Source organism: Larimichthys crocea, chromosome II (genome assembly GCF_000972845.2).
Source record: "Larimichthys crocea isolate SSNF chromosome II, L_crocea_2.0, whole genome shotgun sequence".
Classification (NCBI taxonomy): Eukaryota; Metazoa; Chordata; class Actinopteri; family Sciaenidae; genus Larimichthys; species Larimichthys crocea.
In genome coordinates this window covers 14,062,900-14,134,705 of record NC_040012.1, presented here as the reverse complement: position 1 = coordinate 14,134,705, position 71,806 = coordinate 14,062,900, and the positions used below count along the sequence as shown (strand labels likewise).

The following is a 71,806-nucleotide window of genomic DNA, read 5'->3' as shown; positions in this document are numbered from 1 at the left end:
CTGTTGCAGAGGTTCCAGCTCTTCTGCCATCAACACCGCGACCATCAACACCATCAACAACTCCACCAGCAGCTTCTCCTCCATCTCAGTGCAGGGTGAAGCTGTTGTGTCTGCTGTACACAGTGCTGATAGTGAAGAGTCTGGTGTACTGCTGTGGACTCTCTCTGCTGATGATCCTCAGAAACAAGGGACCGTCCACCAACTGCACACATGCTGACTGACTGTTTTCTGCTCGCCTTTTCTCACCATCAAATCTCATCAGTTCATCTCATTGATCACTTTGATCAGCAGTCAAATGTTGAATTGTGACGTCTTGTTGTTGCTTGTTAAATGTATCTTTTGTGCACAGCTTAGCTTCAGTCCTGCTAACATATAAATACATATATACACATTATATTTGCAGTTCAGTTCTGTGCTGTAGTGTTATTTTGATCCTCTAGTTTCTTTCCACTTTTCATTGTGACTTGTATACTCATAGAAAATGAAGGTTCAGTGCTGACCCCCTTTTCTAATTGTGTCAGTGTGGATGTAAATCTCTACGCTGATGACACTGTTGTTTACACACATGAACAAACAGCAGAGCGAGCTGCTCTGAAGCTACAACTGCTATAAAATGATGACACAGCGGCTCCATCAGTCGGGCTGAACTTTGAATGTGGGCAAAATGATGGCTGTGTTTATTTTTGATCAGCCAATAAAATGACACTTGACTATTACAGCTTCATCCAGATGAATGGATCGGTATAGTTACTGATTATACGTGAATTAAGATTCATATTTATGTGACACATTTCAAGACAGAGTCACAAAATGCTTCACAGAGAAAAACTAAAGTTACTGCAGAAATATATTTCATAAAGTTCTATATGACATCATTTCCAGTCAGATTTGAAACCTGTTCAAAATGAACAGATGGATTAGAAATGTCTTTGTATTGATTGTTCAAAAGTGCTGCCACGCTCTGATCCTTTCCCACATGTCCTAATATGTTGTATTATGTTACAAGTTGGGGTCAGGCGGGAGAACTGTCATTAAACTGTCACCTTTACAGAATCAAAAAACTGTTTTTTTTGTCTTAAACCACAGTCGATGCTTGTAACTGTCATTGTGTGATCAGTGTGAAAAAGTGCAGCTAACGGTGAGGAGGCTGCAGAGCAGAAACCCACACAGCCCGTCTGCTGCACCAAAGGAAGTGTTGATTCGCTCTCAAGTTTTTTATGAGTCCTATAAACCACTGAGAACAGATTCATATCTGCAGCTGTGCACACTCATCAACTCCTCTCCCTCTCTGTGCTCGTTTGTCTTTCCTCTTGTTGTCTGTAAGCCTTTTTCACACTGAGCCCTCCACCCACAACATCTTCTGATCTCTAACTATGAAATAACACTGATGGAATTATGTCAATGTAAATAAAGCAAAACATGTTTTATATTCTCTGATGACAGACAACAACTTTTGTTGTTTCACAGTTTGGATGTCGTCAGTATTCATGGAAAACGTAGAAAATAATCAAAGATGAAGAAAAAGCATTGAATGAGAAGGTGTGTCCAAACTCAGGGCCGGCCCTCGGCATTTAGTGGCCCCGAGCAAGACTTTGTTTGTGGCCCCAAAGAACTCCTGGTGCAGTCAACAAATGGCACGCAGCACTCATAACTGAATGAACACACAGAGATGGACAAATCATTCAACATCAAATCTCTTGCTGTATTTGAGGGTCGGCAAGTAGCTCCAAACAGAAGCATAATGTGAAAAGATGATGATGGAGGAAACAAAACAAAGTGTTCAAAGATCATGGAGGATCATTTTGTCCAGAAAACAAAGAAACTAGTTAAAGCAGACTAAGTTATTCAAAGATCACACAGACACTTCATCTTCTGACATGTTTCCAGCCAAATGAAGATGTTAACCAGAGGTCCTGTCTGATACCAAAACATGATGATGATTTGCACACAGGACAATTTAACATCATATTTCCATGAGGGAGGAGCTTTGAGCTTCACTTTTTATCTGGCTTCAGATTTGTCACGTACACGTCTGTTATAATACAAGATTTCAGCATTGAGGAACAATCAGGACACATTCATGATTTTACTGAGAGTTCTTCTAAAGTTTCAGGGCGTTCCCGTAACCATAGTAACTCACGGTGCCAGAGGAGAGGTAGAGGAGGGGAGGTCTGTTGTATCAGCCTGTGGCTCCGTGACCTCTCCTGACACGTCTTATTGTTTCATCATCTGGATTTCATGCAGTCTTCTGTGTGTGCACATAAAACATAAAAATGACACAAACATGTAGAAACAGTTGTGATACATGTAATATGATTTGAAGGGATGTTTGTTCTGTTCTGTATGTTATAACTCAGTTCACAGTTTGATCATTCTCACCATGAAAAACTGTTGGAAGAATGACAACATATTGCAAGTGTCTCAGCAGAGCAGACATGTGTGACATTACATGTCTCTTTACGCTGTTAGATAGGTGTCACACCAATAAATAAGCTCTTCCACCATGGCTGTGTGACACATTTGAAACTAAAGTTTATCATATGGTGGATTTCTGTGTTTGCTGCTGGTGCTGACATTAAACATCCAAGAGAAACACCACCACCCTGTGGTTAGTCAGAGGAAGTGCAAGGAGAGCCAGGTGATGCTAATGATGGTCGCCATGCGACGTGACGATGCTCTTACCTCTTATTTTACAGCGACACAGTGACATCTAGTGGATCAAAACACACACGCAGTAGATGACGAGTATTACTGCTATTATTGTTGTTAGTACTTCTAAAAAGAATCCAAATACTTCTTGTACTGCAGCAATCAGAACACTGTGTTTCCTACAATAACACAACATGAGGAGATTACCTCAGGGCTCTGTACTCGGCCTCCTGCTTTTCTCTCTTTTGTTTCACCTCTTGGTCAAATCATACACAGTCATGGTATTAACTTCACTGCTACACTGATGGACACTCTTGTAGCAGGTGTGAAAACACTCAGCTATACAAACGAAAGGAGACTGTTTATTTTCTTATATTATCTTTATTTGTAATGTTCAATCGCTAAAGCTTTAATTTTCCCATTACAATTAAATGCACCACACAGTTCACGTCGCCCCACGTGGGGGGTACCTAGTCTCAGCAGCCAATCAGTAGCTACGCAAGCCACGCTCAGCCTGTCATCTCGAAGCGAAGTGCAAAGCAGCTGTTGTCCCGCGTCCTTTCTGACTTCAGCCAGAAAAGCGAAGTGCAAAGCGGCTGTTGTCCCGGTCCTTTCCGACTTCAGCCAGAAAAGCGAAGTGCAAAGCCGCTGGTCCCGGTCCTTTCGACTTCAGCCAGAAAGCGAAGTGCAACCGCTGTTGTCCCGGTCCTTTCCGACTTCAGCCAGAAAAGCGAAGTGCAAAGCCGCTGTTGTCCCGGTCCTTTCCGACTTCAGCCAGAAAAGCGAAGTGCAAAGCGCTGTTGTCCCGGTCCTTTCCGACTTCAGCCAGAAAAGCGAAGTGCAAAGCGGCTGTTGTCCCGGTCCTTTCCGACTTCAGCCAGAAAAGCGCATGTTAAAAGAGGAGAGAAAACAGGAGGACAAACCCGGAGTTTACCTGTGGAAAAGGAGAAAAAAGAGTCGGAGCACTTACCCACTGGAGTCCGGAGCTGAGTGACGGAGCAAAGGAGAGAAGTTGCGTCGGTCAGACGAGTCAATTATCCGATGGAAAAAACTTGTTGACGCTTACCGTCGTCGATGCTAATGCTAGCTCTGTGGCTAACAGGCTAACCGCTTGTCTTCATCTGGAGAGCTGCTACGAGGTCCGACACTGGCGAGCTTCACCTTCATACACAACCGAGCAACGGGAGAAATGTGCCTTGCTGCTCTGCTGCTATTTCTACCCTTGTTTATCCGAGTGCTAAAGAAAGCATTTTGGTGATATTAAGGTTATGAGAGTGAACTGAAGTGAATTGCTGCAATTTTCTGAACATGTTTACATTGTGGTTATCATTTCATGCTGATGTGAATATATTTAAAAGGGAAATGAGTCATTTCAGATGTGATGAATGTTAACAATATTTTATTTGTTCTATGTAGTTTATTGAAGGCGTCTATGTTACTTTAACTGCGCTTAAAGTTACTAGAGGGTCATTTTTGGTGCATTTCTCTTTCAGAATAGGCCTTATAGTGTAAGAGTAAATTAAGCACACTTCTTTAATACCTCTAAGTCTTTACTCAGGATGTGTACTTGTTATTTTATTTGCACATGGTTCTGATTTGGTTATGATAAATGTATTTTGAATGTTAATGGTTACTTACCGTAGCTATTATTGAACCCTGTTCACAGAAACAGCAGGTAAATGGTGAGCACTTGTTTAGTTCTCATAAATGATACTTAAGCCTTAAGACTGAATGTTGAACAACTAAAACAGATTTAAGATTTGAATAGATATAAGATAATAATATTCATGTTGGAGTTAGATGTAAAGGTGTGCATCTTTTGACAGAATATCCCTGATGATGCATCTGAGAAAGCTGCTGTTGAATGTAAATTTTCTGACCCTGTCTATAGGTCAGGGTTTTTTTTGGAGGACTGAATGTGGTTCAGGACACACTTCCTGCTGAAACCGGGCGAGCCAAGTATTGTGGAGAAGTCCACGCCGAGGAGATCCACGTACACACCTATTTCACACAAAACATTACACACTGACATTACACTACAAGACCAGAGTGCCTTACTTTGATCCTGGGAATCAGGTGAACTGCAGTAACTCTACAACAAATGAACTTGAAACAACATTTTATTTGGTTTAAGGGCCCCAACGGACATTTTTCTTATTTTCTAGTGTGCACACTACTTTTAATTTTTTTCTAATTGTTTGGGTAATTTTGATTCGTACAAACCAGGCAAAATTATCTTGTCCACTGTTAAAAATATAAGAGTGGCTACTCCAACTGTTACTCTCGTTCTGTTCTTATTGTTGCTCATACCGTGGCTCCTGTCGAATTTGTATCTTCTGATCCTGGTCCAGCTTTTACTATAATCTAATTAGTACTCTATACTGTATTCACTTTTCTATCCTTAAATTTGTTACACTCTGCTGTATGTGTCTATAAAGGCAGACCATCATTCACAGATGATTCAGTCAGAGGCCTGCTTGTCTGCTGTGAAAAACTGGATGTCACATCATTTCCAGCTCCTAAATTCTGATCAGACTGAGATGCTGCTCATTGGTCCTGCTCCACATAAACACCAGTTTGATCAAGTAACAGTAACTCTCAATGACTGTGTGATTTCAAAATGAAACAGAACATCTCAAATCAAAAGAGAAAAACAAAATACAAGTGACAGACACACAGCATCAGAGTCACCAACAGTCGCAGTAGAAACAGTTGTAGTCGTGGTGAAAGTAGCAGCACACTTTGAAACAGTGTGTTGTTGCAGACACTAGAGGGCAGCAGTGTGAAGGTTTGATTCTTCACAGCAGCACAGACAGATAGAAGTACTGTCATAGAAACTGTAGTATGAGTGATAACTACAGGTTTAAAGTGAGGGCTTGAGGGAAGAACATCTATGAACAACAGAAGATCATTTCTAATATATTCTATCAAATGTTTTCAAATCAGATCAGATATTCTGTCATCATCCTAAATGTAATGAGAGTTTGGAAAGACACAGACAAATGATGTGGTCCTGCTGATAGTTTGATCAGATCAGAAAACACTTGTATGTGTGCTTTGAAAGCTCAGTTACAAACAACATATTTAGTCCTTTCATTTGGACTTGGACTTTTTGGGCCCAGCCTCTGCCTGATAGCACCTATTTCAAATCCAAGGAGGGTTTTTCCAGCAGAAGCAACGCTGTGGTGGCTTCACCAGTGTCTCCCATTGTGGCTGACCTCTACATGGAGGAAGTAGAGACAGAGCCCTGAGCTCCTTCCAGGGAACAGCACCATAAGCACCTGCTTCAGATATGAGGACCACACCTGGATTTCAAGTCTTCTCAAGCCTCCGCTGGCTTCGTCTTTACAAACTAACCCTCTGAACTTTCTTTGACCTTCTAGTGGAGATCCCAAAGTGGAGAAAAATACCAAATGTGTCCGGCTGGATTTTGGGGAATGTGTGTGAACTGATGCAGCAGACATGTAGAAATGTTCCATTTGATGGAGTCTTGGCTTTGAATGTTTCACTCAGTCAAACATCCTGTAGCTTAATGAAGAGACTGAACAACAGAATCCAAATAAAGATGTGATACTGTGTGTGGAAAGCTTTGATGTGTCATAGAAATGAAATGATGACATGAAATGACAGAAATGTAAGGGGACGTTTAAGGCTTCAATCACAGCTGAGGAGTTTTGTGATTTGTACTTTTGTCTTTTCATCACAGCTGTTAAACAACAGTAACAGTCTGTGTTATAAATTCACCACCAACCTCATGTGTTTGTGCTGACATGAATGTTTTCTTGTATTTCTGCATCATCGTCACCCACATTGTTTTTTTGTAGCCATGGAAACCACACAACAGCTTCAGCCGAGCTGTCATCAGCAGCAGGGGCTGAGGGAGGTCTGAGGACCTGTTAGAAAGCACGTGGCCCTCGTCTGATCTCACCGCTCGTCCTTGTTTGGCCTCAGCTGCATCAGAGCGCCACTTCTCCCCAGGTTCCCCAGAGGAAACACCACTGCACAAAATGCTTTTCCTCCCAGCTGCTGCTCTGTGCTGTCTGTGTTCAGGTGAGTGTTTCCAGCCAATCAGGAGCCAACAAAGTCAACCTGGAACAAACACTGTCACACTAACCTTCATCTATCTGGCTGTTTCTCTACAGCGCTGGTTGCCATGGCAGCAGAGCTGATTCAGGATGATTTAACATTGACCAGGAGAGTTGGTGAAGAAGTCTCCTTCAGCTGTGGACGAACTGACCAGTGTCCCTTTGATTATGTACTCTGGTTCCAGAAGAAAGACACAGAAACATTCAGACGATTCTTGATATTACACAATAGTTGTAAATAGGTCCAGTATGATCATCCTGAGGAAAATGATTTCTCAGTTGAGAATAAACAGAACGGCTGTGAGTTGAAGATCCAGAAAGTTAAACTCTCTCATTCAGCCACCTACTACTGCTCCTGTTGGAGAGAGATCCCCACAGTGAGAAATGATGCGAGCAGCCTGTACAAAAACCAACAGATGAACAGATGTCAAACAGTGTTTGTGACAGGAAGAGAGCAGTAAACCACAGCCCAGGTTCACATATTTCACCTCCATCTCAGCCAGAGTCACAAACATACTGAACTGAGGGATTTATTTCAGATTCTATTGATTCATATTTGGATCAGACACAAACACACACTAACACAATATAGATGAAAGGCTCAAAGAACAAACATATATCATTTTGACATTTTGTAGAATAGAACAACAAATTCCAAAGAAAATATTGGAGCTAAAGATTAAAATGGTCCTCTTTGTTCTGCTGCTGGAATAAAGTCCATTCCTCCCTCACAATACTAATGTGCTCTGAATGAAAACACTTCCAGCAGCACTTGTTGTTTAACACCTTTCAGTAGATTTCAACACATCATTTCACTTTATTACATTTTCAAAGACAAATCTTGGACACATGTCAGCTCAGGATTTTGTCCTTCTAGCAGCGGCTTATTAGGACGCTGATTTTGTTGGACAGATTTCCAGAAACTTCCTCTGGACAGGGTTCATGCAGCTTTTTAAGAGGGGAATTCAAGCACTTTTCAAGCACTTTCAAGGTACCTAAAGCAAACCCTTCCAGACTGTGGAAGCCTTCGTCATCACATCTAATTTGTTCCTATAAATGCAACGAGGACAAACAAAGTGAGCAGAATGACTTTAAACCCACAGCAATCAATGTATATTGTCACTTTGTTGATTTTAGCAGCTGTTCAACTTTGATGCTTTTGACAAATGAACAAAGACATTTTTGAAATATCAGCTTTCAAATTTCAAATGTGGATTTCCAGTCGACTTTAGCATGAGGATACAGGGAAAAGCTCTCCCTACAATTAATGTCATCTTACTGCTCCAAAAGTAATGTAAGGGGGACATCAGCTCAGCTCACTTGATGTCATTGTATTAAAGTGCATTACATCACAAGTTCATCAAACAGAACAACAACACAATATGCACAACAGCTGACAAATCAAATGGAAACACAGCTTATGTTATATAATGAGGGGGGCAGTAAAAAAGAATGTGCTGTTACAGCTACTGCTGTTTGCTCACTCAATCATAATTGTAATCATAATTAGGCTAACGTCACTGTAACGAGCTTTCTGTTTAACTGACTTACATCAGAAGGAACGTAGGTCCATTTGAGCTAAACGTCCACACCGTTGTCTCATGAATTAGTCTCATGTTCCAAACAAATCCCAAAGAAAATAGTTTCATGACGTCGTGGTTATGACGAGATTAGCCTTGCTAATGTTATCTTAGCATAAAGAAGATGGAACCATCAGGGGCTAACGTTAACGTTAAGTTGGCACTTTGGCTGAGGAGCTCAACTCATGTTGTTATCGTCTGCAAAATGGTGACGTTAGTAACATGAAGCGAGTCGTCCCAGAGCCCGAACGTCACTTCAATTATACAAGTGGAATTGGAACAACAAGCACGCTAGCTAACGTTAGACTTGATGGAAATAACGTTAATGTTACGTCCAAATTGTGATAGCTAGCCTTCGCTAAATCCAAACAACTCAACCTTCTCAGGCTAATTAACGTTAACAGTCCCAAGCTGGACATGTCGTCATATGAGCCAATTCAGGTTCTCATAATGCTGCTGGAAGAGATTCTTACCTGAAGACATGCAGGCAGTCACAAACTGGAGAGTGGTCTGGCTGCAGACCTCCTCTGTGGACTCACTTCAGGTGTTGGCTCCACTGTCAGGACAGGAAACAACAACCTGAGCGTAGTGTCCTTGGGGAATAGGGCAGTGTGTAAGGTGTGAGTGGTCAAGTGATGGTGATTAACGGCAGAGCCACAGAGAGAGAAGCAGCTTAGCTGTCTGGATTCAGCCAATAAGAAATGTACTGTATCATCGAGACGGACGCGTGATGAATGACGAGGCGTTGTTCAACAAACCTGCATTTATTGCTGAATGGTTTGGTTACAGAACTCGGTTACTGTCGGACGTAACCACGCCAAAACAACACAACACTCACGGTCCCACACATCAACTTCGCTCGTGTGCCGTGCTCCATCCACCTTCTCTCACCCAGGCGCTCTCTCTCTCACCTGCTCCCCCTCCCCCTTGCTCTCACATTCACCACCTCACCCAGCTTCTCCAAAACCTCACAAGGCCCCACCCAGTGGCTGTCTAACCTGGCCAATAACACGAGAGGGAGGTGCTGGTCCCAATCACGTTGATTTTCTGCAGTGAGGATGGCGAGCTGTTCTGTCAGGGTTCTGTTGAACCGCTCAACAAGCCCATCACTCTGCGGATGTAAAGGAGTAGTCCGAGTCTTTTGCATGCCCATGCGCTCACACATAGCAGAAAACACACCTGACTCGAAGTTTCTGTGTCGCTGTGAATGACCTCGGCTGCTGCAAACCTGACAAACATGCCCTGCCACCTCTCTTCCCCTGTAGCTGGCTCCTTCCAGGCTCTCTGGAGCACACCCTCCTTCACCCGTAGAGCCCCAAACTTTGTAAACAGTCCTTTAGTGGCAGGAGAGCATCCAGCAACCTCATTCCACTGTGGCTGTTGTCCTGACTCCACCCACTGTGGCACAGGGTGCAGATCAGCATCCTGTTCCTGCTGCACTCTCCATTCAGGTGAGTCGACAACCTGCATCTCTCTGCAGACAGGCCCTTCTCCATCCTGCATGGAGCCTTGTTCCTCCATGTGGAGCTCTTTCTCCTGGACCTCTCTTTTTTCATAGTATCTGCAGCCGTTGAGAGCACAGGGACGCCGAGACATAGCGTCAGCATTGGCATGGCGAGTTCTAGCCCTGTACTCCACTTGAAACACGTACGGTGCCAGCTCTTCCAGCCAGCGTGCAATCTGCCCTTCTGGCTTTTTGAAGGACATTAACCACTGGAGGGCAGAGTGGTCAGTTCGGACAGTGAAAGGCAGGCAGCACAGATAGTACTTGAAGTGGCTTATTGCCCTCACGATAGCCAGCAGTTCTCTCCGTGTCACACAGTAGCGCCGTTCAGCCTTGTTGAAAGTCTTACTGAAGTACGCCACCACTTTCTCCCCTCCCACCCCCACCTGACTCAGTACCGCCCCCATCCCAACATCACTGGCGTCTGTGTCCAAGACGAATGGCAGGTTAGGGTCTGGGGGGGGTGAGGACCGGAGACTCTGTCAAGGCCTTCTTCAAAGAGTTAAAGGCCTGCTAGCAGTAGATGACGATATACTGCATTATTGTGTTATACTTCTAAAAAGAATTCAAATACTTCTTGTACTGCAGCCCCAACGGAACACACTGTGTTCCTACAATAACAACATGAAGAGTCCTCAGGCGCTGTAACTCGGCCCGCTCTTTTCTCTCTTTTTTTCACCTTTGGTCAAATATAACACAGTCATTTTTAACTTCACTGCCTACGCTGATGACACTCGTGTGCCAGGGTAAAAAACACGCGAGCTATGACAAAAAAAGAGAGACTGTTTCTTTCCTTATTTAATCTTTATTTGTTTAGGTTTCAATCGCTAAATCTTTAATGTTCTCCAATTACAATTAAATGCACCACACGTTCACGTCGCACACGTGGGGGGACCTAGGCCTCCAGCCAGCAAAAGCTACGAAGCCACGCTCACCCTGTCGTCTCGAGCGAATGCAAAGCCGGTGTTCCCGGTCCCTTTCGACTTCAGCAGAAAAGCGAGTGCAAAGCCGTGTGTCCCGTCCTTTCCGACTTCAGCCAGAAAAAAGCGAAGTGCAAAGCCGCTGTGTCCCGGTACCTTGCCGACGTTCACCAGAAAAGCGAAGTGCAAACCGCTGTTGTCACCTGGTCCTTTCCGACTTCAGCCAGAAAGCGAAGTGCAAGCGTGCTGTTGTCCCCGTCCTTTCCGACTTCAGTCCATAAAAGCGAGTGCGAGCGCGCTGTTATCCGCGTCCTTTCCGACCTTCAGCCAGGAAAAGGGAAGTGCAAAGCCGCTGTTGTCCACGGTCGTTCCGACGTCGATCAGAAAGCGGATGTTTAAAAGGAGAGAAAACAGGAGGGACAACCCGGAGTTTACCTGTGAAAAGGAGAAAAAAGAGGTTGCGGAGCACTACCCACTGAGCCGGACTAGTGACGGAGCAAAGGAAGAGTTGCGTCGGTCAACGAGGTCCCCCCCCCCCACCCCAAGGATCCGATGGAAAAAACGTGCCGCTTACCGTCGTCGACAGGCTAACACTAACCGCTTGTACCTCATCCTGGAGAGCTGCTACTAGTCCGACACTGGCGAGATTACTTCAGACCACCGAGCAACGGGAGAAATGTGCATTTAGCGCTCTGCGGTGCTAGTTCTACCCTTGTGTTTATCCGAGGTGCTAGAAAAAGCAGGTGATATTAGTTAGAGAGTGAACTGAAGTAATAATGCGTCAAATTTCTGAACATGTTTACATGGTGTTTATCCAATTGTCTGCGATGTGAAGTATGTTAAAAGGAAAATGAGTCATTTCATATGTGATGAATGTAACAACTATTTATTTTGGTTCTAGGTCAGTTTATGAAGGCGTCTATGTACTTTTAACGAGCTAAACGTTACTAGAACAGCGGGTCCTTTGGTTGGTGCATTTTCTCTTTCAGGAATAGGCTACTACGTCGTAGTAAGTTAAACACATTTCGCCCTTCATAAGCCCTATCTTTACTCAGGGATTGTGCTTTACTGTGTATTTGCACATGGTTCTGATAGGGTTTATGAATAAAGGATATTTTGAGTTTAATGGTTACTTACCGTACTATTATTGAACCCTGTTCACAGAAAGCAGTAATGTGTGACACTTGTTTATTCGCATAAAATGATACTTAGACTACGACTGATTTGACAACTACACAGATTTAAGATGTGCATGATATACGATATAGAGATAATAATATTCATGTATGGATATGATGTAAAGTGTGCAGCGAGATCTTGTGACGAAATAGTCCCTGATGATGCAGCTGGGAAAGCATGCGTGGATGTAAATTTTCTGGACCCTGTCCTATAGGATCAAGGAGATGTTTTTTTGGAGGACGAAATTGGTTCAGGACACACTCCTGTGAACCGATGGCGAGACCAATATGTGAAGAAAGCTACAGCACCGAGGAGAATCCACGTACCACACCTATTCACACACAACATTACACACTACATACACTACAAACCAGAGTGCCTTACTTGATCCTAGGGAAAATCGAGGGGGTGCGAAAGGGTGCAGTAACTCTACAACCAATAATTACTTGACACAGCATTTATTTGGTTTTAAAGGCCCCAAACGACCATTTTGTTCTTTATGTTTCTTGTGCACACGACATCTTTAATTTTTTCGAATTGTTTGGGTAAGGTTGATATCGGGTACAAACCAAGGCAAATAATCTGGTCCACTGTAAAACTTATAAGAGTGGCTACCAGAGCTGTTGTATATCTCGGTCGTCTCCTTATTGTTGCTCATACCGTGGCTGCCGCCCCCCTGTCGATTTAGTATCTTTCCTGGTTCTGTCCAGCTGGTTCTAATTATCAATTATTACTATACTGATTCACTTTTCTATCCTAAATGGGTTACAACTCTCGCTGTATGTGTATAAAGTCAGACCATATTACACAGATGATTCGAGTCAAGAGGCCTGACTTGTTCTGCTGGAAAAACTGAGTGTACAATCATTTCCAGCTCCTAAATTCTGATCATGAACTGAGATGGCTGCTCATTGGTCGTGCTCCAACATAACACACCAATGGATCAAGTAACAGTAAACTCTCAAATGACTGGGTGATTTACAAAATGAACAGAACAGCTCAAATCAAAAGAGAAAAACAAAATACAAGTGACAGACACGAAGCAAGAGTCACAACAGCTCACCGCTAGAAACAGTTGTAAGTCGTGGGTGAAGTAGCAGACATTTGAAACGTGTGTTGTTGCAAACACTAGAGGGCAGTCAGTGTGAAGTTTTGATTCTTCACACAGCACAGAACAGTAGAAGTACTGTCATAGAAACTGTAGTATGAGGTGATAACTACAGTTTAAAGTGAGGGCTGTGAGGGGAGAGAAACTGATTGGGGAACAACAGAAGAATCATTTCTAATTATTCTAAGCAATGTTTTTCAAATCAGATCAGATCGGTGTCATCATCTAAATGTATGAGGTTTGGAAAGACACAGCAAATGAATGTGTCCTGCGCTGATAGTTTGATCAGATCAGAAAACAACTTGTATGGTGGCTTTAAAGCTCAGTTACAACACATATTTAGGTCCTTTCATTTGGACTTGGACTTTTGGGGCCCAGCAGGCCTGAATACACCTATTTCAAATCCAAGGAGGTTTTTCCAGGCAGAAGCACAGCTGTGGTGGCTTCCACCAGTTCCTCCCATTGGTGCTGACTCTACATGGAGGATAAGAGAGCAGACCCTGACGCCTTCCAGGACAGCACCATAAGCACTGCTTCAGATATGAGGACCACACCTGGATTTCAACTCTTCTCAAAGCTCATCCGCTGGCTTCGTTTACAAACTAACCCTCTGAAATTTCTTTGACCTTCTAGTGGAATCCCAAAGTGAAAATACCTAAATGTGTCCGGCTGGATTTTGGGGAATGTTTGTGAAATGATGCAGCAGACATGTAGAAATGTTTCCAATTGATGGAGTCTGGCTTGAATGTTCACTCAGTCAACATCAGTAGCTTTAATGAGAGACTGAACAACAGAACCAAATAAAGATGTGATACGTGTGGTGGAAAGCTTTGATGTGTCATAGAAATGAAATGATGACATGAAATGACAGAATGTAGGGGACGTTTAAGGCTTCAAATCACACTGGAGAGTTTTGTGGATTGTACTTTTGTCTTTTCATACACCAGCTGTTAAACAACAGATAACAGTCTGTGGTTACTAAATTCACACCACAACTCAATGTGTTTGTGCTGACATGATGTTTTCTTGTATTCTGCATCATCGTCACCCACATTGGTTTTTTTGTAGCCATGGAAAACACACACAACAGCTTCAGGCCGAGCTGTCAATCGCACGCAGGGGCTGATGGAGAGTTCTGAGGACCTGTTAGAAAGCACGTGGCCCTCGTCTGATCTCACAGCTCGTCCCTGTGTTTGGCCTCAGCTGCATCAGAGCGCCACTTCTCCCCAGGTTTCCCCAAGAGGAAACACCACTGCACAAAATGCTTTTCCCTCCCAGCTGCTGCTCTGTGCTGTCTGTGTTCAGGTGAGTGGTTTCCAGCCAATCAGGAGCCAACAAAGTCAACCTGGAACAAACCTGTCACACTAACCTTCATCTATCTGGCTGTTTCTCTACAGCGCTGGTTGCCATGGCAGCAGAGCGGATTCAGGATGATTTAACATGACCAAGAGTTGGGTGAAGAAGTCTCCTTCAGCTGTGGATGGTCTGATCTGTGTGACAGTGATTATGTACTCTGGTCCAGAAGAAAGACACAGAAACTTTCAGAGTGATTCTCATTATGACAGGAATAGTTTGTAAATTTGGCAGTTTTGATCACTGAGAAAAAGGATTTCTCAGTTGAGAATAAACAGAACGACTGTGAGTTGAAGATCCAGAAAGTTAACTCTCTCTTCAGCCACCTACTACTGCTCCTGTCTGAAGTCTGATCCCACATGAGAAATGATGCGAGCAGGCCTGAAAAAAACCAACAGATGAACAGATGTCAACAGTGTTTGTGACAGGAAGAGAGCGTAAACCACAGCCCAGTTCACATATTTCACCTCCTCTCAGCCAGAGTCACAAACATACTGAACTGAGGGAGTTATTTCAGATTCTATTGATTCAATTTGGATCAGACACAAACACACACTAACACAATATAGATGAAGGCTCAAAGAACAAACATATATCATTTTGGACATTTTGTAGAATAGAACAACAAATTCCAAAGAAATATTGGAGCTAAAGATTAAAATGGTCCTCTTTGTTCTGCCTGCTGGAATAAAGTCCATTCCTCCCCACAATACTAATGTGCTCTGAAAAAACACTTCCAGCAGCACTTGTTGTTTAACACACCTTTCAGTAGATTTCAACACATCATTTCACTTTATTACATTTCAACGACAAATCTTGGACCATGTCAGCTCAGGATTTTGTCCTTCTAGCAGCGGCTTATTAGGACGTCTGATTTTGTTGGACAGATTCCAGAAACTTCCTCTGGACAGGGTTCATGCAGCTTTTTAAGAGGGAAATTCCAAGCACTTTTCAAGCACTTTCAAGGTACTAAAGCAAACCCTTCCAGCCTGGGGAAGCCTTCGTCATCACATCTAATTGTTCCTATAAAGGCAACGAGACAAGTGAGCAGAATGACTTTAAAAACCCACAGCAACAATGTAATAGATACATGTAATATGATTTGAAGGGATGTTTGTTCTGTTCTGTATGTTATAACTCAGTTCACAGTTTGATCATTCTCACCATGAAAAACTGTTGGAAGAATGACAACATATTGCAAGTGTCTCAGCAGAGCAGACATGTGTGACATTACATGTCTCTTTACGCTGTTAGATAGGTGTCACACCAATAAATAAGCTCTTCCACCATGGCTGTGTGACACATTTGAAACTAAAGTTTATCATATGGTGGATTTCTGTGTTTGCTGCTGGTGCTGACATTAAACATCCAAGAGAAACACCACCACCCTGTGGTTAGTCAGAGGAAGTGCAAGGAGAGCCAGGTGATGCTAATGATGGTCGCCATGACGACGTGACGATGCTCTTCCCTCTTATTTTACAGCGACACAGTGACATCTAGTGGATCAAACACACACGGTGGTTGTGGAGGATGTGGAGATCTTCTGTTTTTATGACAACAGATTTCTGAACGAGGTTTTCAGTCATGTGGGTTTTTAATGCAGCCTGAGGGGTCGGAGGTCATGAAGGACAGTCAGTGTTTGTTTTCTTACCTGCAGAGACTTCTCTGATTCTTTCAATCTTTGTGCAATCATCTGGATTGTAGCCGGTGAACTTCATTCAGAGTCCACAAACTGTTTTTAACAAACTGATGAACCTCGCCTCGTCCTCAGTGTGAACGACTGAGCCTTTCATCCCTGATCATGAAACTCTCACCTGTTTCTACTTTACCTGTTCACCTGTTTGTGTTCAATCAGGACCGCAGTACTTACAACTACTGCTCCCACTGCAGTGACTTCTGATGGTCTAACTACTACAAATATTACTGCTCCTACTACAGTATGCAGTACTGTAATATACTAATACTACCAGTGTTAGTTTTTTTACCATTGTGATTTACCAATCACAGTATGTACATTCAATTAAAAATCCATTAAAGTTGGAGGTACAACGAGGAAATGTTCCATTCATTCATTCATAATATTATAAAATGAATGATAATGCACTCATCTTGGTCTTCAGAGGTTATCGAAGTTATTTGGCACAATGGCCACTAGATGTCGCCAGAAGAGAAATTTATGGACTTTCATCCTGAAACTTTAATTTGAAAGATCTTTATTTATGTTTGACAGAAATAATCCATGTACAATGATCTAAACTCAACACAGACCAAACATGATCCCACAGGGACAGTGCCGCGCCGTCAGAGACAAACACTGATGTGAATAATCTCTTCTCTCCCATCGTTCCCCTGTGACCTGAATGCAGCATCAGTGTTACAGGTGAACAAACTGACGTCATGTGACACGACAGATGTTTCAGTCTGTCTTCACGGATGCTGTTTGAAGCTGCCAAAGTCTCTGTGAAGTTCCTCCATGTCTTCCTGCAGTGAACATCACAGCAGGTGAACAAGTGAAACGTGAAACCTGATGAGCGACACAAGAGGGCGCCTTCATCCTGATAAGCAGGTAAGTCGTGGAGGCTGAAGCTGCTCAGCTCACTGTCTGCATGTTTTACTTTGCTTCATGTTGTTTTATCATAAGTCCTCCGGCTGCTCCACCTCAAGAAACATCTACAACATGTGACCCTCATGACTCACCTGTGGGCAGGGTGAGTCAACAACCCACAGGTGTCCTTAACGACGCACAGGTGTCCTTAACGACCCACAGGTGTCCTTAACGACCCCCAGGTGTCCTTAACGAAGCACAGGTGACCTTAACGAAGCACAGGTGACCTTAACGAAGCACAGGTGACCTAAACGACCCACAGGTGAGCTAAACAACCCACAGGTGAGCTAAATGACCCACAGGTGACCTAAACGACCCACAGGTGAGCTAAACAACCCACAGGTGACCTAAACGACCCACAGGTGTCCGTAACGACCCACAGGTGAGCTAAACTTCCCTCTGATTTACAGAGTTTATGATGGACAGTGAAGTAAACTGCTGACAGCTGTAGCTGCTGTTAGCTCATGTTAGCTCAGTTATTATTATTATTTTAATTACTTATTTTACTATTAGACCAGCGTTACTTTAATGTTAGACCAGCGTTACTTTAATGTTAGACGACAGAATGAGATGGACTGTTTCAAACATATCGTAGTCACTCCCCGGCTGCTGGACAGAGACTCCTGCCTTCTGATGTCATTAAACATGTTTGACGTGTGGACTCGATGTGTGTGTGTCACTTTGTGCTCCTTCAGTGCAGGATGTGATATCACAGAGAGAGGAGGAAGCATGAATGTTGAAGCAGTCACCAGAGGGAGCACAGTCAGCTGACATGAAAACAATGACGTCACATTAGATATGACGTTTATGAATCTGTTCTATTGATCAGTTAGTCTGTGTGTGTGTGTCTGTGTGTGTGTGTGTGTGTGTGTGTGTGTGTGTGTGTGTGTGGTCACACACAAAGTTACAGAGCATGAGATGAACTCAAATCTTCAAACATCCAGGAGGAAATAAAAGTTCATCTTTCATAAATAAATCACACGTGAGGAGAGAGGATGAGTTTAAATGGAGATATCAGAAGTGACCAATTAAAGGAGTTTCTTCTTAAATCATTTATCTTTGTCTTTTTTTACTCATGAATTGATTATTTTATTTTATTTGTTCTTTATTTTATTATTTATTTCCTCACGTTCCCTTCAATCTTTTTTCTTTATGTTTTTATTTTATTTTTTTACTTTTGTTTATATTGTTTTATTATTTGTTATCATTTTATTTATCACTTTTTTCATGTTTTTCTTCTTTATTTTTTATTCTTTCAATTCTTCTCTTTTGACTATTTTATATGAATTCTGTGTCATTGATGTTATTTAATTTTATTAACCTTACATTTTTCCTTTTTCTTTCATTTATCTAATTTTATTTGTTATTTATTTTTTTTATTAATAAATGTATTTTTAGTTTTTGTTTTATTTTATTCAAATTAATTTAAGTATTTATTTTCATTTTTCGTTCTTTCTTTATGTTTTTATTATTTTGTTTTATTTTTTTAATTTATTGTTTATGTTTAGTTTGTTTATGTTTTTGTTTATGTTTAGTCTGTTTATGTTTAGTTTGTTTATGTTTAGTTTGTTTATGTTTAGTTTGTTTATGTTTTTGTTTATGTTTAGTCTGTTTATGTTTAGTCTGTTTATGTTTAGTTTGTTTATGTTTTTGTTTATGTTTAGTCTGTTTATGTTTAGTTTGTTTATGTTTAGTCTGTTTATGTTTAGTTTGTTTATGTTTAGTCTGTTTATGTTTTTGTTTACTTCGTCACTTTGAATCAGAGCTCGGTTCCCGGAACTTCTTTCCTCCTCCGCGTCATTTACAGCACGGACCACCCTCTCTGACATCACCGCTTCACGGCGGCACATGCGCGGAGTAAAATAGTCCCCGTGTTTAACGGGTCTTTTTGCTCCGTTTGCACGCGCAGCTTCCTCCACAGTGACAGAGCACGTGCTTCCTGCGTGTTCTGACTTCTGCACGTGTCGCTTTAGTTTTTATTACGGAGCTCGCGCCTCACACTTGGCGCAAAAAGTGTGCGCGGATGAAGACGAGAGAAAAAAAAAAAAGTAGGACCCGGGGTGTTAAATGTCTGCAGAGCCGCCGGTGACGGTGAGTCAGTGCGAGGACACCGGCGGAGCGTCAGCACCGGAGCCAGGTCACTGTCCTCGGTTATTGAAGAGTTCAGCCTGTGAGACACCTGCAGGTTCAGCATCAGGTGAGTTGGGACTGTCAGCTGAGACTGACCGTTACTTTGACCGTTAGACTGACCGTTAGACTGACCGTTACTTTGACCGTTACTTTGACCGGCAGCTGCAGTGTTATAATGAATGTGGGGCTTTTATTTTGTAGTTTGAGCTTTAAACAGTCAGAGTTATTCTGAGTTTATTTCTTCTGGATCAGTGTCGGTGTGATCTCGTGACTTTTTACCGTGGCTCCCTGTGGACACTTTATTACACATGATAATTAAACGTTGTTATTTAGTGTTTGCATATTAATGAGTCGCTTTGTGAAGTGATGATGATCGGGGTGAGCTGCTCGTCGTCCGGGTGGAGCTGAAGTTTTAAATTCTTCATAGAAGCGTCAGGGTGGGGTCACCTCCGCCCTGTCAGGTGGCAGCAGCTCAGCCTGACTCAGGTTTTGTCTCCTCACAGGATGCCGCCGGTCTTGACCACGTCCAGCATGAATTATGATTATGACTACGACACGATCCAGCCCTACTTCCTCCTGGACGGCGAGGAGGAGGACTTCTACCTGCCTCCGTGCAGCCAACTCCTCCCGGGCCCCGGCGAGGACATCTGGAAGAAGTTTGAGCTGCTGCCGACGCCTCCTCTGTCCCCCAGACGGAGTCCGTCCCTGCGCGATGTCCCTCTGTCCGCCGCCGAACACCTGGAGGCGGTGTCCGACCTGCTGGATGAGGACTGTGACGCCTCGGCGGCCTTCCTCCAGTCCTTCATCATCCAGGACTGCATGTGGAGCAGCAGCTTCGCCGCCGCCACCAAGCTGGAGAAGGCGGTGTCCGAGAGGCTGGCCTCGCTCCGGGCACGGCGGGACTCCTCCACAGCCAGCAACACCAACACGAGCACGGACGGAGCAGCCGACCAGGCTCAGGTGAACACGGCGTACCTGCAGGACCTCCACACAGCAGCCGCAGACTGTATCAACCCGTCGGTGGTGTTCCCATGCAGCCCGGCGAGCGGCGAGGTGAGAGGTGATGGAGCAGCGGTGGAGGTGGAGGTGGCATCTGAACTGTGTCTGGACTCTCCACCTCTCAGCAGCAGCAGTGAATCAGGTGGGAGAAAGCTTTTATTTTGAAAGTCTTCTCAACGCTCACAGTCATGACGAGTACGACAGATCTTTATCGATGATCAATATGTTTTGTTTTTCTCAGAAGAAGAAGAAGAAGAGGAGGATGAGGAGGAGGAGGAGGATGAGGTCGACGTGGTCACAGTGGACAGGCGGAAGTCGTCACGGCGATCAGACACCAGCCGGCCTGACGCCTCGCCTCTGGTCCTGAAACGTTCCCACATCAACATCCATCAGCACAACTACGCCGCCCAGCAGCCCCCAGCGACCCTCCAGCCTGCCGGAAAGCGGCTAAAGTCTGAGAGCGTCTGCCCGGTGCCAAGGCAGAGCGGCGGCGGCGGCCGCAGGTGCTGGAGTCCACCATCGGACGGAGAGGACGAGGACAAACGGAGGACTCACAACGTGCTGGAGAGGCAGCGCAGGAACGAGCTGAAGATGAGCTTCCTGGCTCTGAGGGACCAAGTCCCCGCCGTGGCCAACAACGACAAGGCGGCCAAGGTGGTGATCCTGAAACAGGCGACGGCGTTCATCGGCGAGATCCGAGAGGACGAGAGGAGGCTGCTGACCACGAAGGACGAGCTGAGGAAGAGGAGCAGGGAGCTGAAGCACAGACTGGAGCAGCTGAGGACTTTATGATTCCTGTCAGACTTTATTTATTTGAACTTAAAATGTGTTGAAGCTTCACGGATCATCTGGTTTTATCATAACGAGGCATTTGTTTTTTATAGTTTCATATTTTTATATTTTTCCTTCCTCGGCTGCACGAGAGGAAGCAAACCCTTCAAAATAAAAGCCCTTCATTCGTTGGAGGTCAATGTTACGATGGCATCAGATGTGTTTGTGTTTCACCAGCTCAGTGTCAGAGGTCAGAGGTCACAGTCAGCTGCCTTTTTATTTCCAGGGTCGAGGTGGAGTTTGGCTCCGAGTCCTCAGCACACGAGCAGATTACACCATGAACATGATAATAAACCAAATGAAATCTACATCACACTAATAAACAGATCCATGAATAATATTTCTGATCGTCCTCTCCACTCGTGTCCTGATGTGTCACGTCCCGGGGCCCCTCGGGCCCCTCGCTGTGCCAGCTCCGCCCCTGCACTCGTTAATAACAGTCAGTTCACTTACATACAGACACACGTTCGACATGATGGTGTCGCGTGTTAATCAGAGTGGCGAGCCACTGACCAACGACCTGTCCTGGGTCTGGTCGAGCCAATCAGAGCGCTTGATCTGATACAGGGCGGGTCTGATGTGATAACTGCAACCTGATTGGCTGTTGACCAACCAAGATGGCTGCTGCTGAATCCACCACATCCTCGTGTGGCCGGAGTCTTTTCGCTTTCTCCGTGTTTCCAACAGAATCAGCTGAAACAGAGAAGCTCTGCTGAGTCACAGTGACTCTCTGCTGAGTCATGCCAACGGTCCAGACTGCTGAGTCATGCAGAGACCGTCGCAGATCATCCGGGCCGGTCAGCGATGAGCGAGGACTGAAGGATTTCCTGTTTCTGCTCGTGGAGCGCAGGCTGAAGTCTGAGATTAAAGAGACGAAGAGACAAAAGACAGAAACAGGTCCAAGAGAGAGACAGTGGTGGACATGGAGGACATTTCACATTTCCATTCATTTCTTCATCTGAAGACATTGTCTTCTCACAGTGATGTCATGACCGCAGACTGTCTAAAACCTGGACGTAGTCTCTGAGACGTCCCCGCAGACTGTCTAAAACCTGGACGTAGTCTCTGTGACGTCCCCGCAGACTGTCTAAAACCTGGACGTAGTCTCTGTGACGTCCCTGCAGACTGTCTAAAACCTGGACGTAGTCTCCGTGACGTCCCCACAGACTGTCTAAACCTGGACTAGTCCTGTGACGTCCCCGCAGACTGTCTAAAACCTGGACGTAGTCTCTGTGACGTCCCCGCAGACTGTCTAAAACCTGGACGCAGTCTCTGAGACTCTGCAGTCTTTGTGTCAGCTTCACTCCACAGACATGGGGTTGATGTTTTTCCTCTTGATGTTTTTCTGATAAAGTTATGATGATTTAAGTAAACGCTGTAAAACCTGATGAGATGATTTCCACCTGCTCACAAATCAGGAGGCCGACTCACTGTGATTACCACACACACACACACACACACACACACACAACACACACACACACACACACACACACACACACACACACACACTCTTTGCTGACAGCGGCGTTTGAATATTCCCACCGAGCGACTTTCTCCAGACTGTTTTCACACCAAACAGTCTTGAGAGGTTTGCTGAGTTGCAGCTGGTGAAGCCTGCTCGGCGTCTGATCGGGTCTGACAGCTCAGTCTGACGTGAGCAGAGCATGCGACAAGAAAGGAAATCGCCAACAAGAGGTTAGTAGGAAGAGGGGAAATTATATAGAATGGATGAGAAGGTTGTATAATTGATATAGTGAAATGGGGAGAAACAATGAGTGAAGAATACATCATATACGGAATATATAATAATAATATATACAAACAGAGACCTCGTGCTCACTTGTTCACATATTTCTATTCAGCCGGAGGACATCAGAGGGAAAACCAGGAAACATTTCCTCCATAAAACATGATCCAGTTTGACCAGAATCAGTGAAATAGTTGCTGCTGTGAGTGTGACAAGATGATTTACCATCTGTTGGTGTAATCATCACGTATATTAGCAGTCACCGTCCTTCACCAGCAGCTCTGGAGCTGCGTCATCAGCCACACTTTCATTTTTTCCAGCTGTGTGCTCGGACACATCCACAACAATCGACCATATTTAGTCTGCTTCCTGTCAAAGGAGGTGGGTTAGTCCAGCTGTCACTCATCAGTCATCACAAAGAGGGTCCACAGGGACGACGTGGGTCTACAAAAGTCCACAGTCTCTGAGCAGGTTCTCTCAGGAGCTTTAAGTTGAGTCAGGAACCACTTTGGTTCTTCAGATTATTTTAAATGTACCTATGGAGGTTTGAAGAGTTTGAGGGGTACGCCTCCTTGAAGAGGTCTGGAACTTCATGATTTGTTTTTTAATGACTCTTAGGAGGCCCGTGGAGATTCTTAAGTGTATCTGAAATGTCTTCATGTGCGGCTCGAAGCGTTGACTCTCTTTGGATGTCCCAGCAGCAGGAGGTTCCCTGCTGAACCAGAAGGTCCAGGAAGTCCCTGACAGACCTTCGCTCTCTGAGGAGGTTCTTGTGGTTTTCAAGGGATGAAGATGTTCTGGAGGTTCTGGAGGTCCTTTTTTATAAATATGTATTTTCTGCTTTGACCTCCCTGACGAGGTTCTGGAAGTTCTTGGTTTTCAAGTTCCAGCCTCTTAACTCAGTATTTTTGAGGTTCTGATTGGAGGGTGACTAGAACATTGTTGAGTGGGTTCATAGATGTCGTTTAAGAGGTGAGGACTGTGGAAGTTCTGCTGGTTTTAGGGGTGTTAAATGTCATTTCAGAGGATCCAGGAGTGACAGTCTGGGGGCAGTTCTGGATTTCTACAGCAGAGAGCTGCTGTTGGGTTGATGCAACATCTGAGGAGGGAAATTGTCAGTGCAGCGACAGCTCTGTGTTATATTTTTATTTCTGCACAGCTACGAGCTGTTTAAATCTTAATCGACCATGTGATGTTTGAAAGAAAATCAGATGAGGTCAGTGAACTTCCTGCATGATTGAGGGTTAAATAATTAGCAGTGTTGTTCGTCAGGGGCACTTCCTCCTCACAGGACTGAGGTATTCAAATGAGAGCAGTCACTGATTTCCTGGGAGGTCAGTGCAGGGAGGTCTGTAGTTAACAGGGATTGTTAATATCTGATTAAAGTGTCACGATCTGCATAACAGTGATCCATGAGTTCAGGACTACAGACTGTCTGCTGGCTTACAGTAACACAGCTCTGTTCAAAGGTTTCAATGCATGAAGCATCACAGAAAAGCAAAACCATTAGAGAAACCTATGAATGAAGAAATACAGAGATGTTGACGTCCATTCATTTTCTCAGGTGGTAAAGCTCCGCAGTCTTCAGCTTTCACCGTGCTCTAATATTCACGACAGCCCGAGACATCAGAGATGGAGCGGCGTGGCTCACAGTGGGGATGGTCTTCTGTTCTTCACGGGCTCGTTGACCATCAAGTTCAGTCTCTCTCTCTCGTCACTGCAGCTGACTTTGTTCCAGAAGTCTTGAGGCTTGTGTCGGTGCTGTTCGACCGTGCGGCCCATTTCTGTTGTTATAGAGTTTATAATGTTCAGCTACCTTCTCTCACAAGTCACAGTGACTTAGTCAAAAGTTTTTAGAAGTGTCTCTGGAGATTTAGTGACGACGACGACGAGCTCTTTTGTTCTGGTTGGGACGTTGGATCAGTTAACAGCTCACATCTTAACTACGTCAATTCCAAAATGGGTCAGAGTTTCCGACTGTGTTCAGACTGAAGCCCGACCAGTGACGAAGACTTGATCAACGGAGCTTCAGTCTTAAAGTGAAGCAGCTGACAGCGTGAGCTCTGCTGACAGCTCAGACAGCACTGTGCCCTGAAGCTGTTCCAAATATTAACACACAAATCAGCCCTGATGTGATTAACACAGCAAAGAGAGTCGGAGCCGGTTCAACCACCTGAGAGACTTCAGCTCAAAGTCTGTCTCTGTCCTCTGTCCTCTGTCCTCTGTGTCTGTCCAACACTGACACTGTTTTCAGGTATTCTTCATGATATTTTAGAGTTTGTCATTTTCCTGATAAACCATAAAAACTTGTTGATGACTCGATTCATAGATTATCAAATGAGCGGGTTGTTCATGTCCTCCTCTAACTCTCGCATGCACACAGGAAATATAAAAAAAACTCTTTGGCAAGTCCCTCGACTTTACGCAACGCTTCATTTCTGAAGTTTCTGCTGACTTCCCCGTGATGCACCAATGACAGGTGTGCTCGCTTCATGTGTTTGAACCAACATCTCGTATGAATCAGAGTTTGTTCAGACCCAGCAGCAGCAGCTGATATCATTGACTAGTCCAGCAGCAGTCAGCCCAGAACCAGAACCAGACCCAGCAGCAGCTGATCTCACTGCCTAGTCCAGCAGCAGTCAGCCCAGAACCAGAACCAGACCCAGCAGCAGCTGATATCACTGCCTAGTCCAGCAGCAGTCAGCCCAGCTCGGCGTCTGTCTTTCAGCCTTTTATTTCACCAAGCTCTCACCAACCACTAAAAGTCAGTCCCACATTTACTCTTGTCCGGCGGCTTCTTGCTCGCTCACTCTCTCCTTTTCTCTTCTTAGCTTCCTCCGTCAGCGTCCTCTTCACTCTCTTCTCCTCTGCCATCATGTCCATAGAAGCTGCTGAGCCTGGTTACCTCCTCTTCTTCTTCCTGGTCGTCCATAACGCCTGTTGGTACAAACACTCAGTTCGTCAGCTTGGCGGTGAGCTCAGAGCGACGGGTACCCGTCGCTCTGAGCTCACCACCAAGCTGACGGACTGAGCTAACAGCAGCTACAGCTGTCAGCAGTTTACTTCACTGTCCATCATAAACTCTGTAAATCACAGAGAGTTGAGGCGGAGCAGCCGGAGGACATCAGAGGAAAAACCAGAAAACATTTCCTCCATAAAATGATGGTTGACTGACGGCTACCTCCATCAGCGTCCTCTTCACTCTCTTCTCCTCTGCCATCATGTCCATAGAAGCTGCTGTTACATCAACATTTAATTACACGACATCACGGTTTGTACTTTTATATTGTCTATTAATAAAATCATCCAGAGTAACTGTGTGTGTGCTGAACAATAACTTCATTCAGACCATGCCGTCTTTAAGAAGACTCGATGACTGCAGCTCAAACTTAAACGTTGTCAAAACATCCAAAATAACAGCATGAGACTTTCTCAGTGAGATGCAGGCCTGTACTGCCCCCACCCATCCTGCTGAGCCCCCATGGGACGCCATGCTGGTATCCCCCCCTTTGACACCACCCACCCTCCACCCTGCCCCCCTCTCAGAGCGTCTGCCTCAGGGTTTCCCAGGCGTCAGGCCTCCTCCACACGCCGAGCGGAAAGTGAAACTGATCTGTCTGCAGACCACCGACAGAAAAAACACTTTCCAGACACGCAACAGTTGTTCAATGGCACAACGGAGTTTCTGCTGTCGTGGTCTGGACGGCTGAGCGAGCAGAACAAGAACTTCTGCTCATACAGGAAGGACTTTAGGTTCTGTTTCATGAGAACAACGTTTGGAAACATGACAAAATAACGTCTCCTCAGTTCCTTTACTGTCAGCAGAATCAATCTGAAACAGGCAGTAATGCAAGAAGAGGTACTCTCTCTATTTACTTCAGTAAAAGGAGTAATACCACTTCGCTTCCTCCGTCAGCGTCCTCTTCACTCTCTTCTCCTCTGCTGAGCCCGGTTATGTTACCCGCTCATCCAGCTCCGGTTCTGGCACGACACCAGCTCTGCTCCCCGTCAGTAGAATAGAATAGATACTTTATTGATCCTCAAGGGGAAATTTTTACCCAAAATACAACCACACACACACACAAAGGGCTCATGGACATGCAGTCAGGGGGTTCGGTGGACTGGCACCGCTCCAGCTGCCAGTCTGGACTTGAACCAAGCCACCCTTCGGTTCAAGGCCAAGTCCAGTATTCCCCAAGTCTGTACGTCACAGAGAGGCGGTGCAGACGGAGGACTGCTGCGTGTGCGACACTTGTAATAATCCATCATAATGTATATGTAATATTCTGAATATGAATCTGTAAAGTAACTCAAGTCATCATGTAACTTCCCATCAGAGCTAAAAACAGATCGATCATCACGAAGCTGACAGCTGACAGAAAGATGCACAGACGCAGGAATTCCCCCCGACAGTCAGACAGAAAACAACAAAAGAAACAAAAGAAACAAAAGAAACGTGCTGTTAAATTTGGAAAGTCTGAATGTGTCAGAAGACAGAAATCAACTGTGAGTCACCACCAGCATGAACACCACCACCACCATCACCAACACCACCAGCAGCTCTCCACACTAACTGCATGTCTACAAAGCCGTGTGCACGTAAACTTCACATCTTTAACATGTCAGCATGTGTTTAACAAACACCATTTCCCATCAGCCCACAGACCACGACGAGTTACATTACTTATGATCAAAAAGTAGAAGTACATAAGTCTAGCATTAACTTACAGTACTAAAAAAGTAAAAGTACTTTGCTCCTTTCACTCATGTATGTGATGTGTATGTTTTTCCACTCAGACAGCAGAGAGCTGAAGAGAAGAAGAAAATGAAACCCAGGTAGAACGTTTCTTTGTTTTTTGGTAAAAGTACGTCGCACAGCGGCTAAAAATACTGCAGCGCTTCCTGAGCTTCAAACGCACCACGTGCAGTTTTTCTAAGAAGTCCAGGCGGCCTTGAAGAGAAGCTCCGTCTGATGCGGTTTCTGTTTTATTCACAAACCTTTCACTGTTTCCTGCAGCGCTCTGAAGACTCCAACTTCACGTAGACGGCACGTTCCATACAAACACTTTGCTGTGACTCTCTGATCTCATTGGATGATTGAGATTCAGGATCAGGACTTTACTGTTAAATTGTTGAACTACTAATTTCACTATTACCATTTACAATGATCTGAAGTCTGAAGTCGTGACGCTGTGACTAAAAACAATCAGAAACATGCTTCCACATTGTAAACATGCTGCGTGCTTCACTTGTTTCTCTTTTTTACGACCGGCAGTTTGTACGGGGTGTTTTATTTTGAAATGCCGGATTCTCTGTGCTGTTCCTGTGTCTGGCTTCCGTCCGTCAGATATAGAACAGCCGCCTCTGAACCGGACCGCGGCGGAGCCGGTGGGGTTTGACACGCTGACTAGAACGGCCGTGAATCAGCAGGTCTCACTTAGTGAGAGCTTGATGAAACAAAATGCTGAAAGACGTGAAGCTGCTCTCTGACAGTCCCACTTCTGTCCACAGAGGACAGACACGTAAATAATCTAATCTGATCACACAGCTGCTGTCTGTTCACCTGAACTGAAGTACCGAGGCCACACCTGCGGCTGATAAGGCCTACCCACAATGCCAGGCGGCGTTATCAGCCAAACAGAGGAGCGGCTTCCTGCTTCCTGCTGCCATCAATGTCTCTGTCCAGGAGGAAGGAAGCTCCTTATATGGGCAACATGTGTGTGTGTTTGAGTGTGTGTGTGTGTGTGTGTGTGTAACACACTGTGGAAAAACAACTGTTTCCATTTGATTACTGCCAAAAGTATGCAGACACCCATGTTTGTTCTCAGTCAGCACTGTTACATTGCCTGCTCATCCAGCTCCGGTTCTGGCACGACACTAACAGTCCCCCGGTGCTCTGAGCTCACACCAAGCTAACATGAGCTAACATGAGCTAACAGACTGAGCTAACATGAGCTAACAGCAGCTAACAGACTGAGCTAACATGAGCTAACAGCAGCTACAGCTGTCAGCAGTTTACTTCACTGTCCATCATAAACTCTGTAAATCACAGAGAGTTGAGGCGGAGCAGCCGGAGGACATCAGAGGGAAAACCAGAAAACATTTCCTCCATAAAATATGATCCAGTTTCACCAGAATCAGTGAAATAGTTGCTGCTGTGTGACTTCAGGGCTGAAATAAAGAGAATGAGGTCATGCACGGTGAGCTGAATGTATTAATGGCGACAGTTGTGTGCTAGTTTCTAAAAAGAAGCAGATGACAGGAAGTAGTGAGAGTTGATCCACCTGTGAGTTTTATCGTCTGCAGGTCTGATAGTAAAAACCCACACAGGTTTATTTTTAACTGCCACAGGTGAAGGATCAAAAATAACCTGACCTGCAAAGTGAAGAAAGATTCTCGTAGGTTTGAGCAGCTGGAGCCCTCAGCCAACATCACGAATGATAGGAACGTGTGGTGAGGCGAAAGGATTGCAATCACTTGTTCATATTTTTGGTCTGTTTCTTTCTTTTAGCCAACAGTTTCTGAGCATGCTACAGAAAGCACAATGTCCTCCCGTGGGTTCAAATCCCTGTAGCGTCTTTGGCAGCCGCAGCTCAGAGCGGCCCGGCCGGTTTCCACTGACACACTTAAATAAATAAAAACATTTTCCAGAGACTTCCAGGAACCAAAAGGCTCCGCCCACTCCTACCAGGACCTGTCAATCAACTTTCAGGAACAGCCCCAAGGTACGACAGGTGTGTGTGTGCGTTGAGTGATGAAGACAGGTGATGACACAAAGAGAACGAAAAACAAGTTTACGAGACGTTTTTCAGTTTCCATGAAGCGCTGCTGACTGAATCTGAATTCTGTTACCAGGCAACAGAAGAAACGTTACAGTACCGAGGTGATTTACAGAAACACAACTGTGCTGTGATCAGTCAGCCTGGACACTGCTGGTTCAGAGGTTCTGTCGCTGTGTTCACTGTTAGACTGGACCCTGCCGGTTCAGAGTTTCTGTCGCTGTGTTCACTGTTAGACTGGACACTGCCGGTTCAGAGGTTCTGTCGCTAGACTGGACAGGAAACAGAACTGTACTTCCTGTTTGATAGATATTTTATCATGGAAAAACAAACGGCCTCACCTTCATTAAACAGCTGCTCGCTGTAGCTTTGAATCAAACAAACTGGAGAAAATAGTGCATGTGAACAGAGAGTTTCTCTGATGATGTTGTGGTGACTGTGCTCAGGAGGAAGTCGTTCCTGTGACCTGAGTCACCTGCAGAAAGAGGAAATATAAGAAGTGTGAAGATGTTGAGATGCTTTAACTGTCCGTGAGGACTCAGCAGAGCAGAAAATAACAAAGGTGGATGAAATAACTGAACATCAGTCTGAACTTTCCCAGTTTGACCTGATGAAGAAAGAAAGGCATGAAGTCTGTGTGGGTTAGTTCTAAAGAATCAGCTGTGTCCTCAGATCCTCTGTGGAACAATCTCAGCAATGAAAACAGTGAAGAAAAATGTTATCAAGCAACACACACACACACACACACACACACACACACACACACACTTTGTCTTCCGTCAGATGTTTTCCCAGGAATTACTCATTTCTAAGGAATCTTAGACTGTGTGTGTGTGTGTGTGTGTGTGTGTGTGTGTGTGTGTGTGTGTGTGTGTGTGTGTACCCGTTACAGTTCAGTTCAGCACGAAGCACTGTGAAGTGAAGAAAAGAAAAACTGCAGTTCCTCTAACGTCCACCTGAGGCTGGCTCCAGAAGTGAGTCAGTCTCCATAAGTCCCCATGTCCAAATGTCCAACTTCACAGCAGAAATAAACATGTTTACAGCCTGGTACAAAAAACAGTTTTGGTCTCTGTAGCTAATTTCCCCGTTCATGACAACTGTACTGAGGGTGAATTTATATACAACTCACCTGTTCACATTATATTAAGGCTTAAAGTTATGCAGGGTTAAGAGCGTGGACGCTTTGATTGACAGGTGGGCGTCGTCACAGATCAAATCAAATCAATTTTATTTGTATAGCCCAAAGTCACAAAGTACATTTGCCTCAGAGGGCTTTACAATCTGTACAGGGAGTGACACCCTCTGTCCTTAGACCCTCAGTTCGAGTGAGGAAAAACTTGCCCACAAAAACCTTTAACAGGGAAAAAAATGTGGAAGAAACCTCAGGAAGAGCCACAGAGGAGGGATCCCTCTCCCAGGACGGACAGACGTGCAATGGATGTCACGTGTACAGAACAAATCAACACAAACATATTGTACAATGACTGATAAAATGACAATGAATTATAATGAATGATAAAAATGATTACAGTAATAGATATGGTAGTAATAATGACAGTAATAATATATGTAGTGGGCGTCATGCAGGATCACAGCAGCAGCCACGATCCACGAGAACCTGCTGGACGACAGGTGTCCAGGTGTCGCTCAGCCCGCCTCAGGTCAGCTGATGATCCACGTCTGTGCTGATATTTAGATTAGCAGGACAGCCAACATGGCAGCAGCTAGCGCCGTGTATTTTCGGCTTCAGACCGGCGCTTTGGGAACCTGTGGGTGATGTCACTCATGCTCTGTCCGTTCTTTCTGCTGTCATTGGTCAGGACGTCTGGTTCGGCCCTCACTCCTTCAGCGGACTGCACGAGGACTCGGACGTGGTTTCAGGTTTAATAACACACTCCAGGTCGTGCTGTTATACTGAATATCAGCACGGCTGTGATTAACTTGAATCACAGCCGTGCTGATATTTACAGTAACATCACGTCCTGTAACAAGTGACCTGCGTAACAAGCGTTATCTGCATTTAACTGCAAAGGTCGAGGAGCAGGTGGTGAGGTGATCAGGCAGGTGAGGGGGAAAACCGGAGGCCACGCCCAGTATAGGTGTACAAACATTGTGTGTGTGTGTGTGTGTGTGTGTGTGTTGAGCGGGCTGCAGTCTCTGATAAGACCACACTGAGAACAGGCTGTGTAACAGTCCAGTTAAAGGTGCATCGTGTAGGATTCAGTGGCATCCTCTGGTGTAGCTTGATTGCAGCCCCCTCGACCCACTGTGTCCTTCCTAGTACCAATGGTAAACTATGGTCACCGTGAAACATGCGATAAACACATTTATGAAGATTATATTCTGTAAATAGAGCGTCTAAATCTGACACCTTTAAATTTTCCAGTGACGTCTTGAGTTGGGTCGAGACGATTTATTTCTAGATCTCCTTTAAAAAAAGAGTTTGTATTGATTCAGATAATAAAAGAGGAAGACGAACAAAAACACCAAATCAGCAGAAACGCATGCCAGACAGAATAAAGACAAACGTGTCATCAAAGAACATTCGTGTCAACTGAAAAGCAGAAATGAAACGAAGGATTTAAAAATATCAACAGGAGGGGAAAAGATGACAGTGAGATCAGCTGTTCCACAATCAACAACAGACAACGGCCCGCTTCATTTAGACTGGACCAGAGTGACGGATCAGACGATCCACATTCGAGGTGATCATGATGCAGTCAGAAACAGGAGATCCAGAGACAGCCATCCAAGAATCTTAGAAAGAACGTGAAGGAGTCTTAAAAGGCCAAAAAAACATGGACTTCAGGGGATCTGCCCATCCCCTGATCTCCAGACTTTGGCCATGACTGACTCTGTGACTGAAACCCTCGTCCTCTTCATGCTTCCTGCAAGACCGACCTTCTTCCTTGAACTACAACAACCAGCATTATTTTTGCATTATTCATGTGCTGTTTGTCTCTTACATTGGGTCCCTTGAAAGGTGTTACATAAATGCAAAATATTGTTAATATTTTTACTTTTGCAACACTTCTAGTGGAAACCTGAACTGCTATTGCAGGTTCAGATCCAGTAGACATCTGGGCTATCAGTCAGAGGGACTGGTCCTAAAGTTAGACCCCAAAGGGAGCATGTATAAACAGAATAAAATCGGGGCCTATTGTAGATCCCTGTGGTACTCCACAGGAAACTGGTACAGAAGAGGAAATTTGTAATCCCACCAGGAACTGTTGGGTCTTGTGGTTAAGACACAAACCACTGCTGGAGTGCGTAGTCCAAAAACCACAAGGTTGGTGGTTCAAAAGATTGCCACGGCCCCTCTAATATCCGCTCCCTGGGCGTAGAATAAAAACGATTTTCTTAAAAATGTAAAAACTTTATTTGGCCAACACAAACATAATTTCAAACAATTAATGCCATACAATCCCTGACATTTGCAGCGTTAACGTACAAGACAAAACATAAAAGCTTGTAAAGATTTCCAGTCAGCAGTCCCACTGATCAGATCAGTTCAACATCAGTCTGAGGTTCCCCTCACATCAGTACCGCTTCTTTGTCGTCACAGTGGTTCTCCTTCTCTAAACCCAAACTGCCTCTCAGTAGCCAGTTTATCACAGTGCTACCCGTGTCAGGCGTCCACAGGTCACAGCAAAAATAAATCACACGTCATTCTCACTGCTTTTCAAATCATACCGTGAGTTTTTCAGATTCACATAGTTCCAGAAAGGTGCAGAAATGTTTGTCTCATCCACCGTGTCAGCGACGTTTCCCACAGAGAGGTGAAAAACATAAATCTGACTTTTTGTCAAAGCGTTCAGGTGAAACATCTCATGTCTGCCCCCCTGAGGCCGGAGAGCAGAAAACACCCGGCACACTCACAGAGGTGAGATTCATGTTTTATCACGACTTTGAACAAATAATGAAACAATGTGGGAACCATCCGACACACAGTGGACGAGCCCAAACAGAGCGGCTGAGAAAACTACAGTTTAACCAGATGTTAGTAACACCAGCAGCTCGTCTTCGGGGACCAATGAGCTGTTTCAATTCAACAAACAAACTGGCTACTGAGTGTTTGACCCTTTTCCACCAAAGAAACCACAGGAAGTGCACATTCAAGCAACCAGGAACTTCTTTAAACTGCGTGATGTTAGGGAAGTGTCTGAAACGTTGAAGCACGAGTTCACCTACAGTTTAAAAAACACGATCTTCAGGCTGCACCTCGTTCATTTGAGCGTCTGCAGATCGAGCAAATTACAAAGTGACATTCAGGATTCACCCACAGCAGCGTGATGAAAGGTTTATCTGAAATGACATTATGCTGAAGCGGTTTAGAGATGAACTAAGATTTGGTTTGAAATCTTAAATGTCTTAAATAATAACTGAGGCACATTCTTTAGTTATTATAAAAGCATCGCCGTATATCGTTATAACAATTCAAGTTTTTTTGTTATAAACGATAAATTGTACATAACAACATGAAAACAAACTTTTAACGTGACGCCGATCTGTTTTTCTTTTTCAATTAATTAAGAGTTTAACATTAAAATAGATCTAATGATCAGCTTCATCAGGACTTTGTGGGTGTAGTTTGATAAACCCACAACCGCACCTTTACAAACGGAGCATGCACTCCAAACTAATCAGAAAAGGAAGAAGAAATCTCTCCAGACTCTCAAGAACGTCACTGTTCTGCAGACTGCAGGTTAAAACCCGGTCCGATGGACACGTGCTCTGTGACGGCTGAAGTTACAAAAATAAAAACTCAGATTGTTGTTTGCTTTAAGATTCTCTGAGCGTGTGTTTGTGTGTGTTTGACCAATCAGTGATGTTCAGCCATGTTAAACTGGGAACTCCAAAGTTTGACCTCGGCCACAGAGACTTTTTTTTTCTGAGGTAGGAACTGTAGCCGAGGAGCTCAACCAGAACAAGGTTCCTCCAGTGTGAAAGTTCCTGCGTGCTCGAAAGGAGTTCTCATGGTGGAAAAAGGTCTGAAGTGATGATCCATCAGATCTGTGGAGCCTCCAACAAACTTTGAGAGCTGGCAGCTAACAGATCTGTGCTGCATGAGAAGAATGAAGCTGCATTCAGGTCACGGAAGAAGTACAAATACAAACAGACGGAAAGTCTGCAGCTCCGGGTCACGACAGGTCGACTCAAATCGAGCGGCCGCAGATGCTCATGTTGTTCATTCTGCATCACTAGAGGAACTTCACGTCTGCCTCCTGCACTGGAAAGGCTTATCAGGTATGTCTGGAAGTTATAGATTCAGTTCATGTGTTCAACAAACTACAGAACACTAACATATGAGTATGAACGTGCTGATGTGACGTTGGCCACACTAAAGGCGTCTGGATGGAAAAGTGAGACTGAAGTTACGTCACACATTCTGTCTATCTGTGGAAAAACCCAAATCAAACGGTATTTCTCCATCTTCAACGTCGAGGTCAAATCATCAGTATGTTGTTTGTTCTGTCAATTTCATTGCAACCACTAGGAGGCGCTCTCAATATCAAATTTATCATTTTTTTCTGTTTTTGGCAAATTCTGGAGAGTTAAATAAACTGAATTATTATTCTCATCGTTCACTTGTTCAGAATAAACTTTGTCTCTGACGTGACGTGAATGCAGCTCGAGCTCAGCAGCTGATTTTCAATCTTTTCAGAAGTTTCTCTTCTTTTTTTTTAAACAACAACAAAAACAGCTTTTTCTATTCAAATGAGAATTTAAAATAAAATGAGGTTAAACAAAGAAATATCAGCTACAGGTTTGTTCAGTAGTTTCTTTGAAATTTGGACCACAACACTTTGGACTCGAGCATCGTTCCAGTTTCAGTTCTGCTGAAGAAGCTTTGAGTTTTAATTTGGCTGCAACATGTTTTTGATCTGCTTCGGGGTCGCCTCGTCGTTCAGATGTTTGGTCGTATACCTGCAGGGACGGACGCACGCTTTAATGAGAACTCAAGAGTCAAAGATTATAATTCAAGAAGGAAAGAATGAAGTGAATGAAAGTCAAGTCAAGATGAAGAAAAAATCACAATTCAGTTATGATTGATTTAAAAAGTCCCTCCAGGAAGACGTGAGCGCGAACGCTCAGTCAAAACTTTGAGCCTTTGTGAAGATTCATCAACAGGCAGATTTATCGAAGGTGAGTAACTCGCTGATGTTCAGCAGATTTTGGAGTGCATGTCATTCCAATTTTTTAATAAATACAACTAAAGAAGAAGAAATTTTAAACCTTTCTGTTACACTTTGCTGCCTAATCGTTGAAATGACCAAACTTCTCTCGTTTGATCACAGAGATTTATAGAGCGGCCTGAAAAAATCTTCATAATCTGATGAATCCAGAAGCTTTCTGTTATTTCCATGTATTCAAGGCCCTCAAAGCCGTCTGTGAAATCCTGGAGGAACTCTTTAAGTAAGACATGAATCCTGTTTGTGAGTACTCGTGGTGTGTTTGTGTCTGTCAGACCTGAGAGCGTTGAGTAATCCCTCCACACTGCTGGGCGGCTGCTCCTTCAGCACTCTGATGCAACCTTTCATCTGAAACAACGACGACAGTTAACTGATGTGTGTGTGTGTGTGTGTGTGTGTGTGTGTGTGTGTGTGTGTGTGTGTGTGTGTGTGGTGCTAACTTACATCTATATTGGAGGTCTTAACGAAGGCTCCAGCTGGGTGAACGTGGTCGTACAGGATGATGACACCGACCATCACACGGAGGCAGAACAACACCGTCTCCTCACTGGCAAAACGACTGCGGTACTCCCTGCACGCACGCACACACACACACACACACACACACACACACACACACACACACACACACACGCACACACACACACACACACACACACACACACAGTGTTGGTTCATGTCTGAAGTCTGAAGCAGGTGTGACTGTGATGAGGCGTTCAGGAACAGGTAAGGACTCACGGTGTTTCCAACATCACTTTACAGACGCTGGCCATCGTACTCAGACAGTCTGTTGTGTTTTCAATCGGGACGTCGGGGTTCTGCAACATGACAATGACAATGACAACGACAACAACGACAACAACAACGACAACAACAACGACAACAACAATGACACCAACGACGACAACAACAACAACAACGACGACAATGACAACAACAACGACAACAACAATGACAACAACAATGACAACCACAACGATGACAACAACGATAACAATGACAACAACAACGACAACAACGATGACAACAACGACAACAACGACAACAACGACGACGACAATGACAACAACAATGACAACCACAACGACGACAACAACAACGACAATGACAACAACAATGACAACAACAATGACAACCACAACGACGACAACAACGATAACAATGACAACAAAAACGACGGCAACAACGACGACAACAACAATGACAACAACAGCGACGACAACAACAACGACAACGACAACAACAACGACAACAACAATGACGATGACAACAACGACAACAACAATGACAACAACAATGACGACGACAACAACGACAACAACAACGACAACAATGACGACAACAATGACAACAACAATGACAACAACAATGACAACCACAACGACGACAACAACGATAACAATGACAACAAAAACGACGACAACAACGACGACAACAACAATGACAACAACAGCGACGACAACAACAACGACAACAACAATGACGACGACAACAACGACGACAACAATGACAACAACAATGACGACGACAACAACGACAACAACGACGACAACAATGACAACAACAATGACAACAACAACAACAACGACAAAAACAATGACGACAACAACGACAACAATGAAACAACGACAACGGCGACAACAACAACAATGACAACAACAACAACAGGACAATAAAGTTTTATTCAATAAAAACAAATAAATGCACCTTATTAAAGTTTCAGTTAATCATAGTTTGTTATTTAAAAAGTTCAGAGACTCATTGAGAACTTCAACATGTTCCTCCTTTAAATGACTGATTGAATTTAATGAGACGTCGTTGAACAGAGAACATTTCATGTGGAGCGAGAGCGCCGCCTGCTGGTGGTTTGTGGCAACACAAGAGGAACAGTCCACGGCAGAAACAGTGACGCCTGCAGGCTGAAATGTTCATTACACCTGTGTTATTCCATGAATGAACTTTAAATAGCTGTGTATGTGTGTGTCTTCATGTTCAGTCTGCATATCAGCATAAAAACATGGACTCACATCTGAGACGAACTTTGACGTAGCATCACTTAGCGTCTTCAGCATCGGCGTGGCGCTGGCGTAGAACAGAGACATCCGATTGGCCAGCTCGTTGTTGACTTCATTTCCTGTGTCGGCCTGAAGAAAAAAAAACAGTGAGAAGCATCCGGACAGATTTTTCAGGAGAGTCGAACTGACGACACATTTCTGTGTTTCTTACAGACAGGTTGTTGATCCTCATGCGGCTGATGGTTCGTCGATAGTAGCTGAAGTCGTTCTGGATGGCCGGGTTCGTCATCTGGGACAAAGACAAGAAGAACAAGTAAACTCAGGTAAAGTACCTCAACACTGTGAGTACATGTAGTTCAGTTACATTCTACCACTGGAAGAGGATATAATTTGTGAGAATTAAAAGTAGCCGTCTTTGTTTGTATCCAGGCAAACTAACTCATCTGTTGTGTGTTTTTATTGGTTCTACTCCAAACTGAGCTGCTCTGATTGGGAAGCTGTGACTGTTTGTGGGTAATAAAGTCATAATCATCTGTGGGCTGTCACGTCATGCGGTGAGTGACGTCTGCAGCAGGTATGACGGCAGGTATGACTGCAGTGACGGCAGGTATGACGGCAGGTATGACGGCAGGTATGACTGCAGGTATGACGGCAGGTATGACTGCAGGTATGACGGCAGGTATGACGGCAGGTATGACTGCAGGTATGACAGCAGGTATGACTGCAGGTATGACGGCAGGTATGACGGCAGGTATGACTGCAGGTATGACAGCAGGTATGACTGCAGGTATGACAGCAGGTATGACGGCAGGTATGACTGCAGGTATGACGGCAGGTATGACAGGGTATAAGTGAGTATGTAAATAAGAAACTGGTGTTTCAGGTAAAAAACATTCATATGTAACTCTGCAAAGAGTTTGTTCTGTTCTGATGCCACGATGCTGTAGTTATTGTTATTGTTATTGTTATTGTTATTGTCCTCACTTCACTGAATGGTGGCCGGCTGTCAATCATCCCGTCATACCTGTCGACACTCAGCGTGACGTGACAGCCCAAAGTTGATTTTGACTTGATCTCAACCAATAGGAAAGCTTCACACTACAGCAAACGACGCAGTTTAATTCTCACAAAATTCACTGAGGCTGGACTGGCAGGTTGGGGCCCCCTGGTGGCTGCGGGGCCCTATGCGTCCGCATAGTCCACATATAGCAAGAAACGGCTCCGAGCTTGTTATAAAAAAGGTTGAGGGGAGGTGGATGAAGACCAGAAGAGAAGGGGTGGATGAGGTGGAGGTAAAGAGAGGGAGGTGCAGAGGAGCGCAGGCGGACCTTGAGCTCGTCGAAGCGCAGCGTGAAGTGCAGGATGTGGGCGAACTGCCGAGCCAGAGCCTGTTTCTGCTCCAGGTGCTGAGTGGGAGTCGAAGCAGAGCTGGTGAGGACGTCCAGGAGACACCGCAGGCTGGACTCTGACGGACGGGGGAGACAGAGAGAGAGAGGACAGGGGGAGAGAGAGAGGATGGGGAGAGAGAGAGGACAGGGGGAAGAGAGAGGACAGGGGAAGAGAGAGAGGACAGGGGGAAGAGAGAGGACAGGGGAGAGAGAGAGGACGGGGGGAATAAAAGTCAGATTTTTTTCTACAGTTTCATTTAGCAATAAAAAAAGACACAACATGTGTAGTCTGTGACAGTCATGGAGACTACGTCCAGGCTTTAGACAGTCTGCGGGGACGTCACGGAGACTACGTCCAGGTTTTAGACAGTCTGCGGGGACGTCACAGAGACTACGTCCAGGTTTTAGACAGTCTGCGGGGACGTCACGGAGACTACGTCCAGGTTTTAGACAGTCTGCGGGGACGTCACGGAGACTACGTCCAGGTTTTAGATAGTCTGCGGGGACGTCACAGAGACTACGTCCAGGTTTTAGACAGTCTGCGGGGACGTCACGGAGACTACGTCCAGGTTTTAGACAGTCTGCGGGGACGTCACGGAGACTACGTCCAGGTTTTAGACAGTCTGCGGGGACGTCACAGAGACTACGTCCAGGTTTTAGACAGTCTGCGGGGACGTCACGGAGACTACGTCCAGGTTTTAGACAGTCTGTGAGGACGTCACGGAGACTACATCAGGTTTTAGACAGTCTGCGGGGACGTCACAGAGACTACATCAGGTTTTAGACAGTCTGTGGGGACGTCACAGAGACTACATCAGATTTTAGACAGTCTGCGGGGACGTCACAGAGACTACATCAGGTTTTAGACAGCCCTGCGGTATTAAACACTCATCCGTACCAAGCTTCTGTGAGAACTCATAGAAGGTTTTGAGTTTGGCTGACCAAGAACAACAGCTGACCAGGCCTTTCTCCTGTACACCCTCCACACCAGCTCCGTGGATGGCCTGAACACACACACACACACACACACACACCAGAGTAATGCATCATGGTCTATAAGATCATCACGTGTGTGTTGCCGTCAGGGCTGAGTAAGTTGACATTTGCACAGACCTGTCGTAATCTCCTCCTCCTGCTCCTCTGTACGCCTGCAGGCCTCCAGGATGACCCCAGCCTCCGTCAGCACCTGGTTCACTCTCCCACACCGCCGTCCCTCCCGACGGCGAAGGCTGAGCGTCTGCAGGGGGACACGCAAGGGTCAGAGGTCAAACCTCAGAGTTGAATGAAAAGTGTGTGTGTGTGTGTGTTGTGTGTGTGTGTGTGTGTGTGTGTGTGTTTTCTTACCTCAAAGTCCCAGGAAGAAGTTTTCCACCATTGTTGTCGATGTCTCTGGTTAACACCTTGATGAGGTTCCCCATGCGTGGGACACAGTGTGAACGTCTGGTTACTCCTGTTGACCCCCTGACCTGTGATCAGTGAAGCGTGTCCTGTCATTCGTACGTCTGTTCTACACTATGTAATTTGGGCTCCGGGGTCGGGAGAATACGTTAACGCTTAGGCACTAAGTCCACACAGCGCAACTATTGATTCTCAACTGATTTGGTGAAAACTGGATCATATTTTATGGAGGAAATGTTTTCTGGTTTTCCCCTGATGTCCTCCGCTGCTCCGCCTCAATCTCTGCGTGATTTACAGAGTTTATGATGGACAGTGAAGTAAACTGCTGACAGCTGTAAGCTTGCTGTTAGCTCATGTTAGCTCAGTCTGTTAGCTGCTGTTAGCTGCTGTTAGCTCATGTTAGCTCAGTCTGTTAGCTGCTGTTAGCTCATGTTAGCTCAGTCTGTTAGCTGCTGTTAGCTCATGTTAGCTCAGTCTGTTAGCCGGGCTGTGAGCTCAGAGCACCAGGGGAGTGTCAGTGTTTGGACCACCGGGAAGCAGAAGAGGTTTTGAGGCCCGGGTCGTGGGTGAATGCTGACAGGGAGCAGAGCCGGTGTCGTACCAGAACCAGAGTTAGGAGAGTATTAGCAAAGTAACTGGGCTCAGCAGCCTCTATGGACATGATGGCAGAGGAGAAGAGAGTGAAGAGGACGCTGACGGAGGAAGCTAAGAAGAGAAAAGGAGAGAGTGAGCGAGCAAGAAGCCGCCGGACAAGAGTAACAAATACTCGAGTACAGCTGAACATAGTTACACAGTGGGATTACACTCTGACACTGGAGACAACAGATCACGACAAATACAAATGTTGGTTTGTCTGTGAAACATTTCGCTAACATGGCTGAAAACTCGAGCCGTGGACCTCGACTGACCGCCGCTTCGTGGTGCAGCGACTGTTCGTGTTGGACAGAAGAACAGAGGAAGATGGCAGTCTTCATGGACGAAGCATCAGACAGTGTGACACCAGCCTGCACATCATTAATGATCTCTGTGATTCACACAGTGCAGACTCCATCTGTTCAAACCTGCTGAACTTTATTCTCAGTTCTTGCAGAGATCCAAAGTTTTCAACAAACATGTCGGCTGAATTTTAGGGAAATGTGCAGAAGAGTTGCATGTGAGCGGTGCAGTCAGACGGTAAAAACATGCAGCGTGGTGGTTCGAATGCCAACGTGATGCACCACAAACTGAACAGAACAACCTTAAAGCCACTTACTGTGAGCGTGAAGACAAACTGTCACTTCAAGTTTGAACTTCCTGTAAATAAACTGAATAAAAATAAAAGTCTGCTGCTCTGCGGGCCGACGCTGCAAACTGAAGTGGAAGCGAGCGCCGTCTTCTCGTTAAAAAACTGTGAAAAGAGGAAGTGAGGAAGTCTCTGAAAGTTTGGCCTAAATTTAAAACAGAGGAAGTAAAGCAGACTGAGCTCAGATCAGGTAAGACTCTGTGAGACTGACAAGGCCGCGCTGAGACGCTCAAACTCATCAAACGTTCAGCTTCTCTCAGGATGTTTCCACTCAGTGTTTGGAGAAAGAAATCTGCAGTGAAACTGTCAAAGCACTTTGTCACCAGCACGGTTCTTCTTCCATCTCTTCTGTTTCCTGTGCAGGCCGACAGTCTGACTGCAGTCTGTGCCGTCTGCACTCATTCAGCACTGCCTACATGCATGCTGTCGTTCTCTACAGCAACAAGTCTGACTTCTCACTCTGTCACTTTAACAGCATAGAAACACACACACACACACACACACACACACACACACACACAGCTGCATCAGCTCAGCGAGCCTCTAAAAATATTGTAATTATTTCTACACAGAGAGATCGAGCAGAAAATGTCAGAACTGAAACTATAACATGAAAACACACAGACACACTGAGGTTCAAACAAACTATCAGCTGAAGATGCTTATTTCATATAAAACATGACTTCATACAGAGTACTTTTACTTTTCATACTTGCAGTACATTATACTATTCCTATTAGTGTGTTATGCAGTACATTTACATGTGTGTCTACTTAAAGGACCTGTGGTATAGTTGCTGATTGCACCCCCTGGCCTCACGCTGCCCCCCCATGAAGCATGAAGGAGAATGTACGGCGGCCATGAGATGAGTTCAGTTTGTCTGTTCTGGACTACAACATGTCGGACTCTGAGGACGAGCGTCATTCAGTCTGCGAGTCATTAACTGCAGTTCTTTGTGTTTTTAAAGTATTTGTTCTTTGTTTGGGTTCACTCTGTCAGAGTTTGCAGTACTGCTCTGTAGAATACTCACTAAAATGTGTACTCGAGCACGCCTCAGGAGTAATATTGTACTTTTACTGCCCAACGTTTGTGAGAAGACGAGATGAAGAGTTTCACACAAACACTATTCTGAAAGTGCTTTCACTCTCAGTACTTTACTTTAGACTCGGCTGCTCGTACATACAAGTTTTCATCACACTAATATTTGAAGTGCTGCTTCTAATAAAACCAGTATTTGTTGAAGTACTCACATCCTTTACTGTGTGTTACTTTGTGGTTTGTTTTAAAAATATGAACTCGTTTTTTTGTTTTTTTTGGCTTCCTGTCAAAACTTCAAAGACGCATACATGTACTCTGATCTGTCTGCAGTACTGCAAGAAGTACTCCACTACTTTACATTCAAAAGTACAGAAGTATTACCAGCAAAATGTATTTAAAGTAAATTGTGTACTTGGATATATCAGTAGTATTAGTACTGCATCATATTAACATGTCATACTGTAACTGTGAGTAACTAATAAATGTAGTAAAGTAAAAGTACAGTACTTTACCTAATTTACCTCTGAAGCAGCAGTATAAAGTTGCATCAAAGAAAGTACAAGTACCTTGACACTGTACTTCAGTACACTACTCCAGTACCTCTGTTTGTTGGTACTGTTTTGTGGTATTTACAGTATTTATAATTTATACTCATGTCACTTGAGTAAAAGTACAGAAGTATAATGAGTATTATTAACACAGTGTACTTAGAATATCAACGCTCTATTTGTTGGTATTATTACTTGTTCAAAATATAAACTCATGATACTCAAAGTACCATAGTAAAAGTATATTATCAGTACTGAATACATGTGCAGATATTTTGATGTTGCAGTACTGTAGGATCAGTAGTATTAGTACTTCATCACATGACGTTAACATGTTTTATTGTAATTGTAAAGAATTTTTTTAAATGTAGTGAAGTAAAAGTACAATATTTGAAGCAGAAGTACTACCTCTGAAGCAGAAGTATACATATGCATCAAGTGAAGTACAAGTACCTCCACAGTGTACTTCACTGCAGCAGTTTGTTGGTATTATTTTGTGTATTAATACTCACATCACATCAAACTTTAAACTGCAGCTTGGACAGAATGAAGTACTCGCAGTAAAAGTACCTTCTCACAGCAGCGGGTTCGGGTTCATGCAGTACAGTACAGTACAGTGCAGTACAGTACAGTACAGTACAGTGCAGTACAGTGTGTCGTCACAGAGCTTCAGTACAGTGTGTCGTCACAGTGTGTCGTCACAGAGCTTCAGTACAGTGTGTCGTCACAAACCTTGCTCAGCCGGGATGTTGCTGTTTGAAGAATCTGATCTGGGAGCTGCGCCGAGTCTCGAGTCTGGAACGGGACAGCAGAAGTTCGCAGTCAGATTCTTGCAGCAGTCTGCAGGACCTGACATGTCTGATCTGAGACCAGGATCCACCCAGCGAGCTCTGAACCCCTCCACCCACCCCCACCCTCCTCCTGATCCACGGCACCGTGCAGAACCCAGCCCCGGTCCCCGCTCCTCACCTTCACTGATAGCTGATCGATGCGTGCGGATCGATACGGTGCGTGTGTCCGGGCTCCGGTGCGTGTCCGCGGTCGGTGGTCCAGGTGTCTCCCGGCGGTCCGCCTCCTCTACATGCTGAGTGAGTGTGAACCCGGAAAACAGCCGCTCGACGCTCCGTTAACTATAAAAGGAGTGATTTCCTCAGGAGGAACTGAACACAGCCAATCAAAGCAAAGTGCAACTGCAACCTCACGGTCGGCCGACGGAGGCAACCTGACAACAGAGACAGAGAGGGCAGAGTACGGAAGACAGAGAGGGTTTATAACGGAGTTTATAACAGAGTTTATTATAGAGATTATAACAGAGTTTATTATAGAGTTTATAACAGAGATTATAACAGAGTTTATAACAGAGATTATAACAGAGATTATAACAGAGTTTATAACAGAGATTATAACAGAGTTTATAACAGAGATTATAACAGAGTTTATAACATAGTGTATTAAGAGTTTTAGAACAGAGTTTTATAAACAGAGAATTATAACAGAGTTTAACAGTATTATAGAGTGTAATACAGCGTTTATTATAGCGTTTATAACAGAGTTTATAACAGAGTGTATAACAGAGTTTAACAGAGATTATAACAGAGTTTATTATACGGTTTTAACAGAGTTTATAACCAGAGTGTATAGAAGAGTTTATAACAGAGTTTATTAAGAGTTTATAACAGAGTTTATAACAGAGTTTTATTTAGAGATTTATACAGAGATTATAACAGAGTGTATAACAGAGTTTATTATAGAGTTTATAACAGAGTTTATAACAGAGTTTTTATAACAGAGTTTGAATATATATAGAGTGTATAACGAGTTTATAACAGAGTGTATAACGGTAGTTTATTATAACAAAAAGAGTTTATATAACAGAGTTTATACAGATGTAATAACGGGAGGTGTATAACGGAGTTTATAACAGAGTGTGTATAACAGAGTGTACAGTGTATACGGAGTTTATAACAGAGTGTATAACAGCGTTTATTATAGAGTGTATAACGGAGTTTATAACAGAGTTTTATAACAGAGTGTATAACAGAGTTTAAACATAGATTATAACCGAAGATTATAACAGAGTTTTAACAGAGTTTATAACAGAGTTTATAACAGAGTTATAACAGAGTGTATAACAGAGATTATAACAGAGTTTATAACAAGTTTATAACAGAGATTATAACAGAGTGTATAACAGAGTTTATAACAGAGTTTATAACAGAGTTTATAACAGAGTTTATTATAGAGTTTATAACAGAGTTTATAACAGAGATTATAACAGAGTTTATTATAGAGTGTATAACAGAGTTTATTATAGAGTTTATACAGAGTTTATAACAGAGTGTATAACAGAGTTTATAACAGAATTTAACAGGTTATTAGATTTATAACGAGTTATATAACGAGTGTATAACAGGTTTATAACAGAGTTTATATAGAGGTGTATAACAGAGTTTATACAGAGTTTAACTTATAGAGTTTATAACAGAGAATTTATAACACAGAGTGTATACCAAAGTTTATTATAGAGTTTATAAACAGAGTTTATAACAGAGTTTATAACAGATTTTATTATAGGTGTATAACGTTATAGTTATAATTAACCGAGATTTTACAGAGTTATAACGAGTTTATAACGGAGTTTATAACAGAGTTATATAACAGAGTGTATAACAGAGTGTATAACGGAGTTTATAACAGAGTGTAACAGAGTTTATTATAGAGTGTATAACGCGGAGTTTATAACAGAGTTTATAACAGATGTATAACAAGATTATAACGAGATGTATAACGGAGTTATAACAGAGTTTAACAGAGTTTATAACAAGTGTATAACGGAGTGTATAACGAGTTTATAACAGAGTTTATAACAGAGTGTATAACAGAGTGTATAACGGAGTGTATAACGGAGTTTATAACAGAGTTTATAACAGAGTTTATAACAGAGTGTATAACGGAGTTTATAACAGAGTGTATAACAGAGTTTATAACAGAGTGTATAACGGAGTAGATAACGGAGTTTATAACAGAGTTTATAACAGAGTTTTATAACAGAGTGTATAACGGGAGTGTATAACAGAGTGTATAACGGTCGGAGTGTATAACGGAGTTTATAACAGAGTTTATAACAGAGTTTATAACAGAGTGTATAACGGAGTGTATAACGGAGTTTATAACAGAGTTTATAACAGAGTTTATAACAGAGGTATACGGTCGGAGTGTATACACGGAGTTTAAACGGAGTTTATAACAGAGATTATAACAGAGTGTATAACGGAGTGTATAACGGAGTTTATAACGGAGTTTATAACAGAGATTATAACAGAGTGTATAACAGAGTTTAATAACAGAGTTTATTATAGAGTTTCATAACGGAGTGTATAAACGGAGTTTATAACGGAGGTGTATAACGGAGTATGTATAACGGGTTTATAACATTATAACAGCGTTTACTAATAGGAGAATTATAACAGGTGTATAACAGAGTTTATAACAGAGTTTTATAAGAGTTTATAACGGAGTGTATAACAGAGTGTAATAACAGAGATTATAACGGAGTGTAATAACGGAGTTTATAACGGAGTTATAAAACAGTGTATGACACAGTTTATAAGAGTTATAACGGAGTTTATAACGGAGTTTTATACGAGTTTATAAACCGAGTTTATTAACAGAGTTTATAAAGAGATTATAACAGAGTTTATAACAAGTAGAACAGAGTTATTATAGAGTTTATAACAGAGTTTATTATAGAGTTATAACAGGTTTATAACAGAGTTTATGTGAGTCCACGTGTCTCATGTAAAAAATGCAGCATGCCACATTAAAGTGATGACCTGGAGTACGGAAAGCCAGAGGCGGACAGACACTTCATCTGTTTCTTAGTAATAACAAATTCATTTGATTTGTTTTCTTTGTGTCAAAATAATAATAAATGTTTTTTTAATAACACGATCATTTTATTTGTATTGAATGTAACCGATTACCCAGCTCGCTCACTCTCATTGACTGTCTATGTCCTCCACCACAGACTGTCTAAAACCTGGGACGTAGTCCCCTCGTGACGTCCCCACAGACTGTCTAAAACCTGGACGTAGTCTCCATGACCAAAGACTGTCTAAAAACCTGGACGTAGTCTCCGTGACGTCCCCGCAGACTGTCTAAAACATGGACGTAGTCTCTGTGACGTCCCCCGCAGACCTGTCTAAAAACCGGGACGTAGTCTCCGTGAACGTCCCCCACAGACTGTCTAAAACCGGACGTAGTCGTCCGTGACGTCCCCGCAGACTGTCTAAAACATGGACGTAGTCTCTGTGACGTCCCCGCCAGACTGTCTGAACCCTGGACGTTAGTCTCAGTGACGTCCCTGCAGACTGTGCTAAAACCTGGACGTAGTCTCCGTGACGTCCCCGCAGGACTGTCTAAAACCTGGACGTAGTCTGCTGAGACGTCCCGCAGACTGCTAAAACCTGGACGTAGTCTCTCGTGACGTCCCTGCAGACTGTCTAAAACCACTGGACGTAGTCCTGAGACGTCCCCGCAGACTGTCTAAAACTTGGACGTAGTCCCTCGTGACATTCCCGCAGACTGCCTAAAACCTGACGTAGTCTCCGTGACGTCCCCGCAGACTATCTAAAACCTGGACGAGTCTCCGTGATGTCCCCGCAGACTGTCTGAAACCTGGACGTAGTCTCTGTGACCACCAGACTGTCTAAAACTGGACATTAGTCTCCGTGATGTCCCCGCAGACTGTCTCAAAACCTGGACGTAGTCTCCGTGACGTCCCCGCAGACTGTCTAAAACCTGGACGTAGTCTCCGTGACGTCCCCGCACAGACTGTCTGAAACCTGGACGTAGTCTCCATGACCACAGACTGTCTAAAACCTGGACGTAGTCTCCGTGACGTCCCCGCAGACTGTCTAAAACCTGGACGTAGTCTCCGTGAAGTCCCCGCAGACTGTCTAAAACCTGGACGTAGTCTCCGTGACGTCCCCGCAGATGTCTGAAACCTGGACGTAGTCTCGTGACCACAGGCTGTCTAAAACCTGGACATAGTCTCCGTGACGTCCCGAAGACTGTCTGAAACTGGACGCAGTCTCCATGACCACAGACTGTCTAAACCTGGACGGGTCTCCGTGATGTCCCCGCAGACTGTCTAAAACCTGGACGTAGTCTCTGTGAGTCCCCGCAGACTGTCTGAAACCTGGACGTAGTCTCCGTGACCACAGACTGTCTAAAACCGGATGTAGTCTCCGTGACGTCCACGCAGGACTGTCTAAAAACTGGATTGTAGTCCCGTGATGTCGCCGCAGACTGTCTAAAAAAACCTGGACGTATTCTCCGTGACGTCCCTGCAGACGTCTGAAAACCTGGACGTAGTCTCCATGACCACAGACTGTCTAAAACCTGGACGTAGTCTCCGTGACGTCCCCGCAGACTGTCTAAAACCTGGACGTAGTCTCCGTGATGTCCCCGCAGGACTGTCTAAAACCTGGCGTAGTCTCCGTGACGTCCCCGCAGACTGTCTGAAACTGGACGTAGTCTCCGTGACCACAGGCTGTCTAAAACCTGGGACATAGTCTCCGTGACGTCCCAAGACGTTGAAACCTGGACGCAGTCTCCATGACCACAGACTGTCTAAAACCTGGACGTAGTCTCCGTGACGTCCCCGCAGACTGTCTGAAACCTTGACGTAGTCTCCGTGACCACAGGACTGTCTAAAACCTGGACATAGTCTCTGTGACGTCCCCGCAGACTGTCTGAACCCTGAACGCAGTCTCCGTGACCACAGACAGGGACTGTCTCTAAAACCTGGATGTAGTCTCCGTGACGTCCACGCAGACTGTCTAAACGTGATGTAGTCTCCGTGATGTCGCCGCGACTGTCTAAACCTGGACGTAGTCTCCGTGACGTCCCAGCAGACTGTCTAAAAACCTGGACGTAGTCTCCATGACGTCCCAGCAGACTGTCTAAAACCTGGACGTAGTCTCTGTGACGTCCACCACAGACTGTCCTAAAACTGGACGTAAGTCTCCGTGATGTCCGCGCAGGACTGTCTAAAAACCTGGACGTAGTCTCCGTGACGTCCCAGCAAGACTGTCTAAAACCTGGACGTAGTCTCTGTGACGTCCCCACAGACTGTCTAAAAACCTGGACGTAGTCTCCGTATCGTCCCCGCAGACTGTCTAAACATGGACGTAGTCTCTGAGACGTCCCCGCAGACTGTCTAAAACCTGGACGTAGTCTCCGTGACGCAAGACTGTCTAAAAACTGGACGAGTCCTCTGTGACGTCCCCGCAGACTGTCTAAAACCTGGACGTAGTCTCCAGTGATGTCGCCAGCAGACTGTCTAACACCTTGGACGTAGTCTCCGTGACGTCCCGCAGACTGTCTAAACCTGGACGTATCTCCTGACGTTCCCAGCAGACTGTCTAAAACCTGGACGTAGTCTCTGTGACGTCCCCACAGGACTGTCTAAAACCTGGACCGTAGTCCCGTGATGTCCCGCAGACTGTCTAAAACCTGGACGTAGTCTCCCGGACGTCCCGCAGACTGTCTAAAACCTGGGACCGTAGTCTCCTGTGACTCCCACAGACTGTCTAAAAAACTGGACGTAGTCTGCCGTAACGTCCCCGCAGACTGTCTAAAAACCTGGACGTAGTCTCCGTGATGACTCCCCCAGCAGACTGTCTAAACCTGGAGTAAGTCTCCGTGACCCCACAGACGTCTAAAAATACTGGACGTAGTCTCTGTGACGTCCCCGCAGACTGTCTAAAACCTGGACGTGTCTCCGTGATGTCCCCCGAGACTGTCTAAAACCTGGACGTAGTCTCCGTGACGTCCCCGCAGACTGTCTAAAACCTGGACGTAGTCTCTGGTGACGAGCCCCGCAGACTGTCTAAAACCTGGACGCAGTCTCCGTGACGTCCCGCAGACTGTCTAAAAACCTGGACGTAGTCTCCGTGACGTCCCCGCAGACTGTCTAAAACCTGGACGTGTCTCGCCTTGTTGACGCCCCGCAGACTGTCTAAAACCTGGACGAGTCCGCGTACGTCCCCGCAGCAACTGTCCTAAAAACCTGGAGTAGTCTCTGTGACTCACCCGCAGACTGTCTAAAACCTGGACGTAGTCTCCGTGACGTCCCCACAGACTGTCTAAAACCTGGACAGTAGTCTCCGTGACGTCCCCGCAGACTGTCTAAAACCTGGACGTAGTCTCTCTGAGACGTCCCCCGCAGACTGTCTAAAAACTGGACGTAGTCTCCCGTGGGTCCACGCACAGACTGCTAAAACCTGGCAGTAGTCTCCGTGATGTCCCCGCAGACTGTCTAAAACCTGGACGTAGTCTCCATGATGGCCACGCAGACTGTCTAAAACCTGGACGTAGTCTCCGTGACGTCCCCGCAGACTGTCTAAAACCTGGACGTAGTCTCTGTGACTTACGTAGCAGGCTGAGATTCAAACATAATATATGACAGGAAAGACAAATTGTAAATCACATCTCAGCAATATTAAAGTTTTTTTAATTATTATTCATTAATATATTCGTATATTTATTAATTATATGATTTTACATTCATTTGTTTTTTAAATTGTAATTTTAAAAAATGTTGACGTACCACCAGGAGGAGCTCCTGATAATCCTGATATATTCAGTTGTTGTTACAGAGCTTTCTTCTGATTGGCTGAATCTTTGATGTTATGAAGTCTTTGTCATTTATTTGAATAATAGATCGATAGATGACTTTATTCATCCCAGAAGGGAAATGAGGTCACAAATGTTCTTAAACTGTTGCTCTATTTTCCAGAGCAGTCTTTTACAGAGTGGTGAACCCTCATGTGATCTTATGTGACTTACCTGTTGACAGGTAATCTCACTCATTGTTACCTCATAATGAGCCTTTTGTCATTACAGAGTCGCCCATGTATGTATGAATATTACTGTGTGCCACGTCAACGTGATGTCATGGGATGGCGTGTCAGTAACACGCCAATTTACAGATCCAAAGTCCTGGCTTCCTTAGTTACGGTTGCTGGGGACTATAAAGAGGAGATGGGGAAGGAAATGAAGATGCAAGTAAAAGGAAACAAAGAGGCAGGGGACAAAAGTAGTTTTAGGGAACAAATTAGATAGGGAAGGAAGTGAAAGGAAGGAAAGGAGGGGAAATGACAGGTAGAAGAAAAGGAAGTAATGGGTGACAAAGGACAGGTAAGGAAATAAGGACGGAAGTATAAAGAGGAGGTAAGTAGAAGGGGATGGAGAGAGCGAGGAAGGAAAGGAAACATCTGTCAGTCTTCCTGATGTTTGTAATGTTTGTAATGTTTTGACTGTATTTCTTAAGGAAACTTAAAAAGGAAAAATTCCCGTACAGAAAGTTTCCTGACTGGAAACATTCAGGGCTGTGATCACCCATCATTACGTCATCGTACCGTGTACTTTCAACGGGCCTACATTTCCCATGTTGCCCCGCGCTCACGGAAGTGCGTCATGACGCGTGACCTTGGCGCTGTCGTTCACTCGGTGCAGCCGCAGAGAGGACGAGCATGGCGAGCAAAGAGCCCGGAGTAAGTCTGCCCTTTAACTCTAACTCAGCTTCACACGGACCAGCTCTGACCGCACGGCTCGGTTCGGCCGAACCGGTCCAAGGTTTCCCGCTCTTCTTACGCCGGCGCGTGACACTAGCAGCTAACGTTAAACGCACGTGAGACAGACAGGCTGCAGGTGACGTAGCCAAGCTAGCTCACAGTTAGCTTCGTTAGGTGGTGTTCAGCTCAGAGGTGGAGGCAGCTCAGAGGTGGAGGCAGAGCTGAAGGTGGAGGCAGAGCTGAAGGTGGAGGCAGCTCAGAGGTGGAGGCAGAGCTGAAGGTGGAGGCAGAGCTGAAGGTAGAGCTGAAGGTGGAGGCAGAGCTGAAGGTGGAGGCAGAACTGAAGGTGGAGGCAGAGCTGAAGGTAGAGGCAGGTCAGAGGTGGAGGCAGAGCTGAAGGTGGAGGCAGGTCAGAGGTGGAGGTGGAGGTAGAGCTGAAGGTGGAGCTGAAGGTAGAGGCAGAGCTGAAGGTGGAGGACTTAAACAGGATTAAATATGACTTAAACATGATTTAATGATTCTAACATGACTTAAACAGGATTAATCATGACTTAAACATGACTTAATGATTCTAACATGACTTAAACAGGATTTAAATATGACTTAAACATGACTTAAACATGATTTAAATATGATTTAATGATTCTAACATGACTTAAACAGCATTTAAATATGACTTAAACATGATTTAATGATTCTAACATGACTTAAACATGATTTAAATATGACTTAAATATGATTTAATGATTCTAACATGATTTAATGATTCAAACATGACTTAAACAGGATTTAATGATTCTAACGTGACTTAAACAGGATTAAACATGACTTAAACAGGATTTAATGATTCTAACATGACTTAAACAGGACTTAATGATTCAAACATGATTTAATGATTCAAACATGACTTAAACAGGATTTAAATATGACTTAAACATGATTTAATGATTCAGTCATGACTTCAACGTGACTTAAACAGGATTAATCATGACTTAAACATGATTTAATGATTCAATCATGACTTAAACATGATTCAGACATGACTTAAACAGGATTCATGATTTAATGATTCAAACATGACTTAAACATGACTTAAACAGGATTAAACACGACTTAAACAGGATTTAATGATTCTAACATGACATAAACAGGATTCATGATTTAATGACTTAAACATGACTTAAACATGACTTAATCATGACTTAATCATGACTTAAACAGGATTTAATGATTCAAACATGACTTAAACAGGATTTAAATATGACTTAAACATGACTTAAACAGGATTTAAATATGACTTAAACATGACATAAACAGGATTTAATGATTCTAACATGACTTAAACCGGATTCATGATTTAATGATTCTAACATGACTTAAACAGGATTAAATATGACTTAATCATGATTTAATTATTCAAACATGACTTAAACAGGATTAAATATGACTTAATCATGATTTAATGATTCAAACATGACTTAAACAGCATTAAATATGACTTAATCATGATTTAATGATTCAAACTTGACTTAAACAGCATTAAATATGACTTAATCATGATTTAATGATTCAAACATGACTTAATCATGATTCAAACATGACCTAATCTGATGTAAGCCTCGTTCAGAATGAGTTTTTTATTGATGCTTCACATTCAAAGTTCTGCACTTTTTAAATGACACCCTGTAACTTTATCAATGTATTCTGAAACACACGGCTCAAACGCATCACAGTGATGATAAACTATCGATCTGATTCTGATTTCATAATTAAAGCACAGACCACCAGCTGTGTCTGACTGTAGTTAATTAGCTTCACATTAAACCATTGGACCTGTGGTTGGAGTCCTGTGAGGTTGGTGTAGCTGCAGAGCGTCCTCTGTAAAGCTGCTACATGGTCAGTACGAAGGTCACTCAGCTGTGTGTGTGTGTGTGTGGTCCTCATGTGGATGTTCATGAAGCAGTCTTTGTTTTTGTGTTTCAGGGTTTTCTGCAGCAGCTGCGGCAGATCGCAGGCAGGATGTCGTCGGGCCCTCGCGGTGCAGGAATCGGCCTTAAACTGCTGATCGGTGCCGGAGCGCTCGCTTACGGAGTGAAGGAGGCAACATACACAGGTAATCTGCTTTAACACGTCATGCTGTGCACACCTGTCACTCACCTCAACTCCACTGCCACGACTCTGGACTGTTGAATCCAGTTTCTGCTTCGGTCAGGCGGTTCTGTCTCTGACTTCACAGTCAGGGCCACAGCTGTACTGGTACATGTCTGAAACCAAGAGCACGTTTTATTTTTAGATCTTTAGTCTTCAGACGGTATCGGAACAGAAAACTCATCTTCAGTCACACAGAAGTCTTTTCAAACTGATTCTACGAGTTTATTTTGTCGTGTTGTGTCACTGAACGTCAGTGCAGAGGTAATAAGACAGGAGGCGAGTGAAGGAAGGACAAAGGTTTGAAAGGGAGATGAAGACTTAGGGAAGTAAAGGAGGAGATAAACAAGGAGCTAAGGAGGAAAAAGAAGGAAGGACATGAGGCAGGATTTAAGGTCGGATCTCATTTTCATGTTATTAAAGAACTACAGATCCACTTCTGTGTTCTCATATAAACAGAATATCTTACCGCTGTCTGTTCTAAAAAAAATCTGCTCAGCTCAGCCAGATCTTAATTAAAACAATTAGACATCCGGGCGTCGATTAGCTCAGTTGGTAGAGCATCCGCTCCATGTACAAAGGCTCAGTCCTTGTCCCAGCGGCCCAGGGTTCGAATCCGACCTGCGGCTCTTTGCTGCATGTCCTTCTGTCTCTGTCTCTCTGTCTCTGTCTCTCTCTGTCTGTGTCTCTCTGTCTGTGTCTCTCTCTGTCTCTCTGTCTCTGTCTCTCTGTCTCTCTCCGTCTCTGTCTCTCTCTAACATCAAATTGTGGAAGCAGCTGACTGCTTGACTATTAACTCTGATCTGAAGTTCAATGAGCGTTTTAGTTTCAGTCCTGATGTGTCCGTGTGTCCGTCCTCGTGTGTGTGTCCGTCCTCGTGTGTGTGTCCGTCCTCGTGTGTGTCCGTCCTCGTGTGTCCTCTAGTTGAAGGAGGTCAGAGAGCGATCATCTTCAACAGGATCGGAGGGATGCAGATGGACACGGTTCTGGCTGAGGGACTCCACTTCAGGTAGGAAGCTCTCTCACATGTGAATGTATGTACACTCTGTGGCCAAAAGTCAGTGGACACCAGCACGTAGCCATGAAGACAGTCTGTGTCTGCGTAGATCACCGTTTGTGAGGAGGAGGTTTTATCGGTGTTAATAGAGGTGGTGTGACTCGGTACGGGGAACTACAGAAACAGGTTAAAACAGGAAGTAAAGCTTTTACACTCGGTACATCCTGTATGTGTGAGGTCTGTGAGGGGGATGCAGTCAAAGAAGTGGGCGATCTGAAGCTGAACTCAAAGAGCGTCCACAGCATTCACTACGTGTGAAGGTCAGTGCAGTTCTCCCTGGGTCGCCCCGTGGCGCGTCCTCTCGCCTCTGTTCTTTATTTTGTACACCGACACGCGCCGAAGCCGATACATGAACTTGGATCGGTCACCGTGTCTCCTCTGAGCAGCGGTGACACGGTGACAATGATCCTGTGAGAGCAGAATTCATGAACTGCTGCTGTCGTCCTTCATGGACATCAAAGTGTCCAAAGCTACACAGACAGACAGACCTTTGAGCTGCACGTGGACGTGCACATCAGTGTGTTGAAGCTTTAATGTTGATGTTAGTGTGCTGCAGGCACGACCTTCCACACCTGTTCAAGGTGAGGTCTGATCAGCACACCCCGTCTGAGAGTTCATCATTCGATGAGTAGACACTCCTGCTGCTCTCTAACCTGGTTATGTCGTATTACTGGAGATAATAAAGATATTTAAGATTCAGTCATCAGTTCAACTGTCAGTACTTTTATTGTTAAGAGGAGCAACAGCAGCTCAGCCATGAAGTGGCAGACCGGGCCAACGAGTGCTGAAGCTCATCCATCATCTCAGTACGGAGGTCCAGACTGACTCTGGAAGCTCCATCAGCACTTGAACTGTGTGTCTGCAGCTTCATGAAACGAGCAGCTGCACACAAGCCTCACATCATGTGCCAGGCCTCGGCTGCAGTGGAAAAAAACCGGCTGGACTGTGGAGCAGTGGAAACGTGTTCTTTGGGTGATGGATCACGTTTCACCGCCTGACGAGTCTGGGTTTGGCAGCCGGAGTGCTGCCTACCAGAACGCTGTGAAGTCTGGAGGAGGGCTGGTGGTCTGAGGCGGTTTGTCAGGGTTTAGTTCAGTGAATGCTACAGGACATTCAGGTGTCAGGTGTCCCCTGACTTTTGGCTCACTATTGTTTACAGAGACTCAACAATTCATTCAATACTAAATCATTGCGACCACAACTGAGCAGAAAAACTCCTGGGAAGAAGCTCAGTTAGTGACATGTATGAACGGGACATGAACGTGTCCAGATGGAGGGAAGAGCTCAGCTCACCTGAGCTAGTTCTAACTATAAACTCTTTAAAAAAGTAACGTCTCTTAAATGTGAAGTGGGGGTCTGCATCCAGAACAGCTTGATAGTTGAAGGCTCTGGATATTATTCTACTTTTGTCGACTATAGGATCCATGGGGAACCATGAGGAACCATGAGGAACCCTACATCCTGAGAGTGCAGCTCTTCTGTAGATTTTGTTGTCAGGCTGCTGCGCTGCTCAACGAAACCATTCATCGTTCATGAAATCATTCATGATCACAGCATTGATGGACCAAACGAACAAAGATGGTTCCAAAAGCCCATTTCAATACAACAAATGAGCTGCAGACTGTCCTGAACATGTCCAAACTATACAGTACAGACGCCTTAAAGAGCAAAAACACACGATAATTAGTGTGGCAGAAATATTAACGAATATTTGAAAAGGGACTTTTAACAACAAGAAAGAACTCCATCTGTCTGCGCTGACTGGAGGATCTCTATCAACTTGATTATTAATTCCTGCCCACAGTTTGAGTCAGAAACAAACAAATCAAAATACGGATATACTCAAACTAACAGTATTTGATTCATTTTGTTTCACGAGCAGAAGACGTCATTTCTTTGACCTGTTTAAGATGTTTGTTCTGAGGCCTCACTGGATGAACTGTGTTCATGAATCTTCTGTCCATCGTTGCCTTCAGGATACCCTGGATCCAGTATCCCATCATCTACGACATCAGAGCCAGACCCAGAAAGATCTCGTCGCTCACCGGAAGCAAAGGTCAGACACAGAAACGGCTGAAACTAAAGTTTAAATGGTTTTATTGATCTCAGACGCTGTGTTAAAGACTCACATCTTTGACTTCAGTAAATGTTTCCCTCTTCAGTAGACGCCTTCAAGCTCAACTACAGAAACATTTAATGAACTGTCCTTAAAGTGAATTTATGTGAACGTGTTTCTGTGTCAGACATAACCCTGATGAATAAACACACACCGTTAGTTCAAAGTCAACGTGTTGTTTGAAGTTAAACGTGATGTAAACAGTCATTCACACCTGCAGTCATCCTGTGATTTAATAAAAAGTCCTCCTGTCGCTCTCTGATGAGGCTTTCTGAATCTTCTTCAATAATCTACCAAAGACGAAATCATTTGGATAAATCTTTGTCATGTTTTTTAGCCATCTAACCATCATTAACCCTCACAAACTGTTCATATTCAATAAATCAGACAGTATGGTCCAGGTCAACTTTGACCCAGTCCAAGAAAATCCTCATAAAAGTGTCAAGTTTTAATAAATGGTCTATTTAACATGAATGGATTCATTATTATTGCTTTATTTATAAAGGATAGTTTCGAGGTTCCCCCTGACCTCTGTGTGACCTTTGTTTACCATATATGGTCTGTGCTGTTTAACTCTGTCACTGTTTCGAGGTCCCCCCTGACCCTTCAAAGAGCAGCAGGTGTGTGTACCTGGTTACCTGTGGTGGAACACAGACTGTTTCAAGGCCCCCGTGAACTCTGTCACCACTGTCCATACAAAACACACAGTTTGACTGTTTCAAGGTTCCCCTTCATTTGACCCACACTGGTGGCTCTAAAGTCCATCTCACTAGCTCCTGGTCAATAGATCCATCTCAACAGATCCCGGTCAATAGATCCATCTCAACAGATCCATCTAAAATAGATCCTGGTCAATAGATCCTTCTCACTAGCTCCTGGTCAATAGATCCAGGTCAAATTTGACCTGAAGCCTCAATGTACAAACATTTTCTGCGTATTTTGTCACTTTAGTAAAAGTCTTCAGACTTCAGATTAAAGGATGACATGTCAGGTGTTGGGACTGCTGTCAGATGGTCTGACCTGAACAGTATGTTAATAATAATCTGTGAATACCATGAGATTATTAAACAGGAGATTCTGCATGTTTGATGTCGTTCAGTTTGTCCACTAGAGAGCGCTCACAGGCTGATTTTTACTGTTTTTTAAAACCTTTTTGTTGTCATAACTCAGACTGACTCTCCAGGTGTGTGTGTCCACAGTCAGTCTGTTTCTGAACTTCTTCTCTCGTTGCTCTCAGACCTTCAGATGGTCAACATCGCCCTGCGAGTTCTGTCCCGGCCGCTGGCGTCCAACCTGCCCGTCCTCTACCAGCACCTGGGTCAAGACTACGACGAGCGTGTCCTGCCCTCCATCGTGAACGAGGTGCTGAAGAGCGTGGTGGCAAAGTTCAACGCTTCACAGCTCATCACACAGAGAGCACAGGTACCAAACACACACAGTATGTTTGTACACATTAACACTCAGCGGGCATTTCATTGGGTACATTAGCTTTCTGTTGTTTGGTACCAAATATCAGTGAGCCAATGAACATGCAGCATGCTGCTCCCGGGATCTAATAATGCTGGTGATTGGCTGTCTGAAGGAAAAACAGTGCGAGCTGGACTCTGGAGAGCGATGTCTGTTATCTCGTGTCATGTTGAACACGCAGCACAGACCAGATGAAGTGACAGTTGTTTGTTGGCCTCCTGCACACGTGGCTCACCTGCTGCTGTGAAAACACAATAAATGTTAATGTAGTCAAATAAAATATAAACCCACGCAGCTGTCACTGACTCTGTCAGCAGAGTGTGCAGGGAAACTCATTTGTTATGGTCGTGTTCACAAGCTGGACGATCAATTCCTCCTAAATAACAAGTGTTTATAAGAAAGTCATGCTGGTGTTAAAGAGTGGGACAGCTCCTGTCCTCAGTGACTTCGTTCAGCCTCGTCTCTCTGATGCTACACTCTCCATCCTCCCTCCGTTAGCCTGGCAGAGATCTTCCGTTCCCGATGATAACAGACTGTACTCACGGTTTGTACTGTCTTGAATCAGTTCTGTGTCCTCGTCTCCTTCTCCTCACTTCAGCAGAGATCTCTGCTCTTTACACAGAGTATGCTACCGCTGCTTAATGCCACATGACGACTGTATTATCTGTACATAACCAACCGGTACTGAAGCAACCGTGCAGATGTTCCCAGCTCTGTCAGCTTCCACTAACCTAACCATGGGTTGATCGATGGGACTTTGTTGTCCTCCAGGTCTCCCTGCTGATCCGCAGAGAGCTGTTTGAGCGGGCCAAAGACTTCAACATCATCCTGGACGACGTGGCCATCACAGAGCTCAGCTTCAGTCGAGAGTACACCGCCGCTGTGGAGGCCAAACAAGTCGGTGAGTAGATGGAGAAGGTTATCAGACCTATCGGCCAGTAGCTGGTGGTTTTCTAAATGATGCTTTATGATTATTTTCCCGTGATCTGATGCTACTTTGGACATTAAAAATGCTTTTAAAGAAGTATTTGACCACGTGACCCTGCAGAGGAACGAACTGGTTCCTGTTCCTCTGATTGACCCGTCTCCTCTATGGATCAAAGGAACATCCTCGGCCTCCTGAGCTTCACAGCCTTTCATCAGCTGGTTCAGCTCCTCTGCATGTTGGCAGCCTCTTTCTCAGCCTCCATCAGCTCTTGTAGGAGCTGTTGGTGCTGAAATATGTGCATACGTGAATAATCAGCTGAATAATCAGCCAAGCTGAGCAGCGCTCTCCCTCACTTGTTGTTCCCTAAAACATGGAAAATAAAAATATTATTTCTAAATGAGATTAACTTCCTTACTGGCAGCCGTTGGACGTAGAATAAGATAATCCGTCATTTAGAGGCTGCGTGTGAAGCGCTGGGAGCGTTTTGGACGAGCTTCCTTTTTTTCCAGCTGGTTGCTATGATACCGAACATGGACAGCTGACTGCTGCTGACCTGACAGAAACAAAGCAAACATCATTTTTCATGTTGTACTAGTCTTCTGGTCCAGGTGTGGACACAGACCAGCAGCATTCATTTCTCCTCTCATCAACATTCAGCACTCAGTTAGTCTTTGTCGTTGGGCCCGCCCCTCGTCCACTGTGATTGGACAGCTGGGTAAAAAGTGACAGTGACGAGCGCAGCGCTTTACATGGTGTGAACACGCAGCGCTCCCACTGCAAACAATTAAAACATCTGCTGACATCATGAGTAACATGCTGAGGAGGACACGTTACATCATTGTGATGTGAGGTCGTTATTGTTGTAAACGTGTATCAAAGTAACACGTGTAAAATGTTTCATGGAAATCTAATGTGTGTGTTTGTTCCTCTCCAGCCCAGCAGGAGGCGCAGCGAGCTCAGTTTTACGTAGAAAAGGCCAAACAGGACCAGAGACAGAAGATCATCCAGGCTGAAGGAGAAGCTGAGGCTGCCAAGATGGTGAGTATGAACGTCCCCACAGACTGTCTAAAACCTGGACGTAGTCTCTGTGACGTCCCCGCAGACTGTCTAAAACCTGGACGTAGTCTCCATAACATGACTTGAACAGATGAACCTGATGAGGACGGACTGATCAGAGGAAGATCCAGGCTTGAAGAGTTTGAAATCCAAACGTCGGACTCGGGCAGTGTTTAAAGTGTGTTGAGAGCAGCTGTGTTTCCAGAAGCTGACGGCCTGCTTGTTGTTACTGTTGTCTTCTAAAACCTGTTGTTGTGTCCTCGGGCTGTTGGAACAGAAGCTTTAAATGTCTATGATTACCCGTCCTGCTGTGACTTCTGTCAGCAGTCTGTGAAACGCCTCTTTGACAGTTAAGAGTTTGGAGGATTGTTGGATTAGATTTTATGATGACTGCAGGTAGGCGGCTAACAACTGAAACGGTAACTCCACCTGCAGATACACAGATAATAACAGTTCAACTGTTTAACACATTATCTGTAGAGACATCTCATCAACACGCGTTACATAACAAGGTTTAATGTACCTGAACAAACCTGAACCAGACCTGAACAAACCTAAGCAAACCTGAACCAGACCTGAACAAACCTAAGCAAACCTGAACCAGACCTGAACAAACCTAAGCAAACCTGAACCAGACCTGAACAAACCTAAGCAAACCTGAACCAGACCTGAACAAACCTAAGCAAACCTGAACCAGACCTGAACAAACCTAAGCAAACCTGAACCAGACCTGAACAAACCTAAGCAAACCTGAACCAGACCTGAACAAACCTAAGCAAACCTGAACCAGACCTGAACAAACCTAAGCAAACCTGAACCAGACCTGAACAAACCTAAGCAAACCTGAACCAGACCTGAACAAACCTAAGCAAACCTGAACCAGACCTGAACAAACCTAAGCAAACCTGAACCAGACCTGAACAAACCTAAGCAAACCTGAACCAGACCTGAACAAACCTAAGCAAACCTGAACCAGACCTGAACAAACCTAAGCAAACCTGAACCAGACCTGAACAAACCTAAGCAAACCTGAACCAGACCTGAACAAACCTAAGCAAACCTGAACCAGACCTGAACAAACCTAAGCAAACCTGAACCAGACCTGAACAAACCTAAGCAAACCTGAACCAGACCTGAACAAACCTAAGCAAACCTGAACCAGACCTGAACAAACCTAAGCAAACCTGAACCAGACCTGAACAAACCTAAGCAAACCTGAACCAGACCTGAACAAACCTAAGCAAACCTGAACCAGACCAGAACCAGACCTGAACAAACCTAAACAAACCTGAACCAGACCTGAACAAACCTAAACAAACCTGAACCAGACCTGAACAAACCTGAACCACAGCAGTGACGACAAATGTTCAACAACCTTTTTTTCCACGGAGACAAGACAATTGTTTGTTTTGTTTCCAATAAGTCAGAGGAAACAGATATAGTGATGAAATCTAAACTCTGATACTTGCGGTGTTCTGGTTTTGTTTAGTTCATGAGTCTGACTGCAGCTCACACTGCAATGTTGATTTGGTTTGAGTAAAAAGATTTGAAAGGTGAGAAAAAGCAGTCTTTCAAGAGACATAGACGGTGAGAGTGAGACAGTGCCAACATCGATTGAGTCAACCGGAGAAATGAAAAGTTATTTCCTGATCGTTTCACAGCGGTTACCTTCAACACAAACACACACACAGCAGCTCCTGATCCTGTTTGAATGCAGCCTTATGCCACGTTTTGACTAAAACTGTGAAGGATAAGCATTATCATCTAATTTGTTATTAGATGAAATTCAACAAACTGATCATACAGTTTATGACTTAAGTGTAACTACCAGTGAAATCCACCTTCAAACCACCTCCCGATAAATTCCCTGAACTCACTTGGCCTCGCCTCATCATTGTGACGAGAAACACTTAAACAAACACTCAATCCAAATATGCAGTAATTATTTTGCCTGCTAGTCAAAGGTGCGTGAGAATATTAAAGCCGTGCAGCGACACGCCCGCGGGCTGCTCAGATCCTCGTGATGATCTGAGACTGGCTCAACCGGCTGCTCGTCAGCCTCAGTTTGACCGCTCACTCTCATCTTTTGTTAGTGTATTTACAGGAGTAATGTTACACCCCTAACAGTTTAAATATGTGTGTCTGTCAGCTGGGCGAGGCCGTGACGAAGAACCCAGGATACCTGAAACTCAGGAAGATCCGGGCGGCGCAGAACATCGCCAAGACGGTAAGAAAGACTTCCTTGAATCTTCCTCTCTGCACCACGTCTGTACTGATGTAACATCTGTCTAACCACTCAAGGTGCTTTTACACTGCATATCTCATTCACACACTGAAACCAGAAACAGTTTATTAAAGAAGACACATAAATAAAAATAATGCAATTATTAAACTCTAAAATGCAGACTGAATTAATGGGTTTATATTTTTTAAAATCCACACAGTACAGAGTGTAGAAATGACCTGAAATGATCTTTTTGTCCTTGAATGCTGAACGAGGAAACACTTCAGACTGTAAACACTAACTGTGGAAGATCTCCAGCTGATGATAAACTGTAGATTGACTTCTGTAAATATGAAGAGGAAGTTATCAGAGCCAGAGAAACCTGTTTGTCTGACCGCTCACTCATCTGCCCGTTTAAATTTACATCATTTATGTTTTGGACGTTCAGCAGCTGAAGAATCTTCAGTTTTTATTTACCTCTTTAGTTTTATTTTACAGTCTTTAGACTTTACAGTTTAATCCAGTTTGATTAGCACAGGTGCAGTTCACAGTAAGTCCACTAGGTGGCGCAGACTGAGCATGAATTTAACAGAAGTCTGAGGAAACAAAAACGAACGTTCAGGCTTGAGCTTCTCATCTTCACTCGCTCCTCAGACATTTTTATTTAAAAATAGGAGAAGAAGAGGAAATCACCTGAAGCTCCCGACAAGTTTGTTAAGAACAACTTTTCATATTACATCTTTACATCCTTAGATCTTTACATCCTTAGATCCTTACATCTTTACATCCTTAGATCTTTACATCCTTAGATCTTTACATCCTTAGATCTTTACATCCTTAGATCTTTACATCCTTACATCTTTACATCCTTACATCTTTACATCCTTACATCTTTACATCCTTACACCCTTACATCTTTACATCCTTACATCTTTACATCCTTACATCCTTAGATCTTTACATCCTTAGATCTTTACATCCTTAGATCTTTACATCCTTACATCCTTAGATCTTTACATCCTTAGATCTTTACATCCTTAGATCTTTAAATCTTTACATCCTTACATCTTTAAATTCTTCCTTACATCCCTACATCCTTACATCTTTAAATTCTTCCTTACATCTTTACATCCCTACATCTTTACATCCCTACATCTTTACATCCCGACATCTTTACATCCCGACATCTTTACATCCTTCCTTACATCTTTAAATTCTTCCTTACATCTTTACATCCCTACATCTTTACATCCTTCCTTACATCTTTAAATTCTTCCTTACATCTTTACATCCTTACATCTTTACATTCTTCCTTACATCTTTACATCCTTACATCTTTACATTCTTCCTTACATCTTTACATTATTACATCCTTTACATCACAGGTTTAAAACTGTCAGATCAGGTTTTATTTGTACAGTCCAAAGTCACAAAGTCCATTTTCCTCTGAGGCTTTACAATCTGTACAGGGAGTGACACCCTCTGTCCTTAGACCCTCGGTTCCAGTGAGGAAAAACTTGCCCACAAAAACCTTTAACAGGGAAAAAAGGTGGAAGAAACCTCAGGAAGAGCCACAGAGGAGGGATCCCTCTCCCAGGACGGACAGACGTGCAATAGATGTCAGTGTACAGAACAAATCAACACAAACATATTGTACAATTACAATGACTGATAAAATGACAATGAATTACAATGAATGATAAAACGACAATGAATTACAATGAATGATAAAATGATTACAGTAGCAGTGGAACCTGTGAAAGTTTATAAAGTTCGTTTACTTTATGATGATTAATAACTTCAATAATCATTTCAAAGGTTTGTTAATGAAGTATTCATTTAAACAGTGCAGACGTATTGATGATTCAATTATTCATTAATGACTCCACCTCTCGGTGACCTCACAGCGGCGCAGTGAGTAGCGCTCTGTGTGTAGGTTGCAGTCACGCCATGTCATGTGTGTTTCCTGCATGGTCGGTGAACAGGCCTCAGCAGCGCTCGCCGTGCCGTGAATCAGCTCAGTGTTGAAGCTCTGACAATGTTCCCATTGTGCCGAGCGGCGGCGGCTCGGTCAGGCCTGCACGCTCAGAGACCGTCCACCTGTGTTTCACTCACTGTGTGTGTGTGTGTGTGTGTGTGTGTGACCTGCAGATGGCGCAGTCCCAAAACAAAGTGTACCTGACTGCTGACAGCCTGGTGCTCAACCTGCAGGACCGAGACAGCTTCAAGTGAGTCCACACACGCTTCATCATTTAAAGAGAGCTGTATGATGATACATGATCATATTTAGAGACCCAACAACTCACACCATGAGCAAGAACCTAGTGACGCTGGCGAGGCCGTGTCTTGATTATCACAATAGTTTGCAATAATGTGCGGTCTGTCTAACTGATCATCTGATCAACAAGGCTAAATTCCACCGGGCACAGCTGTGACGCGTCGCGGCTACCGGAGCTGAACACGGCCGTTTTAGCCAATGTTTCAAACCCCACCAGAACCAGTAGTCAGTCTGCACAGAGCAGCTCGAGCTGACAGGAAGTCAGACACAGAAACAACAAAGAATCCGGTCGATTTTCAAAATAAAACACCCCGTGCAGACTAACAAAATAAAAACTCTTTAACCATGTTGCATATTTCCATGTTTCGAAACACATAAAGCAGAAAAATGACCAAATCTGAGCAGGTTAACAAAGTCTGGAGGGAAAAACGTTCCTGAAACGCTCCTGAAACGCTCCAGGAACGCTCCTGGCAGGGTTTGAAGTCGTGTGGAGAACAGACGAAGCGCAGCGCTCGCTGTTGTTTTGTTGTTATATGAAGCAGCCGTACGAGAAGTTTGTCTGAAAAGTTTTTATATTCGGTGCTCCAGATGTTTTCTGATTATGTACATGTTGTTTTTTTCAGATTTGTAGTTTCTAACGACGTGTTCTCATTTTGTTTGTTTTCCTTTTTTCCCAGTATGATGCAGAAGTAAGACGACGTCTCCGTCGGTGTGTCATCATTCCCCCTGCAGAGAAAAGTTCATCATGTTTCACTCATTGTCCTCTCAGCTGCTGTCGGCTCTGCGTCAGGTTTTCAGGCTGGTCCAGCTTCATCTTAAAACGTTAACACACAAAAACACTGCTTTTATTTTGAAAGGTTCTTCTGATGTAGGTAGATGTACTCATTCTTCTTCTTCTCGTTAACGGCCTCAAAAAAAAGTTTTATTTAAATAAGAAGTTCAGACGAGTCGAAGTTTCATCCTGAGTTGGACTTGGACTAACTGTTTTTGTCTTTTTCTGTATGTTTGAGTTTGTTCCATGTTTTGGTTTCTGCAGTTCATCGCGTGATGCTGGACTGAAGTTACAAAATAAATCTCCAGTTTATGAATAAAATGTGAAAAATGAGACTTGACATCAGAAGAAACTTCAACAACAACAAAGTTTGACATGATTTGTGACTTCAGTCTGGACGTTTGGTCTAAATCTGACCCTGATACTCTGCCTGATCCTGTCCAAGTGAAGCTGTCTGTCTGTCCATTTAAAAAAAAAAACCTGATAGCAGTTCAGAGGCTGCGTCGATGACTTTAATTATCTTTTTATTTACCGTCACACGATAATCACAACACATTCAGCTCCAGAATTTAATTTCATTTCATTTGTTGAATTTAAACTATGAAGATTTAAACTTGTTTCAGTTTACATGAAATCCAAAACCAGAAAACATGATTTGAGTGAACTGAACCTTCACAACACGAAGGCCCCAAAGTGAGCCTGGAAACCTGTCGATCAAAGATGTTACTGGTTTTGAGGAGAAGCCGAGCGGCTGCCGACAATCTCTGACGTTTCTGATGATCTCCATCTCTGATCTCTGACGGTCTCTAGTGATCTCTGGTGATCTCTGATGGTCTCTGGTGATCTCTGACGATCTCTGACGGTCTCTGATGGTCTCTGATGATCTCTGGTGATCTCTGATGGTCTCTGATGATCTCTGATGGTCTCTGGTGATCTCTGACGGTCTCTGATGATCTCTGGTGATCTCTGATGGTCTCTGATGATCTCCATCTCTGATCTCTGACGGTCTCTGATGATCTCCATCTCTGATCTATGACGGTCTCTGATGTCTCCATCTCTGATCTCTGACGGTCTCTGGTGATCTCTGATGGTCTCTGGTGATCTCTGGTGATCTCTGATGGTCTCTGGTGATCTCTGACGGTCTCTGGTGATCTCTGGTGATCTCTGGTGATCTCTGATGGTCTCTGGTGATCTCTGACGGTCTCTGATCTCTGCTCATCTTGTAAACACGTTTATTGAGCGAGCAGCAGCCGATCACTCTTTATGTCTGCGTGTTTCAGCTGTTTGGGCCACGTGTTTAATAAATGTTCATAAGTCACTCTCATGCAGCTGTAATCATTTCTGAATGTTCAAACATCTCCTCTGGTTCTTCTTCACACGTCGTACTGACACGAGCGTCTGCAGCGTTCAGAGATCAGCGAGGGCTCATGAACGTTTGTTTCCTAACACTCGATCAGTGTTTGACTGAGTGAGCGGCTCGGCTCGGCCTCAAACTAAATCTGAACATTGTTGAGTCACGATCGTTAAGACCAGCGAGTACAACGCGCCGCAGTGAACACACACAGTCATCTTTGTGTTTGTCACAGCTGAGTGTAAATGAAACGAGTGTTTGTTTGTCTGCTCCTCCAGGTTTAAGCACTAATTAAATTTACAGTAATTAAATATTTTGTTTCCTCTTGAACTCATTAAATTAAAGTTTGTTTGTCTTATAGATCCAGAGATGATCAGAAGGATCCTGAGAAATATTTGAAATCTTTAGTTACTGCCTCACATGGACGTTAATTAATCCTCAGACATTAATGAACTTTTGTATCAGTTCATGTTCAGTTGTCGTCTAACTGAACGTGAGGTCACCTTCACTCTGATCTCTATGTAAATGTACTCATTAATATTCATGACCTCAGATTGATTTATTTATCCTTTTTAACACTTTATTATCCACAAGTCAGACTAAACAAACACATTTATATATAATATCTAATAAATAAATGAACCTCTTCACACCTGCAGCTCTCCGTCTCAGCCACGTATCACCTACGTTAAAATATTCAAATGAAGACGAAAGAATAAACATCTTTGTGATGTAATTATTTTAATTTGAATGTTGTGACCGTCTGAGTGCATAATAAAACAAAGTGCAGCTTCAAGTTACTGAAAGGAACATGTGACAGCATCGACCAATCAGCTCGTTGGAGGGAAACAAGCACGGGCCGGGTCGACATGACAATATTGATGATGGCAGCTTTAATGATCGTCCATGTCCGGGACAGACAGAGGACAGAGAGGACGCAGACGACCTCGACCCTGAGCCAGGGCCGCCATTTTAAAACACACACACACACACACCAGCAGCTGGTGAATCTACATTTATTTTCAACATTTGAGGCCTTCGGCTGATTTCAGCGGTCACGTGACCCTCATCATATTTGTCGAGTGCCTCCTCCTCCTCCTCCTCCTCCTCCTCCTCCTCCTTCCTCTTCAGGGTTACAACAACAACAAAAAAAAAAGATAAGATGGCTGCCGAGTTATTTATAGCCCGAGCAGAGCGGCTGCAGTTCACGCTGAGCTGCTGCAACCTAAAATCTGCAGAGGACGGGGGAGGGAGGAGGATGAAGGAGGAGGGTGGAGGGGGGATGGAGTCCATTGTGTTGGCGACACAAAGCGAGCCGCCGTCCCCTCCATGTTGAGGGAGGCTGCTGTTCTTCTACATAGAAAGAGGGGGGAGGGGAGGAGGCGGGGGGAGGCGAGGGGAGCGCAATTTCAATCCGAGGGGAGGATTTTTTTTTTTAATGCAGGGAGGAGGAGGAGGAGGAGGTGAATATTCATGGAGGATTTTAAAAAAAGAGAAGAAGAAGAAGAGGGGGGCTGGGAGACGGAGCCAGCGTGTGATTGGCTGCAGCTCCACGCCCCCTCACACCTCACACCAAGCCTGCGAGCCAGCCAATCAGGAGCCTCTGCACCATTTGAAAGATGCCAGAGAAGAAAAATAAAAAAGAGGGAGGAGGAGGAGGAGAAAGAGGAGTCAGAGATGATGAATGTGCAGCCGGTGTGGATCTGCACCGGCTGCACTTTGTAAGAACACAAACACGGTTTTCTAAATTCAGATCTGTTCACGCAGGAAAAGCTGCAACGCTGCTGCTTTACGGCGCCGCGGGGTTTTGGCACGTCGCTCCGCCATATGTCGACTGTTTCCACGCGTGACGTCGTCGTTCCAGATTAATCTGTGTCGTAACGAGCGGCACAAACAGACGTGTTGGTGTTTCAGTCTGCAGCTCGGTCGCTGGTCAGGTGGAGCATCATCCACCCTCGAGGCATTCTCATGAATCTCATCATCACTTAAAGATGATCAGTAAATGTGACTCTTCGTCTAGTGGCAGCTGGAGGGAACTACAACACCAACACCCCCCTCCTGTTTTAATAAACTTTATTGAAACACGCAGCAGAGCAGGAGATGATCTGTGTTGGTGCAGAGACCTGAGGCTGAGCTCGACATGTACATCTGTCAGCTCTGTCCTTGTCTGTCCTTCCTGTCGTGTCCTGCTGCAGCTCCTCCAGCTTCCTGCAGCAGCGGTGGAGGTGGAGGTGGAGGTGGAGGTGAAATGCCGCCTGTTTGTGGTGACCTCGTTTTTTTTGCTCCAGATCATCATCAGCGCCTTTTTAATCTTCCGCTGGTTCCTGCTTGATCTGCAGTGCATGATTGCAAATTCGCTATTAAGAGCGAGGAGAGGAAGGAGGAAAGGGTGGAGGTGGGGGTTGGGTTGGAGGAGGAGGCGGAGGAGGAGGAGGGGGGAGGATAGGTGGGAGGGGTGAGGTTGCAGCTTTAGTGCGAGAGAGATCACACACACATGCTAACACATGCTCATGACTCCACCTTCCCTCCTCCACCCACCCCGTCCTGTTTCCACGGTGCAAAAACAAGGACGGATTACCGTTCATCTGCTCCATCGCCATGGAAACACTGACCTCACACTGTGGTGACCGGCAGTCTGGGCCGGTCGCCATGGCGATCTGCTGCCGGTACTGTGCCGTGCCGTGCCAGGCGGGTGGAGGGAGGGAGGGGAGCAGGGTGAGCTGGCTGGGCTGTGACGGAGAAGCCCTGCAGCTCTCTGCAGTGTTAGACAACACAACAGGCGTCACTGCAGAGTGAGCAGCAGAGGGCGCTCACCCTGAAACAAGTGTTTATGATTGGATGGTGATGATCGGAGCGGAGGCCGGCGCCGCCTTCACGCCGGACTAACCATAACAGACTGTTGTTAAACGCTCCACCCAAACAGTCAGGGTTCAGGCAGAGGCACGAGGCTGACAGGAACTCAGCTTTTTAGCCTTTTTAAAACCAACTAGGTCCCCAGCAGCAGCTGATATCACTGACTAGTCCAGCAGCAGTCAGCCCAGAACCAGAACCAGACCCAGCAGCAGCTGATCTCACTGCCTAGTCCAGCAGCAGTCAGCCCAGCTCGGCGTCTGTCTTTCAGCCTTTTATTTCACCAAGCTCTCACCAACCACTAAAAGTCAGTCCCACATTTACTCTTGTCCGGCGGCTTCTTGCTCGCTCACTCTCTCCTTTTCTCTTCTTAGCTTCCTCCGTCAGCGTCCTCTTCACTCTCTTCTCCTCTGCCATCATGTCCATAGAGGCTGCTGAGCCTGGTTACCTCCTCTTCTTCTTCCTGGTAGTCCATAACGCCTGTTGGTACAAACACTCAGTTCGTCAGCTTGGCGGTGAGCTCAGAGCGACGGGTCCCCGTCGCTCTGAGCTCACCACCAAGCTGACGAACTGAGCTAACAGCAGCTACAGCTGTCAGCAGTTTACTTCACTGTCCATCATAAACTCTGTAAATCACAGAGAGTTGAGGCGGAGCAGCCGGAGGACATCAGAGGGAAAACCAGAAAACATTTCCTCCATAAAATATGATCCAGTTTCACCAGAATCAGTGAAATAGTTGCTGCTGTGTGACTTAGTGCCGTAAAGCGTTACGTACTTCTCTCGACCCGGAGCCCAAAGTTACATAGTGTGAGAACAGACGTACGAATGACAGAGACACCGTTCAGCTGGTCACAGGTCAGAGTGGGTCAACAGGAGCTAAACTCTGACAGTTTATTAAAGTTACATCATGTTGGTTTAAGACCTGCGGCCTCTTAAGACGAAGAAGAATTTGAACAGCTAGCTGCATTTTGTGGTTCCAGATTACGTTAAAGAAAATCTGATAATCTGTCCTGACCTTTACATTCCAACAGCTCCGCACCACTTAACCCTCGTTAGTCGTCTTTACAATATTACCCTCTGAGGTGATGTAACACCTGCAGTCAGCTGTCTGTGGGTGTGTTCGTTCCTTAACGATCGGACTGTATCAGAGATGTTTGTACCTCGTCACTTCATCCAACAGGGATTTTCAAACGCTGGCGACTCAGCTGTAGATAGAGGCAGCGCATCCTCCACGACGTACTCAGCCACCAGCCTTCTCACTGCTCCTGGGTCCAACATCTCCACCTCTGGGCTGGAGAAATCCGACTGTCATTGTTCAGATTTGCTCGCTCCGTCATCTCCCGCCTGTTTGCTGGAAAGAGGCCGTTGAGCCGCCAGCTTAAGGTTGCTCTCTCCAGGTGTGTCTGTTTTTCTCCCCCGGCCTCCCACCAGCACATAAAGTATTTAACTGTGATGTTCTGACCCATTCTGTGGCAAATTCAAAATAGTATAACCACTGAGAAAACGTTGAATTATCAGTTGCTGCCATTTCTGTCTTCTTCTTCTGTTGATTTAAAACTGTCTTCTCCTCTTTATTTACGCCTGTAGCACTGGGTTGTTTTTTTCGCTCAGAATGTAACACGTTACCGGACTCAGTAACTGT

At 44.4% G+C, this 71,806-nt stretch overlaps 3 protein-coding genes and 1 long non-coding RNA gene across 4 annotated transcripts; 2 read left to right on the top strand and 2 right to left on the bottom strand.

Annotated features, from left to right (window-relative positions):
- Positions 1 to 18,806: 18,806 nt before the first annotated feature.
- LOC104934318 (transcriptional regulator Myc-B) lies at positions 18,807 to 21,088 on the top strand. Its single transcript, XM_019255224.2, has 3 exons — positions 18,807 to 19,180; positions 19,617 to 20,254; positions 20,354 to 21,088. Exons 2-3 carry the CDS (start codon positions 19,618 to 19,620, stop codon positions 20,902 to 20,904), a joined length of 1,188 nt encoding a protein of 395 aa, XP_019110769.2. The 5' UTR covers positions 18,807 to 19,180; position 19,617; the 3' UTR covers positions 20,905 to 21,088.
- An 11,744-nt stretch (positions 21,089 to 32,832) lies between these two features.
- On the bottom strand, positions 32,833 to 40,172 carry LOC104934324 (protein FAM49B). The gene is made up of 9 exons (XM_027291754.1): positions 40,149 to 40,172; positions 39,968 to 40,073; positions 39,010 to 39,146; positions 37,893 to 37,970; positions 37,694 to 37,810; positions 36,405 to 36,484; positions 36,111 to 36,237; positions 35,944 to 36,014; positions 32,833 to 35,400 (listed from the first exon to the last, which is right to left on the bottom strand). The coding sequence occupies exons 1-9, from the start codon at positions 40,170 to 40,172 to the stop codon at positions 35,331 to 35,333; spliced, it is 810 nt and encodes a 269-aa protein (XP_027147555.1). The 3' UTR covers positions 32,833 to 35,330.
- Positions 40,173 to 41,719: 1,547 nt separating this feature from the next.
- LOC113748132 (uncharacterized) lies at positions 41,720 to 44,485 on the bottom strand. Its single transcript, XR_003464147.1, has 3 exons — positions 44,305 to 44,485; positions 44,068 to 44,130; positions 41,720 to 41,854 (listed from the first exon to the last, which is right to left on the bottom strand). It is a non-coding gene; the product is annotated as an uncharacterized LOC113748132 (long non-coding RNA).
- A 7,280-nt stretch (positions 44,486 to 51,765) lies between these two features.
- Positions 51,766 to 66,457, top strand: LOC104934317 (prohibitin-2). The gene is made up of 10 exons (XM_027290102.1): positions 51,766 to 51,896; positions 53,901 to 54,030; positions 54,990 to 55,074; positions 57,099 to 57,178; positions 58,476 to 58,660; positions 59,477 to 59,606; positions 60,568 to 60,671; positions 62,839 to 62,916; positions 65,065 to 65,141; positions 65,869 to 66,457. Exons 1-10 carry the CDS (start codon positions 51,876 to 51,878, stop codon positions 65,882 to 65,884), a joined length of 906 nt encoding a protein of 301 aa, XP_027145903.1. The 5' UTR covers positions 51,766 to 51,875; the 3' UTR covers positions 65,885 to 66,457.
- The last annotated feature ends 5,349 nt before the right edge of the window (positions 66,458 to 71,806 follow it).

What these genes read in the sequence shown, in the direction of transcription:
- LOC104934318 (XM_019255224.2), top strand. Translation starts at nt 19,618, where the DNA reads ATGCCGCCGGTCTTGACCACGTCCAGCATGAATTATGATTATGACTAC. An exon ending in CAGCAGCAGCAGTGAATCAG is followed by an intron (nt 20,255 to 20,353) that starts GTGGGAGAAAGC and finishes TGTTTTTCTCAG; the next exon opens with AAGAAGAAGAAGAAGAGGAG.
- LOC104934324 (XM_027291754.1), bottom strand. Translation starts at nt 40,172, where the DNA reads ATGTCAACTTACTCAGCCCTGACG. An exon ending in TGAGTTCTCACAGAAGCTTG is followed by an intron (nt 39,147 to 39,967) that starts GTACGGATGAGT and finishes CCCGTCCGTCAG; the next exon opens with AGTCCAGCCTGCGGTGTCTC. An exon ending in CGTCAAAGTTCGTCTCAGAT is followed by an intron (nt 36,485 to 37,693) that starts GTGAGTCCATGT and finishes GTCATGTTGCAG; the next exon opens with AACCCCGACGTCCCGATTGA.
- LOC104934317 (XM_027290102.1), top strand. Translation starts at nt 51,876, where the DNA reads ATGGCGAGCAAAGAGCCCGGA. An exon ending in TCATCACACAGAGAGCACAG is followed by an intron (nt 58,661 to 59,476) that starts GTACCAAACACA and finishes GTTGTCCTCCAG; the next exon opens with GTCTCCCTGCTGATCCGCAG. An exon ending in CGCAGAACATCGCCAAGACG is followed by an intron (nt 62,917 to 65,064) that starts GTAAGAAAGACT and finishes TGTGACCTGCAG; the next exon opens with ATGGCGCAGTCCCAAAACAA.